Raw genomic sequence first — 54,761 nt, forward strand, 5'->3', positions numbered from 1 at the left:
AAAAAAAAAAAAAAAAAAAAAAAAAGAAATGACCAGAGATATTCACAGTCGGAACAGCAGGTTTCAAAATGTTCTGTATTATATGATTCTACTGAAAAGTAACATGCAGAGAAAAGGCAACTGCCAGATATTCACAGTGTCTCCAGTGGAGGGATTAAGAAAGATCTGTGTCTTCTGTAGTCTTTGACATTTTCTGAACATTTTGCAATGAGCTTATATTACATTCATTGATGATTGATTGATTGGGACAGGGTCTCATTTGTCACCCAGACTGGAGTGTAGTGGTGCAATCACAGCTCACTGCAGTCTCGACCTCTCGGGCTCAAGCAATCCTCCCATCTTAGCCTCCCAAATAGCTGACAGGAACCTGCCCCTGCCCCCAGCTACTTAAAAAAAATTTTGTAAAGATGGGGTCTCACTATGTCGCCCAAGCTGGTCTCAGACTCCTGGGCTCAAGCGATCCTCCTGCCTCAGTGTTAGGATTACAGGCGTGAGTCACTGCACCCAGTCTATATTACTTTTATAACCAGAAAGTTATTTTATAATCAGGGGAAATAAAAAACATCTGGTATTTGTTATCTGGGAGGCACAAAAACGTGGTGGGTAAGCACACAGATTCTAGATTCAGCTTTCCTGGATTTTGGCTCCGACTCAGCCAAGTTAATGGCTGGGTTAGTCTGGGCAGGTTACTGGCCAATGGGGGAAACCGTGCCTCAGTTTCCCCCATTGTAAAATCCAAATAACAATAGCTCAGGTTTACCGAGAGGTTGTTATGTGACAGGCACTGTTTGTTTTACGTAAATCATCGGGGTAAATGCTTACAACAGCCCTATTAAGTAGGTACTATTATTATAAAAAGGGTCACAGGCATAGGCAGGGAAGGAGGCAGGGCTGGGAATCGGAGCCCGTGAGCGCCCCCTAGAGTAGGGCAGAGGGGCGTGGGGGCGGGCTACGGCAGACTGGGGACCCAGCGCACGCGCAGAACGGGTGGGAGGCGTGGCGAGAACGAGCGGGAGTTTTTTTCCCGACTACGATTGGCTGGTGTAATTGTCATCACTTGAAAAGGCAGCCAATGAGAAGCGCGGCCGCTTCGCCCGTGGAAGCCGAGGGCTGAGCGAAGTGAGGCGTGCGGTGCCAAAAGCGCTCGAGCGACAGCGGGCGCCCCGGACCCCGAAGCGGTTGAGGGGATCCTGGCCTCACAACGTCTTGAGAGTGGCCTCAGCGTCGTTCCTACTCTCTTCGGCAGACCCCAGCATCGTCCTCCTTTTCCTGAGAATAACCTGACATCAGTCGCCCGTTCCAGAAGGGAACACTTGGCGTCATCCTTTTGTTCTGACTGACTCCAGAGTCGTCCTCACTTCCTGAGGGGGATCCTGGCGTCATCCGCCCTTCTTGAGGGGACCCTGCTGTCACTCCTCTGTCCTGATGACCAGCACCGCATTGTCCTTTCTTCCCGTGGGAAACCCGGACATCATCCCCTCTTCCTGGCGGGGACCCCCATGCCATTATCTCCTCCTGACGGGACCCCAGAGCCAGAGCCTTCCCCCCTTCCTCAAGGCTTCCCAGCGTTGTTTCTTCTTCCCGAGAAGGGGCCTGGTGCTGTTCCCCCGTTTCCAGAGTGTTTCCTATCGTTGTCCTCCCTACACTCAGAACGGATCTGTCATCCCCCCTTTTTCTGAGATCAGTCCCTTCCTCCTTTCCAGTTTAAGGCCGACCCCTGCAAAGGCTTCTGTGGCCCCCATAGATAGAAGGCCCAAAGACCCCCTGTGCTCCCTTGCACCCAGTTGAGCAAAGGGGAAGGCAAAGACTCAGCTCACCCCAAGAAGATGGGAAGAAACTGAAACTAGCTGATAAAGGAACTCACTATGTCACATGAGAAATCATTTAGGGCCCGGCGCAGTGGCTCACGCCCATAATCCCAGAACTTTGGGAGGCCGAGGTGGGTTATCATATGAGATCAGGAGTTCGAGACCAGCCTGGCCAACATGGTGAAAACCCGCCTCTAGTAAAAAATACAAAAATTAGCCGGGAGTGGCGGTATGCGCCTGTAATCCCAGCTACTCAGGAGGCTGAGGTAGGAGAATCACTTGAACCCAGCAGGTGGAGGTTGCAGTGAGCCGAGATCACACCACTGCATTCCAGCATGGGCAACAGAGTGAGACTCCATCTCAAAAAGAATAAATAAATAAAAAGAATTTGCCAGTTAACTAAAATTTTTTTTTTTTTGCCTCCCGGGTTCACGCCATTCTCCTGCCTCAGCCTCCCGAGTAGCTGGGACTACAGGTGCCCGCCACCATGCCCGGCTAATTTTTTGTATTTTTAGTAGACACGGGGTTTCACCGTGTTAGCCAGGATGGTCTCGTTCTCCTGACCTCGTGATCTGCCCACCTTGGCCTCCCAAAGTGCAGGGATTACAGGTGTGAGCCACCGTGCCCGGCCAACTACAAATTTTTTTTTTTTTTTTTTTTTGAGACGGAGTCTCGCTCTGTCGCCCAGGCTGGAGTGCAGTGGCGCAATCTCGGCTCACTGCAAGCTCCGCCTCCCGGGTTCACGCCATTCTCCTGCCTCAGCCTCTCCGAGTAGCTGGGACTACAGGCGCCCGCCACCACGCCCGGCTAATTTTTTGTATTTTTAGTAGAGACGGGGTTTCACCGTGGTCTCGATCTCCTGACCTCGTGATCCGCCTGCCTCGGCCTCCCAAAGTGCTGGGATTACAAGCGTGAGCCACCACACCCGGCCTAACTACAAAATTTTTAAACAACTTTTATATATACTCAGTTAAGGCAGACTTAACAAGTATCTGATTATTTCATTCACTGAGGCAATATTAATTTTTTGAGACACTTCCACACAGATTTACATTTAAAAAAATTGTCAGGCGCGGTGGCTCACTCACACCTGTAATCCCAACACTTTGGGAGGCTAAGCCGGGTGAATCACCGGAGGTCAGGCGTTCGAGACCAGCCTGGCCAACACGGTGAAACCCTGTCTCTACTAAAAATACAAAAATTAGCCAGGCATGGTGGTGGGTGCCTGTAATCCCAGCTACTTGGGAGGCTGAGGCAGGAGAATTGCTTTAACCCGGGAGGCAAAGGTTGCAATGAGCTGAGATAGCGCCATTGCACTCCAGCCCGGGGGAACGAGTAAAACTCTGTCTCAAAAAAATAAAAATAAAAAAAATTATTGAGGTGATATTCACATAACATGTGTCGGCTAATATTTCTTGAGGGGCTTTATGCTGATGGTGCACAAAACAGATGTAGACCCTGCTCTCAAGGTGCTTAAAGCTTAACTGGGAAGTTGAACATTAATGTTATAACTACAAAATGAATATATCATACATTGTTGTAAGTGATATGAGGAATGATGAGGTGGAGGCTAATTTAGACTAAAGGGTCAGGAAAGGCTTTGAGGATGTACCATTTAAAAAGGAAACTTAAGGGCCAAGCGCGGTGGCTCACGCCTGTAATCCCAGCACTTTGGGAGGCCGAGGTGGGCAGATCACCTGAGGTCAGGAGTTCGAGACCAACCTGACCAACATGGAAAAACCCCGTCACCACTAAAAATAAATTAGCCAGGCGTGGTGGTGCATGCCTGTAATCCCAGCTACTCGGGAGTCTGAGGCAGGAGAATTGCTTGAACCTGGGAGGCAGAGGTTGCAGTGAGCCAAGATCACACCATTGCACTCCAGCCTGGGCAACAAGAGTGAAACTCTGTCTCAAAAAAAAAAAAAAAAAAAAAGAGGCTGGGCGGTGGCTCACGCCTGTAATCCCAGCACTTTGGGAGACCAAGGCAGGCGGATCATGAGGTCAGGAGATTGAGACCATCCTGGCCGACATGGTGAAACCCTGTCTCTACTAAAAAAAAAATACAAAAAATTAGCCGAGCGAGGTGGCTGACGCCTGTAGTCCCAGCTACTCGGGAGGCTGAGACAGGAGAATGGCGTGAACCTGGGAGGTGGAGCTTGCAATGAGCCGAGATCGTGCCACTGCAGTCCAGCCTGGGCGACAGAGCGAGACTCCATCTCAAAAAAAAGAAAGGGAAACTTAAAATATTCATAAAGATTAACCGAGTGAAGGGGGACAGGTGCTTTGGCTTATGCCTATAATCCCAGCCCTTTGGGAGGCTGAGGCAGGAGAAACTCTTGAGGTCAGGAGTTCAAGACCAGCCTGGGCAACATAGCCTGCTTGGTGGTGTACACCTGTGGTCCCAGCTACTTGAAAGGCTGAGGTGGGAGGATCACTTAAAACTGGGATGTCGAGCCTGTAGTAGTGAGCCTTGATCTGGCCACAGCACTCTAGCCTGGGCGACAGAGTGAGACTCTGTCTCAAAAAAATAAATAAAAATAAAAAAATAAACTGAGAGATGGCCAGGTAGGATGACATGTGAGGAGTAGACGGACGTAGGGTAGAAATAAAAGAGACCCCATGTAGGATAGTTGAGACTTGAGGGAAAAGTAAACCAACTTCTTGGGTAATGTAATTATTAATCTTTCGGGCCCCTGAAGCTGAGAGTAAATGAAGGCTGAGGCAACTGAAGTTGGCACTAGGCGGTTCGGTTTCCTTTTCTTACCACCCTTATCAAGATCAATTGCTTAATCCTGGAGGATCCTGGGACGTGTAGTCTAAAAACAGCGTTCCTGCTTTAAAAGGTGGCACCACAGGCCGGGCGCGGTGGCTCACGCCTGTAATCTCAGCACTTTGGGAGGCTGAGGCAGGCAGATCACAAAGTCAGGAGTTCAGGACCAGCCTGACCAATATGGTGAAATCCTGCCACTACTTAAAATACAAAAATTAGCCGGACATGGTGACACATGCCTGTAGTCCCAGCTACTTGGAAAGCTGAGGCAAGAGAATCGCTTGAACCCAGGAGGCAGAGGTTGCAGTGAGCCAAGATCACACCACTGCACTCCAGCCTGGGCAACAAAGTGAGACTCTGTCTCAAAAAAAAAAAAAAAGTTTGCGCCATAAAATCAGTTACAACTCTGAGCAGTGGATAGGGTGCTGCTGCTTGCAGGAGGACGGGTCCTTTAAATAGGGAACTCCCTCAAAGCATGTGCACTTTTATTTGATTTATAAGAAATATCATTTGGTCCAAAGTTTTGAAGAATGAAACAGAGGTTCGCTCTTGTTGCCCAGGTTGGAGTGCAGTGGTAAGATCTCGGTTTACTGCAACCTCCACCTCCCGGGTTCAAGCGATTCTCCTGCCTCAGCCTCCCGAGTAGCTGGGATTACAGGCATGTGCCACCACGCCTGGCTAATTTTGCATTTTTAGACGGGGTTTCTCCATGTTAGGCTAGTCTAGAACTCCCGAGCTTAGGTAATCCACCCATCTGGGCCTCCCAAATTGCTGGGATTACAGGCGTGAGCCACCCCACCTGGCCTGGAGAATGCTACTTTTAAAAATAGGAACAAGCCAGGAGCTCATCCAGTCTTTCTTGTTCCTTTTCTAACTTACTTTCTCTGGAAATAGTTCCTCTTTCACCCAGAGGCCCACAAGAGGGTGCTGTCTGCCTTTTAGATGGAACTTCCTGACTGCCCTGAGGGTATTCATCCCAGAGCTGTACCTCCCTAGTTCAAGAGATTCTCCTGCCTCGGCCTCCAGACTGGGGATACGGGCACACGCCACCACGGCCAGCTAATTTTTGTATTTTTAATAAAGATGGGGTTTTGCCATGTTGGCCAAGCTGGTCTCGAACTCCTGACCTCAAGTGATCCACCTGTCTCAGCCTCCCAAAGTGCTGGGATTACAGGTGTGAGCCACCACGCCCAGCCTTATTTTATTTTAGAGTCAGGGGTATTGCTGTGTCACCCAGGCTAGAGTGCAGTGGTGCAATCATAGCTCAGTGCAGCCTCAAACTCCTGGGCTCAAGTGATCTGCCACCTCAGCCTCCCAAAGAGCTGTGATTACTGGCATGAGCCACTGTACCTAGACAGCCTGTGAATTTTACTTATTTATTATTTTTATTTTTGAGACAGTCTTACTCTGCTGCCCAGGCTGGAGTGCAGCAGTGCAATCTTGGCTCACCACAACCTCTGCCTCTCGAGTTCAAGTGATTCTCGTGCCTCAGCCTCCTGAGTAGCTGGGATTACAGGCATGCATCACCACCCCCAGATAATTTTTGTATTTTTTAGTAGAGACAGGGTCTCACTATGTTGCCCAGGCTGGTCTCCCAACTCCTGAGCTCAAACGATCTGCCTATCTTGGCCTCCCAAAGTGTTGGGATTATAGGCAGGAGCCACTGCACCTGGCCCAGCCTATGAATTTTATCTATTTATTTATTTTTTGAGACAGAGTCTCGCTCAGTCGCCCAGGCTGGGGTGCAGTGGCACTGTCTTGGCTCACTGCAAGCTCTGCCTCCTAGGTTCATGCCATTTTCCTGCCTCAGCCTCCCGAGTAGCTGGGACTACAGGTGCCAGCCACCACGCCTGGCTAATTATTTTTTTTTGTATTTTTAGTAAAGATGGGGTTTCACCACGTTAGCCAGGATGGTCTCGATCTACTGACCTTGTGATCCGCCCATCTCGGCCTCCCAAAGAGTTGCGATTACAGGCGTGAGCCACTGCGCCCAGCCATGAATTTTAAACTATACAACTAAAGTGGTCTGCTGTTAAATGTTATCGTGATCATTCTAACGTCAACAGTCTTGACAATTCTGCCCAATTTCAGCATTTCAGGTTTCCAGTACTTAACTCATTCCTAAGTAAATAATACTACATTAGAAGGCAAGGTGACACACACCTGTAATCCCAGCACTTTGGGAGGCCGAGTCACGGGATCCCTTGAGCCCAGGAGTTCAAGACCAGCCTGGGCAATATGGCAAAACCTCATTTCTATAAAAAATACAAAACTTAGCTGGGCATAGTGGCACACGTCTGTAGTATCAGTTACTCAGGAGGCTGAGGTAGGAGGATCACTTGAGCCCAGGAATTCAACGCTGAAGTGAGCTACTATCTCTCCACTTCAGCTGGGTGACAGAACAAGACCTTGTCTCTGAAAAAAAAAAAAAAAGAAAGAAAGAAAAGAAAAGAAAAACTTGAAAGAGAAGAACTATTAAGGAAGGAAAAGGGTGATACATTTGGTTGTGTCTAAATTTACAAGGCTGCACGCGGTGGCTCATGCCTATAATCCCAGCACTGTGGGAGGCCGAGGTGGGTGGATCACTTGAGGTCAGGAGTTCGAGACCAGCCTGGCCAACATGGTGAAACCCCATTTCTCCTAAAAATACAAAAATTAGCTGGGTGTGGTGGTGCATGCCTGTAATCCTAGCTACTCGAGAGGCTGAGGCAGGAGAATCGCTTGAACCCTGGAGGAGGAGGTTGCAAAACTCCGTCTTGAAAAAAAAAAGTAGGCCGGGCATGGTGGCTCACGCCTGTAATCCCAGCACTTTGGGAGGCCGAGGTGGGCAGATCACCTGAGGTCAGGAGTTGAGATCAGCCTCACCAACATGGAGAAATCCTACTGAAATACAAAATTAGCCAGGCGTGGTGGCACATGCCTGTAATCCCAGCTACTCAGGAGGCTGAGGCAGGAGAATCACTTGAACCCAGGAGGCAGAGGTCACAGTGAGCTGAGATCCCACCATTGCACTCCAGCCTGGGCAACAAGGGCAAAACTCCGTCTCAAAAAAAAAAAAAAAAAAAAAAATTGACCTTGGGGAGCCCTAGGAGATGTGACTAGGAATTAGCTCCTTGTCTTCCAAGGCAGCTGAAACTGAAGGACAATTGTGTGGCTTGCCTACGGGGAGAAAGATGCCCTACATATCAAAATGTGATGGGCAAAGATTACAAACTGGTTTCAAATACCAGCCCTAAGTCAAAGAGGAGTGTGTTTCAGAAGAAGAGCCCTTTCTGGCCCCGGGTTTCAGACCTCCAGCCCAGAGCCAGGGTGAAAGACACTAGTTAGTCTGTTCTTTATTTTCCTTGGAAAATTACAGGGTTACTTATCAACAAAATAACTGTCCATCCGGTGGGGAAGTGCCATCCGGTGGCTTCTATGTACAGGCCCATCCCTGGGAACCACATTTCCAGAAGGGGCCTCCCCCTGAGGCCCCCATTGGCCCCCTCCCAGGTATCCAAGAATACATCACACGGTGACAGCTGCCGGTGTGGGTGAGTGGGACCCAGGCCTACTACCGGGCCAGAGGGTTTGGGGGCCTCTCTCCTGGAAGCCTGCTCTTTCCACACCCCCTTTCCCAGCCAGGCTGTCTTGGACACTCCCGGGGCTCCGCTGAGGGGCACATAATTCCCGCTTTGGACTTCTTTTGAGATGTCATTTTAACACTGAGGCATCCCGGCCTCCCTTCCCAGAAGATGGGTTATTTGCAGTGCTGTCTTTTCTTTTAGTCCCGGTTTTTGTACAAAAACAATGATACTCCCCATTGGACTGTATTTTTGCCCAAGAAACAAAAGTGCCTTAACAGGTACAGTTCTGCTGGTCAATCTGCTTCCGGCAGGGCTCCATGGTGACAGCCACGCCCACCCCGCTCCGGCCCGATGTCATTCGGGTCACCTCGCTCCAGGTGTCTGTATCTGGGTCGTAACACTCCACACTGTCCAGGAACGTGTGACCATCATAGCCTCCTGCAGGAAGAACAGAAGGGATGGTCACCACCTGTCACACCACATCCAAGAGCAAGGGACAGAAAGAGAGAGAAGCAGCTGTGAGATGCAAAAGTAGGCCGGGCGCGGTGGCTCACGCCTATAATCCTCGCACTTTGCAGGGCTGAGGCAGGAGGATTGCTTGAGGCCAGGAGTTCGAGGCCAGCCTGGGCAACATAGCAAAACCCTAGTCTCTTACTAAAAAAAAAAAAAAAATGGCCAGGCATGGTAGCTCACACCTGTAATCTTTGGGAGACTGAGGTGGGTGGATCACTTGAGTCCAGGAGCTTGAGACCAGCCTGGGCAACATGGTGAAGCCCCATCTCTATAAAAAAACATAAAAATTTAGCCAGGCATGGTGGTGCGCGCCTGTAGTCCTAGCTACTAGGGAGGCTGAGGTGGGGAGGATCAGTTGAGTCTGGGAGGCAGAGGTTGCAGTGAGCAGAGATTGCACCACTGTACTCTAGCCTAGGCAACAGAGTGAGACCCTATCTCAAAATAAATAAAAATAGGAAAACAGGCCACTCGCGGTGGCTCATGCCTGCAATCCCAGCACTTTGGGAGGCCAAGGTAGGCAGATCACCTGAGATCAGGAGTTCGAGACCAGCCTCACCAACATAGTGAAACCCTGTATCTACTAAAAATACAAAAATTAGATGCGCTTAGTGATGCACACCTGTAATCTCAGCTACTTGGGAGACTGAGGTAGGAGAATCACTTGAACCCGGGAGGCGGAGATTGCAGTGAGCCGAGATCATGCCACTTGCACTCCAGCCTGGTGACAGAGCAAGACTCCATCTCAAAATAAACAAATAAATAAATAAAATAAAAATAAATAAATAAAAATAAAATAAAATAAAGGCCGGGCGCAGTGGCTCATGCCTGTAATCCCAGGACTTTCGGAGGAGGCCGAGGCAAGTGGATCACCTGAGGTCAGGAGTTCGAGACCAGCCTGCCTAACATTGTGAAACCCTGTCTCTACTAAAAATACAAAATTGGCTGGGTGTGGTGGCTCACACCTGTAATCCCATCCCTCTGGGAGGCCGAGGCGAGCAGATCACCTGAGGTCAGGAGTTCGAGACCAGCCTGACCAACATGGAGATAACCCTTCTCTACTAAAAATACAGAATTACCCGGGCGTGGTAGCGCATGCCTGTAATCTCAGCTACTTGGGAGGCTGAGGCAGGAGAATTGCTTGAACCTGCCAGGCAGAGGTTGCAGTGAGCCGAGATTGAGCCACTGCACGCCAGCATGGGCAACAAGAGTGAAACTCCATCTCAAAAAAAAAAAAAAAAAAAAATTAGCCAGACGTGGTGGCGCGTGCCTGTATTCCCAGCTACTCAGGAGGCTGAGATAGGAGAATCACTTGAACCTGGGAGGCAGAGGTTGCAGCGAGCCAAGATTGCGCCATTGCACTCCAGCCTGGGCAACACGAGCAAAACTCTGTCTCAAAAAAAAAAATAAATAAAATAAAATAAAAATAAATAAAACCATTAAGCTGGGCATGGTGGCTCATGCCTATAATACCAGCACTTTGGGAGGCTGAGGTGGGCGGATCACCTGAGGTCAGGAGTTTGAGACCAGCCTGACCAACATGGTGAAACCCCATCTCTACTAAAATACAAAAATTAGCCGGGCATAGTGGCAGGCGCCTATAATCTCAGCTACTTGGGAGGCTGATGGGGGAGAATCACTTGAAACCAGGAGGTGGAGGTTGCAGTGAGCTGAGATCACGCCATTGCACTCCAGCCTGGCAATAGAGCGAGACTCTGTCTCAAAAAAAATAAATAAATAACAGGCCAGGCGCGGTGGCTTATGCCTCTAATCTAGCACTTTGGGAGGCCGAGACAGGTGGATCACAAGGTCAGGAGTTCGAGACCAGCCTGGCCAACATGGTGAAACCCCATCTCTACTAAAATACAAAAAATTAGCCTGGTGCGGTGGCATGCGCCTGTAGTCCCAGCTACTCAGGAGGCTGAGACAGGAGGATCGCTTGAACCCAGGAGGTGGAGGTTGCAGTGAGCTGAGATCATTTCATTGCACTCCAGCCTGGGTAACATTGTGAGACTCCATCTCAAAAGAAAAAAAACATTAGCCGGGTGTGGTGGTGCACGCCTGTGGTCCCTGCTACTTGGGAGGCTGAGGCAGGAAGATGGCTGGAGCCCAGGCTGTTGAGGCTCCAGCGAGCTATGATCACACCACTGCACTCCAGCCTGGGCAACAGAGCGAGACCTTGTTTCTAAAAAAAAAAAAAGGAAAGCAAAAGCAGTCCACAAAAGATGGGGCTAGTCAGGACTCTTCCCTGCCCCCAGGGCCTCACCAAGGACGTAGATTCTCCCCTGGTGGACAGTGATCCCCAGGGCACTTCGCCGGTGCTTCATGGGGGCTACGAAAGTCCACGTCTCTGTTTCCACGTCATAGCGCTCCACGCTGTTCAGCTGGTCCTGACCATCATAGCCCCCAGCAGCATAGATACAGTTGTGCAGGACGCAGACGCCTAAAGGGCACCGTGCAGAGAAGGTGACTCTGGGGGTCTGGCTTTGGGAACCCCAGCCATCAACTCCTTGAGGGAGACCTTTCCTCTCCTCTCCCTTCTCACCCTCAGAAATGAAGTGGGGAGAGAGAGAAGCTTGGACTCTATCAGAATCCAGGGCTTCTGTGGTTACCCCAGCATGAGGGTTGCAACAGGGGGTCTCTCCCAGGCCTGGCTCAGTTTCACCCCAGGATGGTGGGGGGTGTTCCTGGGTGCTCCCCTCCCTACCGTCCCCACCCACCTGCCCCGCTTCGGATGGTGTTCATTGCTGTGATCATTCGCCACTCGTTCCTCTCTGGGTAGTAACACTCAGCTGAATTAAGGCGGTTTGTCCCGTCAAAGCCCCCCACGGCATAAAGCAGACGATTGAGGACAGCCACGCCCACCCCGATCCTTCGTGTCAGCATTGGGGCCACCAAGTGCCACTCGTCCCGCTCTGGCTCATACCTGCAAGGGCGTAAGAAAAATGGGGACAATGGCCATTATAGCTGACCTTCGTGGAATACTTAAGGGCCCAATACTCTTTTTTTTTTCCCTTAAAGAGACAGGGTCATCGGGCGCGGTGGCTCATGCCTGTAATCCCAGCACTTTAGGAGGCCGAGGAGGGCGGATCACCTGATCTCAGGAGTTTGAGACCAGCCTGGCCAACATGGTAAAACCCTGTCTCTACTAAAAATACAAAATTTAGCTGGGTGTGATGGCGGGTGCCTGTAATCCCAGCTACTCGGGAGGCTGAGGCGAGATAATCGCTTGAACCCGGGAGGCGGAGGTTGCAGCGAGCCGAGATCATGCCACTGCACTCCAACCTGGGCGACAGAGGAGACTCCGTCTCAAAAAAAAAAAAAAAAAAAAAAAAAATAGAGACAGGGTCCAGGCTGGAGTGCAGTGGTGCAATCACAGCTCACTGAAGATTCAAACTTTTTTTTTTTTTTTTTGAGACGGAGTGCAATGGTGAGAGCAATGGCTCACTGCAACCTCCACCTCCTGGGTTCAAGCAGTTATTCAGCCACAGCCTCACAAGTAGGTGGGATAACAGGCACCCACCACCACGCCCGACTAATTTTTGTATTTTTAGTAGAAATTGGGTTTCGCCATGTTGGCCAGGCTGGTCTCGAACAGCTGACTTCAAGTGATCTGCCTGCCTCAGCTTTCCAAACGGCTGGGATTACAGGCATGAGCCACCACGCCCAGCCTGCAGCTTCAAACTCTTGGGCTCAAGGGACCCTCCTGGCTCAGCCTCCTGAGTAGCTGGGACTACAGGTGCACACCACTGTGCCCACCTCAACTCGAACTCTAGTGCTTGCAGTCGTTCTCCAAGGATTGAGGTATCAGCAACTCCGTTTTCCAAATGAGGAAACTGAGCCTCCTAGCCATCAATTGCTCAAGTTCAAAAACACATCTGATAAACCCCTAGTGGCTCAGCCAGATCCCCCACTTCACAGATAACAAGATAATATCTCAGAAAGGAGAAATCACACATTCAGCATCACTCTTTGAGCATCAAAGAGTCCTTTAGGTCCGGCACAGTGGCTCATGCCTGTAATCGCAGCACTTTGGGAGGCTGGGGTGGGAGAATCTCTTGAGGACAGGAGTTCAAGACCAGCCTGGCCAACATGGTGAAACCCCATCTCTACAAAAAATACAAAAATTAGCCAGGTGTGGTGGTGGGCACCCGTAGTCCCAGCTACTCCGGGGGCTGAGGCAGGAGAATCACTTGAACCTAAGAGGCGAGGTTGCAGTGACCAAAGATGGCGCCAGTGCACTCCAGCCTGGGCAACAGAGCAAGAGAGACAGAGTCTTACTCTATTGCCCAGGCTCGTCTCCTGGATTTAAGCAATCCTCCCACCCCAGCCTCCCAAAGTCCCAGATTACAGGTATGGGCCACAGCGTCTGGCCCAACAATTTCAAACTGATGGAACATTTTCCAAATCCGCACAAAGGAACCATATGGGTTTGTGACAGTCCCCTAAGCATTTCCCAGCCCCAGGCACAGAATCCGAGGTCACTGATTAGAACTCTCCAGGGAGCTTAGCTTCATCCTGAGGCCTCCACTCCCTGAAGACAGGGAGAGGAAACAGCCTCAGGAAGAATCCCCAGAACTCAGTGTCTTGGGACTTGCCAGGAGCAGGACCCTCTGAGCCCACCCCCAGGCCCTGCCACTCACCTCTCCACACTGTTGTGGTGGATGCAGCCGTGGGAGCCACCCACTGCATAGATGTGCCCATCAATGACCCCCACCCCGATGCGGTTGCGGGGCACGCTCATGGGGGCGCAGGGCGACCACTGATTGGTCATGGGGTTATAACAGTCCAGAGCGCTGGAGTCGGTGTTGCCGTCGGGGGAGTTGTTCCTGCCGCCGACAGCGTATAACAGCCCGCCCACCACGCAGCCGGCCAGGCCGCTCCGTGGCACCTGCAGGTCCGCCAACCGGAGCCAGGTGCCGTCACTGGGGTTGTAAGCCTCCAGGTAGCTGAGCGACTGTCGGAAGTAGCCGCCCGCGGTGTAGATCAGGCGGCCCACCTTAGGCGCCCGGCAGGGCATCACCTGCGTGGGCTTGTGCAGGGTGAGCTCCTCAAAGATCTTGACCAGGTAGTCCTTGCAGCGGGAGTCGGACTGCAGGATCTCGCACTTCTGCAGCTGCATCTGCAGGAAGTTCGGAGTCAACGAGTGGCAGCGCACGGCCCGCAGCAGCGCCTGGACGTAGAACCGTCGCTGTTCGCAGTCGTACTTGACCCAGTTGATGCAGGCGTGGAAGACCTCGGACTCGCAGCGCACGTTCAGGTCGTCCCGGCTGATGAGGGTCACCAGTTGGCAGTGGGACAGGTTGAAGAACTCCTCTTGCTTGGCCACCTGCAGAGGGCGACAGTGGGACGGGCTGACTATCGAGTCACCCCCACACCTCACCAAGCAGGACCGGGACAAGTAACTCATCACTGTGGCTGACAGTCTCAGCTTCCTCATCTGCTAAATGGGGATTCAAATAATAGGAACCGCATACATTGTGATGACTAAATGAGTTAATACTGCCGGGCGCGGTGGCTCATGCCTGTAATGCCAGCACTTTGGGAAGCCCAGGCTGGCGGATCACGAGGTCAGGAGTTGAGAGACCAGCCTGGCCAATATGGTGAAACCCCATCTCTACTAAAAATACAAAAATTACCCAGGTGTAGTGGCACATGCCACCAGTCCCAGCTACTCGGGAGGCTGAAGCAGAAGAATCGCTTGAACCCGGGAGGCAGGAGGCGGAAGTTGCAGTGAGCTGATATTGCGCCACTGCACTCCAGCCTGGGCAACAGAGCAAGACTCTGTCTCAAAGAAAAAAAAAAAAAAAGAGTTAATACTATGTGCCAGGTGTGTCATCAGGACTCAGGAAAATGGGCAAAGACTCAGTAGATCGTGTACCCTGGGGTAGCATTTGGTTTTGGTTTTTGGTTTTTGAGACAGAGTCTCGTTCTGTCACCCAGGCTGGAGTGCAGTGGCATGATCTAGGCTCACTGCAACCTTCGCCTCCCAGGTTCAAGCAATTCTCCTGCCTCAGCCTCTCAAGTAGCTGGCATTACAGGCACCCAACACCATGTTTGATTAATTTTTATTTATTTTTTTTTTGATATGGAGTCTTACTCTGTTGCTCAAGCTGGAGTGCAGTGGTGTGATCTTACTTCACTGCAACCTCCGCCACCCAGGTTCAAGTGATACTCCTGCCTCAGCCTCCCGAGTAGCTAGGATTACCGGAGCGTGCCTCCACAGCGGCTAATTTTTTTTTTTTTTGAGACAGAGTCTCGCTCTGTCACCCAGGTTAGAGTGCAGTGGAGTGATCCCGGCTTGCTGCAACCTCCGCCTCCTGGGTTCACGCCATTCTCCTGCCTCAGCCTCCCGAGTAGCTGGGACTACAGGCGCCTGCGACCATGTCTGGCTAAGTTTTTTTTGTATATATTTTTTAGCAGAGACGAGGTTTCACCGTGTTAGCCAGGATGGTCTCGATCTCCTGACCTTGTGATCCACCCGTCTCGGCCTCCCAAAGAGCTGGGATTGCCGGTGTGAGCCACCATGCCCGGCCATTTTTTTGTATTTATTTTTAGTAGAGACCGGGTTTCACTATGTATTTTTAGTAGAGATGGGGTTTCTTCATGTTGGCCAGGCTGGTCTAGAACTCTTTTTTTTTTTTTTTGAGAAAGAGTCTCACTTTGTCACCCAGGCTGGAGCGCGGTGGCACGATCTTGGCTCACTGCAAGCTCCGCCTCCCAGGTTCACGCCATTCTCCTGCCTCAGCCTCCTGAGTAGCTGGGACTACAGGGGCCCACCACCGTGCCTGGCTAATTTTTTTTGTATTTTTAGTAGAGACAGGGTCACCGTGTTAGCCAAGATGGTCTTGATCTCCTGACCTCAGGTGATCCACCCGCCTCAGCCTCCCAAAGTGCTGGGATTACAGGTGTGAGCTACCGCGCCTGGCCTCTGAGTTTTCTGTTTCTTTCTTTTTTTTCTTTTTTTTGAGATGGAGTCTCGCTCTGTCGCCCAGGCTGGAGTGCAGTGACACGATCTTGGCTCACTGCAAGCTCTGCCACCCGAGTTCATGCCATTCTCCTGCCTCAGCCTCCCGAGTAGCTGGCACTACAGGCGCCCACCACCACATCCAGCTAATTTTTTGTATTTTTAGTAGAGACGGGGTTTCACCATGTTAGCCAGGATGGTCTCAATCTCCTGACCTCGTGATCCACCTGCCTCAGCCACCCAAAGTGCTGGGATTACAGGCGTGAGCCACCGCGCCCAGCCTTTTTTTTTTTTTTTTTTTTTTTTTTGAGACAGAGTCTCACTCTGTCATCAGGCTGGAGTACAGTGGCGTGATCTTGGCTCACTGCAACCTCTGCCTCCCGGGTTCAAATGATTCTTCTGCCTCAGCCTCCCGAGTAGCTGGGACTACAGGCACGCACAACCACACCTGGCTAATTTTTGTATTTTTAGTAGAGATGGGATGTCTGAGCTTATTTTTTAAGAGACAGGGTCTTGCTCTGTCACCTAAGCTGGAGTGCAGAGGTGCCACTGTAATCTTGAATTCCTGGGCTCATGTGATCCTCCTGTCTCAGCCTCCCAAAGCGCTGAGATTATATGCACGAGCCAACTCACCCATCTTGTTTTTTAAAATGAAATCATTTTCTAAAATGGCAAATAGACTAAAAAAGGAAAAAATAAGCAATCACAATAGAATGTTGTGGAAAAAAACAAGTGACAGCTCTGGGCCAGCACAGTGGTTCCCGCCTGTAATCCCAGCACTTTGGGAGGCCAAAGCAGGCGGATCACCTGAGGTCAGAAGTCCGAGACCAGCCTACCAACATGGTGAAACTCCGTTTCTACTAAAAACAAAAAAATTAGCCAGCTATGGTGGTGGGCACCCGTAATCCCAGTTACTGGGGAGGCTGAGGCAGGAGAATCGCTTGAACCCAGGAGGCAGAGATTGCAGTGAGCTGAGATTGCACCACTGCACTCCAGCCTGAGCAACAGAGTGAGACTCCATCTCCAAAAAAAAAAAAAAAAAAAAAGCGGAAGCTCTGAAGATACCAGCATGAGAGCATGAGTTGGAATTTTGATCCGACTACCTCGTAGGTGTGTGACTTGGGCAAATCTCTGAAATGCTCCATGCCTTGGTTTTCCTCCTCTGTAAAATGGGATTATATTAATGGCCACCTCAAAGTAAGGCTACTCCTAGGGTATACAGAGCCCTGGATAAATATTTCTTGTAGCCAGGTGTGGTGGCTCATGCCTGTAATCCCAGTACTTTGGGAGACCAAGGCGGAAAGATTGCTTGAGCCCAGGAGTTTAAGACCGGCCTGGGCAACATAGCGAGACCTCATCTCTACCAAGAAAAGATTCAAAAATTAGCCAAGCATGATAGCTCACGCCTGTAGTCCCAGCTACTCAGGAGACTGAGGTGGGAGGATCACTTGAGCCCAGGAGCTGGAGTTTGTGATGAGCAGAGATCGTGCCACTGAAGTCCAGCCTGGGTGACAGAGTGAGACCCTGTCTCTATTTAAAAAAAAAAAAAAAAAAAAGAGGGCCGGGCGCAGTGGCTCACGCTTGTAATCCCAGCACTTTGGGAGGCCGAGGCAGGCGGATCACGAGGTCAGGAGATCGAGACCACGGTGAAACCCCGTCTCTACTAAAAATACAAAAAAAATTAGCTGGGTATGATGACGGGCGCCTGTAGTCCCAGCTACTCGGAGAGGCTGAGGCAGGAGAATGGCGTGAACCCGGGAGGCGGAGCTTGCAGTGAGCCGAAATCTCGCCACTGCACTCCAGCCTGGGCGACAGAGTCAGACTCAGTCTCAAAAACAAAAAAGGGCCAGGGGGTGGGGGGCGGGCGCAGGCACAGTCTCATGCCTGCAATCCCAGCACACTTAGGGAGGCCAAGGCAGGCAGATCACCTGAGCTCAGGGGTTCGAGACCAGCCTGGCCAACATGGTGAAACCCCATCTGTACTAAAAATATTTTTAAAAAATTAGCTGGGCATAGTGGTAGGCACCTGTAATCCCAGCTACTTGGGAGGCTGAGGCAGAAGAATTGCTTGAACCCAGGAGATGGAGGTTGCAGTGAGCTGATACAGTGCCACTGCATGCCAGCCTGGGTGACAGAGTGAGACTCCGTCTCAAAAAAAAAAAAAGTTGTCAGGCACTCATCTATATAATCAATTTTAATCTAGTACCCCATGCTCATACAAACACAAGAAAGAAACACCGTATATGTTTCTCCTACTCTATAGAACACTTTCCTAGAAGCTGCAGGCCCTAGGACTAATGCCAGAGAGCCCTGGGGCATCTGATCAACCCCACATGTAACATAGAGGGTAGGAAAGAATCTATCCCTGAAGGAGAGAAATGGAGATCAGTGTAACATCCATCCCAGCTGGTACCAGCCAGTGCGGGACTTAGAAAATTTCCAGGAAGGAACACCAAGACATAGGACTCCCGAAGGCTTGGGGCCTGGGGCACTGCCCTGCTTGCCTAGGCTGAAGGGTAGTACTGCTTCATAGGATGGTTGGGAACAGTCAATGATGCAAAGGACGTAAATCACTTAGAACAGGGGCTGGCCCACAGCAAGTGCTCAATAAACACTTCTTGGCCTGATGCTGGTGTGGTGCTTCATACCTGTAATCCCAACATTATGGGAGGCCAAAGCCAGAGGATTGTTCAAAGCCAGGAGGTTCGAGACCAGTCTCAGCAACATAGCAAGACCCTGTCTCTACAAAAAAAATTTAAAAACTAAAAAATTAGCCATGCGTGGTGTTGCATACCTATAGTCCCAGCTACTCAGGAGGCTGAGGTAGGAGGCCTCCTTGAGCCCTAGAGTTGGCGGCTACAGTGAGCTCTGACGGCATCACTGTACTCCAGCCTGGGGACACAGCAAGACCTCATCTCTTCAAAAACTTTTTTTTTTTTTTTTGAGACAGAGTTTCGCTCTTATTGCCCAGGCTGGAGTGCAATGGTGCAATCTCAGCTCACTGCAACCTCTGCCTCCTGGGTTCAAGCGATTCTCCTGCCTCAGCCTCCCGAGTAGCTGGCATTACAGGTATGCACCATCATGCCAGGCTAATTTTGCATTTTTAATAGAGACATGGTTTCTCCATGTTGGTCAGGCTGGTCTTGAACTCCTGACCTCAGGTGATCTGCCCGCCTCGGCCTTCCAAAGTGCTGGGATTACAGGCATAAGCCACCGCGCCAGGGTTTTTTTTTTTTTTTTGAGACAGAGTCTCGCTCTGTTGCCCAGGCTGGAGTGCAATGGCGCGATCTCGGCTCACTGTAACCTCCACCTCCCTGGTTCAAGCGATTCTCCTGTCTCAGCCTCTCGAGTAGCAGGAACTATAGTCACATGCCACCACACCTAGCTAGTTTTCTTTTTTTGTATTTTTATTAGAGACGGGGTTTCACCATATTGTCAGGCTGATCTCAAACTCCTGACCTCAGGTGAACCACCCACCTCAGCCTCCCAAAGTGCTGGGATTACAGGCGTGAGCCACTGGGCCCTGCCCTCTCGTCAATTTCTGAAGATAATTTCCTTCACTGAGAAACAAAAATGAAACCAAAAACAGTATAAGGACATTGCGTGGATCAAAGAAAACATGACTAAGGTTCAGACTTACAGCTTGCAGCCTGTCACGGGTGTCCAATAAACATTTGCTGACTGCCTGAAAGGCTGGGCTACCCTAGGATTTGGCTGCTGTTCACTGCACTCTGTCCCCACCTTTGACCCCAGAGAAACCAGGGAGCCCAGAGACATATGAAGACCTCACCTTCCCCAGCTGTTCACCAGTCTCCCCACATGTGTAGACAAGGAACTCAGAACCCCAGTTGTTTTTTAATTTTTTTTTGAAACTGAGTCTCGCTCTGTCGCGCAAGCTGGGGTGCAGTGGCTCAATCTCAGCTCACTGCAACCTCTGCCTCTCGGTTCAAGCGATTCTCCTGCCTCAGCCTCCTGAGCAGCTGGGACTACAGGCGCCCGCCACCAGGCCTGGTTAATTTTTATATTTTTAGTAGAGATGGGTTTTAGCTATGTTGGCCAGGCTGGTCTCGAACTCCTTACCTCAGGTGATCCACCCACCTCGGCCTCCCAAAGTTTTGGGATTACAGGCGTGAGCCACCAAGCTCGGCCCCAGTTGTTTTTTGTTTGTGTGTTTGTTTAGAGACAGGGTGTCATTATGTTGCCTGGGCTGGTCTTGAACTCTTGGCCTCAAGTAATCCCCCCGCCTTGGCCCCTCAAACTGTGGGGACTACACCACCGTACCCAGCCCAGAACCTCCTTTTTCTCCGGTTTCCTGCCTTCATATCTCAAGGGGAGACAGTGATGAGCACTCATCCATCCCTGGTCCTTCTCCTGACACTGCCCCCAGCCCCACTTCCCCGCTCACCTCCCCGAAATGCATGTAGATGTACTCCCGGGCACGCTGGTGCAACTCCACACAGCCAATCTGCTCAGCGAAGTTGGCAATGCCAATGGCATTGCTGGGGTCCAGCTGCTGCACCAGGAAGTCACTGCAGGCACGGACAACGCTGTCGATCTGGTACATGACAGCGCCATTCATGACGTGGAGGACACACTTCTCACCCATGGAGATGGAGGCCGTGTAGGCAAATTCAATGAGGCGTTCCATGACCTTGGGGTGGATACCCTCGATGGACACCACCTCCATGCCCTGCTCCCGTAGCCCGTTGGTGAACATGGCCTTGAAGACGGGGCTGGATGAGGCCAGCACCACCTTATGGGCCATGAACTGGGCAGCTGGTGCGTCCTGGTACTTGACCTGCAGTGTGACGTCACACAGCTGCTGGCTGAGCCGCAGCTCGTTCATGATGCCAAAGGCCTGCTTGGTATGATCCTCCAGGGTGTAGCTGAAGGTGCGGTTGCCATGCTGGGAGGGCGTCACCTCCGCCTTGCACTCAGTGGAGGCGTACATCACCGCGTCCCCTGCCCCCTCAGGGCACTGTGACTGCAGGGGCAGGAATCGGCTGCAGGCCCCAGCCCCGCTAGGCCTGGGATCTGGCTGCATGGGGTTCCAGAAGATAAGCAACACCACTACCTCTGGCACTCAGGGGCCTGGAGGGGAGAGAGCACAGGGCAGGGGGCAGGGGTTGGGGCTGGGCCAGCACCTGCCGGGCCTTGTTTTGTAAGATAAAGCAGTTCCTAGGTCAGTTTTCCTGCAAAGTAGGTGAAGCAGAGTCCATTTGCAAACTTGCAAACTTCTGACCAGCCCAAGAGCCCATCTTAAAACATAGGTGAGGTCATGTCTCTCCCCTGCTCTGGATCCTCCAGTGCCTCCCACAGTACCTAGTAAAACTGAATTCCTCAACAGCCTGCAAAGCCCTACACAATTAGCCCCTGCCACCTCTCTCTTTGATCACTCTGCTTCAGCAATCTGGTGGCCTTTCCCTTTCTAGAGTATGTTGAGTTCATTCCTTCATGTGCCTCACCATTTGTTGGGCATCTACTGTATGCCAGGCACTGATCTGTGTGCTGAAGACACAGCAGTGAGCAAAACACACACAAAAAAAGCCGGAGCTGACAACTGCAGGGAGGAGCAATCATAAACTAAAATAAGCAAGACCCGGAAAATCATCTTCATGAAGAAAATTACAACAGCATTGTGACAATGTGAGAATCGGGTGCAGTTTTTTTGTTGTTGTTGTTGTTTTGTTTTTTTGTTTTTTTTTTTTTTTTTGAGATGGAATCTCACTGTCACCCAGGCTGGAGTGCAGTGGCTCGATCTTGGCTCACTGCAACCTCTGCCTCCCAGGTTCAAGCGATCCTCCTGCCTCAGCCTCCCGAGTAGCTGGGACTACAGGCGCCCGCCACCACACCCGGCTAGTTTTTATATTTTTAGTAGAGACTGGGTTTCGCCATGTTGGCCAGGCTGGTCTCAAACTCCTGACCTCAAGTGATCCGCCTGCCTTGGCATCCCAAAGTGCTGGGATTACAGGCGTAAGCCACCATGCCTGACCCGGGGTGCAGTTTTTTAAAATCTGGCAGACCCAGCCTCTTTGAGAAGGTGAGGTTGGAGCTGAGACAAGGATGAAAATTATTATAAAGTGGAAGGCTGGGGAGTAGTTTTCCAGGCAGAGGAAACAGCAAGTGCAGTGACTCAGAGGCTGACAGTCAATCTGGAGAATTGGGAAGGAGTGCGGTGAGAGCTAAGGACTTAAGGAAGGGTTTCATGGAAACCCCTGGAGCCTGGAGGGCCAAGAGATGAGTTATGTGTTTTGTGTTTTGTTTTTCGAGACAGAGTCTCGCTGTGTTGCCCAGGCTGGAGTACAGTGGTGCGATCTTGGCTCACTGCAACCTCTGCCTCCTGAGTTCAAGATATTCTCGGCCGGGCGCGGTGGCTCACGCCTGTAATCCCAGCACTTTGGGAGGCCGAGGCGGGCAGTTCACAAGGTCAGAAGATTGAGACCATCTGGCTAACATGGTGAAACCCCGTCTCTACTAAAAATACAAAAAATTAGCCTGGCATGGTGGCGGGTGCCTGTAGTCCCAGCTACTCGGGAGGCTGAGGCAGGAGAATGGCATGCACCCGGGAGGTGGAGCTTGCAGTGAGCCGAGATCGCACCACTGCACTCCAGCCTGGGTGACAGAACAAGACTCCATCTCAGAAAAAAAAAAAAAAAATAGAGATATTCTCATACTTCGGCCTCCTGAGTAGCTGGGATTACAGGCACCAGCCACGACGATGGGCTAATTTTTTGTATTTTTAGTAGAGATGGGGTTTCACCATGTTGGCCAGGGTGGTCTCGACCTCCTGGCCTCAAGTGATCCCCCTCCTCGACCTCCCAAAATGCTGGGATTACAGGCATAGGCTGCTGTGCCCAGATGTGAGTTATGTTTTGAAAGGAGTGGGGGATCTCCAAGTGGCTCCCCACAAGTGGATCTGCAAGTTCTCACTCCCCTCTTTCTGGGCTCAATTCAAAGTCCCCTCTTCCCTGTTTTATTGTCATCATTGCGCTTGTCAGGAACTGAAATGACCTCCTTTGCTTGTCTGTTGATCGACTGTCTCTCGTCCCCGGCCCCAGCACCTCAAATGGCAGGGAGACCTATGTAGGTCGGCGTCGGGCCAACCCTCTCCTGTGCCTCCCGCCTGGGGCCTGGCACTGCGCAGGGGTCAGTAAACGGGTGTGTTGGCTAACTGCCTGTGTCACCGTGCCTGCCAGAGCGGCCTCCTCCACCCTCCCTGGGTGCCACTCGGCCCCCACTCTGGTGCCAAGGCCCTGGGTTTGCCTCTTGGTCTTTGGCCAATCGGCCAACAATGCCCCTTGGGCACCGGGCACTTCCCCCACCCTACAAAGCGGCAAGTGGGCGACTGCGCATGCCCCTCCTGAGCCTCCACCAGGCCCAGTAAGGCGAGGAAGTGACCCCACCGCGGCCTCTCGGCTGCCAACCCCAGAACGCAGATCGAGCCCCCCAACACCTCGGAGCCCCCGGGCCTCCGTCTGCGCGGCGCCTCCTGGTTCTCTCGCTCGGTTTCCGCCGCTCCCGGGCCACCCCGAGAGTTGCGCCGTCCAACAAAAAGATCCACCTAGGCCGCGCCCTCCTGGCTCTCCGAGTCCTAGCGGGGAACTCGGAGGCTCCCTGGGCCGTGGCGCCGGGTTTCCTGGTCTCCGGGCACGGCTGCAGGGGCGCTTGCGGCCCGCGATGCCCGCAGCCCGGGCACATCCCGCCTCACTCACCCCGCCATGGCCGCGCTCCGGCTCCGCCTCCACCGCCCGAGCCCCGGCGCCTCCATCGCTGCGCGTGGGGGAGGCGCGAAACGCGCGCAGGTCACCATGACTAAGCAGAGCCGGGCGCCCGCCGTGTCACAATAAAAGTCCCCGGGCCCTGGCCTCGGGCGGTAGGGACGGCTGAGGGGCCGCTCCCCACCCCCGCCCACGCCTGCTGTCGCCTAGCTGCGCGGCCACCACGGCGCCCAGCATGGCGGCGGGGCGGGGGCACGCGACCCTGAGCGCGCTCAGCCGCGTGGTCCGAGTCGCGGGGAGTCTGAACCCCAAGTTCCAGGCCTGCGCGCCCCGGCCCGCACCAGGGGTGGGGTGGACACCCCTCCCCGTTGCTGCTGCCCAAGCGCTCACCTCAGCCCCCGGGTCGCCTCCGTAGGGGGTCCCTCGGGGTGAGGATGGCCGGGGCGCGCAGGGGCTCCGGGCACGGTGATGCCACCTGCGCACTGCGCTTCCAGGAAGCCGAGGGGCCGCGGCCCGGTCCAGGCGATTCCTGCCTTACCTTAGCTGTAGGGGACCCGCGGGCGCCTCCGCCGTCGGGGGGCCTCGGCTCCAGGGCTGCGTGGCCTGCGGGGTCTTGGTTGTCGGATGGGGAGCGGCCTCGGGACGCCCGAAAAGGAAGCGGGGAGAGGGCGGAAAGGGCGCGGCGGGGAAGGAGCGGCGATTCTCCCGCCCTTCCCGCAGGTGCCCGGCGCCCGTCGGCGAGGAGTGGGCATAGGGCGGGGGCGCACAGCCAGGCCCACCTTCTCACTGTCCCTTCCATCTCCCGGTTTCGTTGCTGGATGTCTCCTCGCGGGGCTGCGCGCCACCACCTGCTATTCTCCTTTTAACAACGCACAGCGCGGGCCTCGTGGTCCGGCGGCCGCAGGATCTAGGGAAAATTGTCTACCTCGCTAGGTTTTCTTTTCTTTTCTTTTCTTTTCTTTTCTTTTCTTTTCTTTTCTTTCTTTCTTTCTTTCATTTTTTTTTTTTTTTTGAGACGGAATTTCGCTCTTGTTGCCCAGGCTGGAGTGCAATGGCGCGATCTCAGCTCATCGCAACCTCCGCCTCCCAGGTTCAAGCGATTCTCCTGCCTCAGCCTCCCGAGTAGCTGGGATTACAGGCGTGAGCCACTGCGCCGGCTCTTTCTTTCTTTTTCTTTCTTTCTTTCTTTCTTTCCTTTTCTTTTCTTTTTCTTTCTCTCTCTCTCTCTCTCTCTTTCTTTCTTTCGTTCTTTTTTTTTTCCTTTAGAGACAAGGTCTCGCTGTGATCTGCATGCCCAGGCTGGAGTGCAGTGGCGCAATCGCAGCTCACTACAGTCTCGAGCTCCTGGCCTCAAGCGATCCTCCCACCTCAGCCTTCTGAGTAGCTGGGACCACAGACACGCGCCACCACACCCGGCTAATTTTTAGTTTTTGTTTGTTTGTTTTTCTGTAGGGACGAGATCTCGCGATGTTGCCCAAGCTGGTCTTGAACACCTGGGTTTAAGAGATCCTGACTCCATTGGCCTCCCAAAGTTCTGGGATTATAGGTGTGAGGCGCTGTGCCCAGGCCCAAGGTTTTCCTTGCCTTTTTTTTTTTTAATTGAGACGGAGTCTCTCACTGTCGCCTGGGCTGGAGTGCAGTAGCTCGATCTTGGCTCGCTGCAACCTCTGCCTCCCGGGTTCAAAAAATTCTGCCTCAGCCTCCCAAGTAGCTGGGATTACAGGCGCCCGCCACCATGCCCAGCTAATTTTTTATATTTTTAGTACAGATGGGGTTTCACCATGTTGGCCAGGATGGTCTCAAACCCCTGACCTCATGATCCGCCGGCCTCAGCCTCCCAAAGTGTTGGGATTACAGGTGTGAGCCACTGCGCCCGGCCTTCCTTGTCTTTATTTTTGATTTACTTCCTATCAAGAGGCGCGTGGCACCAGTCTTTGGGGGGTTCAAACCCTGGATCTGCCTCTTACCAGCTCAGTGCCTGTGGGCACTTACTTAGTTCTCTATGGTTCAGTTTCCTCTCTACAAAAGGTAATAATATAATAGCACCTACCTACCAGATTATCATTAAGACTAAATGCAGGGCCGGGCGCGGTGGCTCACACCTGTAATCCCAGCATTTTGGGAGGCCGAGGTGGGCAGATCACGAGGTCAGGAGATCCAGACCATCCTGGCTAACATGATGAAACCTCGTCTCCACTAAAAATACAAAAAATTAGCCGGGCGTGGTGGCGGGCGCCTGTAGTCCCAGCTACACAGGAGGCTGAGGCAGGAGAATGGCGTGAACCGGGGAGGCAGAGGTTGCAGTGAGCCAAGATCATCCCACTGCACTCCAGCCTGGGCCACAGAGCGAGGCTCTGACTCAAAAATAAATAAATAAATAATAAAAATACTAAATGCGAATGCTAGCGCCCAAGAGACAGAAACCATTGCTATTTTTCATGACTAGGGATACTGATTTGTCATGCACATCGTTTATCATGTAACGTTAACTTTTAAATAAATGTATGTAAGTTTATTTTAAAGAATTCATCTAGGCTGGGTGCGGTGGCTCACACCTGTAATCCCAGCACTCTGGGAGCCGAGGCGGGTGGATCACGAGGTCAGGAGTTCAAGACCAGCCTGGCCAACATGATGAAACCCCATCTCTACTAAAAATACAGAAATTAGCCGGGCGTGGTGGCGGGCGCCTATAATCCCAGCTACTCCGGAGGCTGAGGCAGAGAATCGCTTGAACCCGGAAGGCAGAGGTTGCAGTGAGCAGAGATCGCGCCACCACACTCCGGCCTGTGCAACAGAGTGAGACTCTTGTCTCAAAAAAAAAGAAAAAAAAGAATTCATCAAAATTTCATCTAAATTATAATTATTTTTAAAAGTTAGAGAGGCCAGGCACAGTGGCTCATGCTTGTAATCCCAGCACTTTGGTAGGGCAAGACGGGTGGATCACCTGAGGTTAGGAGTTCGAGACCAGCCTGACCAATATGGTGAGACCTCCGTCTCTACTAAATACAAAAAATTAACCGGGTGTGGTGGTGGATAAGTGGAGGTTGCAGTGAGCCGAAATCCTGCCATTGCACTCCAGCCTGAGCAACAGAGCGAGACTCCGTCTCAAAAGGAAAAGAAAAAAAAGGATAGATGGGATTTCGCCATGTAAGTGAATAATAAATGGAAATGCTAGGCCCCTGGAGCCTCCAGGGTGAATTTGAAAGATTGAACGTCCTGGCTCAGGGTCTGGAAGAAATCACGTGTAGGGCTACGGTGGAGTTACCCCGCTACCCCAAATCCTTGTTGCGTGTAGATGCAGTTCCAGACAGCTCCTCAGGGGGCGCCCTAGATAGTCCATGAACACGCCGAGCGGCCGAGGTTGTAACCAGCGCCCTTCTGGCGCGTTGCAGAAAACAACCTCTCTAGTATCTCTCAAAATCAAACCTACAGGTCCGGTGAGCCACGTGCTTGTAGAGATTTATCCAAGGTGCACTCGCACACATACAGGAGGAAGCATGTGCACACATTTATTGCATTATAATGCATATCATGGCAAAAGGACTGGATCCCATTCACATGTCCCTCTCTAGAGCTCTGGCTTAATCAGTGGTGGCACATCCTTGCTAAGAAATACTATGCAGCCAGTTAAAAGGAGCAATACATTTACTGTATGGATATGTACCTAGATCTTCTATTTTTTCTTCTTCTCTTTTTCTTTTTCGATTTTCATTTATTTATTTATTTATTTTTTTGAGACGGAGTCTCACACTGTCACCTGGGCTGGTGTGCAGTGGTGTGATCTCGGCTTGCTGCAACCTCCGCATCCCGGGTTCAAGCAATTCTTCTACCTCAGCCTCCCGAGTAGCTAGGATTACAGGTGCCCGCCACCACGCCCAGCTAATTTTTTGTATTTTTAGTAGGGACAGCGTTTCACCATGTTGGTCAGGCTGGTCTTGAACTCCTGACCTCGTGATCCGCCCACCTCGGCTTCCTAAAGTGCTAGGATTACCAACGTGAGACACTGCACCCGGACTCTTTTTTTATTTTATTTATTTATTTTTCTTTTTTTTGAGACAAGGTCTTGCTCTGTCACCCAGGCTGGAGTGCGGTGGCACAATCATAGCTCACTTCAGCCTTGACCTCCTGGGATCGAGTGATCCTGCTGCCCCAGTCTCCCAAGTAGCTGGGACTACAGTCACTCACTACCACACCCAGCTAACTTTTTTTTCCCCTTTTTTCCTTTCTTTTGTAGAGCTGGGGCTTCACCATGTTGCCCAGGCTGATCTCGAACTCTTGGGCTCAAGGGATCCTCCCTACTTGGCCTTCCAGAGTTCTGGGATTACAGGTGTAAGCCACCATGCCCCACCTCTTTTTTTTTTAACAGGGTCTTGCTGTCATCCAGACTGGCATGCAGCAGTGCAATCATGGCTCACCGCAGCCTCAAACTCCTGGCTCAAGCCATCCTCCTGCCTCAGCCTCCCAAGTAGCTGGGACTACAGGTGTATGCCTCCACACTTGGCTAAGTTTTTTCTTTTTTGTAGAGATGGTGTCTCACTATGTTGCCCAGGTTGGTCTCAAACTCCTGGGTTCAAGTGATCCTCCTGCTTCAGCCCTGCAAAGTGCTGAGATTACAGGCATAAGTCACTGTACCTGACCAGGCCTCTATTTTTTTAATGTAAAAAAAGAGCCAGGTCCAGTGGCTTACGCCAGTAATCCCAGCACTTTGGGAGGCCGAGGCGGGCAGATCACCTGAGGTCAGGAGTTCGAGACCAGCCTGACCAACACGGTGAAACCTCGTCTCTACTAAAAATATAAAATTAGCCAGGTGTAATGGTGCATACCTGTAATCCCAGCTACTCAGTAGGCTGAGGCAGGAGAATCGCTTGAACCCCAGAGGCAGAGGTTGTGGTGAGCCGAGATCGTGCCACTGCACTCCAGCCTGTGCAACAAGAGCAAAACTCCATCTCAAAAAAAAAAAAAAAAAAAGAAGTGCTATGGACCGAATTATGCACCCATACCCCCTTTTCGTGTGTTGCAGCCCTAACCTTCAATGGAATGGTATTTGGAGATGGGGCCTTTGGGAAGTGATTAGGTCTAGATGAGATCATGAAGGTGGGAACCTCATGATGGGATTAGTGTCTTTATAGGAAGAGCACACCAGAAAGTGTTCTCTCTTTCTGTTTTCTTTTTTCCTTTTCTTTTTTTTTTTTTTTTTTTTTTTTGAGACAGGCTGGAGTGCAGTGGTGCCATCTCTGCTCACTACAACCCCACCTTACGGGTTCAAGCAATTCTGCTGCCTCAGCCTCCTGAGTAGCTGCAATCACAGATGTGTGCCACCACACCCAGCTGATTTTTGTATTTTTAGTAGAGACAGGGTTTCACCATGTTGGCCAGGCTGGTCTTGAACTCCTGGCCTCAGTTGATCCACCTGCCTCAGTCTCCCAAAGTGTTGGGATTATAGTCGCGAGCTACCTCGCCCAACCTGCTCTCTGTTTCTTTCCCCAACATGTGGGAACACAGTGAGAAAGCGACTGTCTGCAAGCTCAGAAGAGAGTCCTCACTAGAACACAATCATGCTGACATTCTCTTTTTTTGAGACCACGTCTCGCCCTGTCGCCCAGGCTGGAGTGCAGTGATGCAATCTCTGCTCACTGCAACTTCTGCCTCCTGGGTTCAAGCGATTCTTCTACCCCAGCCTCCCTAGTAGCTGGGATTACATGCGCATGCCGCCACGCCCAGGTAATTTTTTGTATCTTTAGTAGCAACGGGATTTCACCATGTTGGCCAGGCTGATCTCAGACTCCTGACCTCGTGATCCACCCGCTTCGGCCTCAGTGCTGAGATTACAGGGGTGAGCCACCATGCCTGGCTCTTTTTTTTTTTTTTTTTTTTTTGAGACAGAGTCTTGCTCTGTCATCCAGGCTGAAGTGCAATGTCATGATCTCAGCTCACTGCAACCTCCACCTTCTGGGTTCAAGTGGTTCTCCTGCCTTAGCCTCCCCAGTAGCTGGGATTACAGGCACCTGCCACCACGCCTAGCTAATTTTTTTTTTTGTATTTTTGGTAGAGACAGGTGTTTCACCATGTTGGCCAGGCTGGTCTCAAACTCCTGACCTCAGGTGATCCACCTGCCTGGGCCTCCCAAAGTGCTGGGATTACAGGTGTGAGCCACAGTGTCCAGCCCCAGGCTGGCATTCTGATATTGGACTTCCTATCCTCCAGAACGATGCAAAAGTAATTATTGGGACTTAAGCCACCCTATCTATGGCATTTGTTATGCAGTCCAAGCTGACTAAGAGCAAGACATTACAAAATGTGTGGGTATTGCCAGGCACTGTGGCTCATGTCTGTAATCCCAGCACTTGGGAGGCTGAGGCAGGTGGATCACTTGAGCTCAGGAGTTTGAGACCAGCCTCAAAAAAAAAAGATTAGCTGTGTGTGGTTGTGAGCTGTGTTGCGGTTTTGAACTCTGTGGTTGTGAGCCAGGTGTGGTGTGGGGACATGTGGTCCCAGCTACTACACGGGAGGCTAAGGCAGGAGGAGTATTGCTTGAGCCTAAGAGGTGGAGGCTGCAGTGGGCTGTAATTGTGCCAATGCACTCCAGCCTGGGCAACACAGCAAGACCCTGCCTCAAAAAACAAACAAACAAGAAAATGTGTGGGTGTGCAATATTTTGCAAGATACCTTTTTAAAAAATTTTTTTAGACAGATCTTGCTGTATCACTCAGGCTGGAGTGCAATTGTGCAATCATAGCTCACTGCAGCCTCGACCTCCCAAGCTCAGGCGATCCTCCCACTCCAGCCTCCCCAGTGTCTGGGACCATAGGCATGTGCCACTATGCCCGGGTGTTTTTTTTTTTTTTTTTTTAGATAGTGTCTCACTCTGTTACTCAGATTGGAGTGCAGTGGCATAATCTTGGCTACCTGCAACCTCTGCCTCCCGGGTTCAAGCAATTCTCATGCCTCAGCCTCCTGAGTAGCCGGGATTACAAGAACCTGCCACGAAGCCCAGCTATTTTTTGCATTTTTAGTAGAGATGGGGTTTCACCATGTTGGCTAGGCTGGTCTCTAACTCCTGGCCTCAAGTAATCCTCCCTCCTCGGCCCCCCAAAGTGCTGGGATTACAGGCATGAGCCACCATGCCCAGCCCACCCGGGTGATTTTTGAATCATTTCTAGAGACTGGGTCTCCCTATGTTGTGTGGACCCGTCTCCAACTACCGGGCTCAAATGATCCTTCTGGCTCAGCCCCCCAAAATGCTAGGATTACAGGCATGAGCCAACATGCCTGGCCAAGATATACTATTAAGTCAACAAAGCAACATGCAGAACAGTGATAAATTTGTGCAAAAAGACAGGGTATTTACATTTCATTTTGGCAAGGTGAATCCACAGACTAGCTCTGGAAGGTCCCCAGGAGTCCCACTGTGATCGCCACAAGGAAGGGGAACTGCGTGCTTTTTTTTTTTTTTTCTTGAGATGGAGTTTCACTCTTGTTGCCCAGGCTGAAGAGCAATGGCATGATCTTGGCTCACTGCAACCTCTGCCTCCTGGGTTCAAGTGATTCTCCTGCCTCAGCCTCCCAAGTAGCTGGGATTACGGGTGCACGCCACCATGCCCGGCTAATTTTGTATTTTAAGTAGAGACAGGGTTTCCCCATGATGGCCAGACTGGTCTCAAGCTCCTGACCTCAGGTGATGAGCCGGCTTCGGCCTCCCAAAGTGCTGGGATTACAGGTATGAGTCCACTGCGCCTGGCCGAACTGGGTGCTTTTTAAATTTTGTAGAAAACTCATAAGCGAGTGTGCCTGTGTTCCAACTGGTTGGTTTCCCGTGTATGTGGTCTCCGGGGGCACTCTGAGCGTGGCCAGCAGGGACTTGGGTTCCCCCCAGTCTGGGACACCTGTCCCCAAAACACCGCTTTTTTTGCGGTTGCCTGCAGTTCCAAGGTTTCCCGGAAGGTGGAGCGCTGCAGTCTGAACCCGAAGCCAGACGACCCCCAACCCGGCCCCAGGGCCCATCCAGCCATTCAGGGGTCAAGAATGCGCCTGGGGACATGCCGGGGGCCGGGGCCAGCACGTCTGGAGCCTTTTATAGGCACAAACGGCGCCCTGGCATCGTTCCAACCATGAATGCAGACCCCCCCATGGGAGGGACTGTTGGCCTAGCCTTACCAGACCCATCTGGAGGGGTCAGATACCAAGCCAGTGCCTCCTGGGGCCTGAAGCTAGACTAATGTCCTGGCTCAGACACTGAGACAAGGTACTCACTGTCTGGAATTTCCTCATCTGTCTAATGGGGATTAGGAAACCTACCTTGCAAAGTTGCTATAAGGCTGAAAAATAGGTGTGTCCCAGAACTGTGCAGAGAACTAGCCAGGCAAAATGAACTCTTATTTTAGGCCGGGTGTGGAGGCTCACACCTGTATCCCAGTACTTCGTTTTTGTTGTTGTTGTTGTTATTTCGTTTTCTGAGACGGAGTCTTGCTCTGTTGCCCAGGCTGGAGTGCAGTGGTGCGATCTCAACTTACTGCAATCTCCAGCCTCCCGGGTTCAAGTGATTCTCCCTCCTCAGCCTCCCGAGTAGCTGGGACTACAGGCGCGCGGCACCATGCCCGGCTAATTTTTTGTATTTTTAGTAGAGGCGGAGTTTCACCATGTTGGCCAGCCTGGTCTTGAGCTCCTGACCTCTAGAGATCAGCCTGCCTCGGTCTCCCAAAGTGCTGGGATTACAGGTGTGAGTCACCGTGCCCGGCCTGTATCCCAGTACTTTGGGAGGCCAAGGAGGGTTGCTTGAGCCCGGGAGTTTGAGACCAGCCTAGGTAACATGATGAGAAATCATCTCTAAAAAAAAATTCAAAACATGTTTGGTGTGGTGCTCCAGTAGCCCCAGCTACTCGGGTTGGAGGCTGAGGCAAGAGGATCACTTGAGCTCAGGAGGTTGAGGCTGCAGTGAACTGTGATTATGCCAGCGTACTCCAGGCTGGGCGACAGAGCAGGATCCTATCTCAAAAAGAAACCAAAAAATGGCCAGGCGCAGTGGCTCCGCCTGTAATCCCAGCACTTTGGGAGGCCGAAGCGGGCAGATCACGAGGTCAGGAGTTTAAGACCAGCCTGATCAATATGTGAAACCCCATCTCTACTAAAAATACAAAAATTAGCCGGGTGTGGTGGCGGTGCCTGTAATCTCAGCTACTCGGGAGGCTGAGGCAGGAGAATCGCTTGAACCCAGGAGGCAGAGGTTGTAGTGAGCCAAGATTGCAGCAGTGCACTCCAGCCTGGGTAACAGAGCGAGACTTCATCTCAAAAAAAAAAAAAAAAAAAAAAAAAAAAAAAAAAAAAGGCCGGGCGCAGTGGCTCACACCTGTAATCCCAGCACTTTGGGAGGCCGAGGTGGGAGGATCATGAGGTCAGGAGATCAAGACCACCCTGGCTAGCACTGTGAAACCCCATCTCTACTAAAAATACAAAAAAATTAGCCATGCTTGGTGGCGGGCACGTGTAGTCCCAGCTACTTGGGAAGCTGAGGCAGGAGAATGGCATGAACCTGGGAGGTGGAGCTTGCAGTGAGCTGAGATCGCGCCACTGCACTCCAGTCTGGGTGACAGAGTGAGACTCCATCTCAAAAAAAAAAAAAAGAGAGAAACCAAAAAACCTCTTATGTTTTCCTAAAAGACATGATTTCGTCACACAGGTTGGAGCTCAGTTATGCAAAAATAGCTCACTGCAGCCCTGAGCTCCTGGGTTCTGGAAATCCTTCTTCAGCCTCCCCAGTAGCTGTGACTATAGGCATGCGTAACCACAACTGCCTAATTTTTAAACTTTTTTGTAGAGATGTGGTTTCACTATGTTGCCCAGGCTGGTCTCAAACTCCCAGCCTCCATCGATCGATCCTTCTGCCTCAGCCTCCCAAAGCGTGGGGGTTACAGGCATGAGCCACTGTGTCTGGCCTTATTTTGTTATCCTTTTTTTTTTTTTTTTAGACCGAGTCTCACTTTGTTGCCCAGGCTGGAGTGCAGCTCTTTGCAACCTCCACCTCCCAGTTTCAAGGGATTCTCCTGCCTCAGCCTCCCAAGTAGCTGGAACTATAGGCATGAGCCATCACACTTGGCTAATTTTTGTATTTTTAGTAGAGATGGGGTTTCACCATGTTGGCCAAACTGGTCTCAAACTCCTGACATCAGGTGATCTGCCCACCTCTGCCTCCCAAAGTGCTGGGGTTAGAGGCTTGAGTCCCAGCACCCAGCCTATTATTATATTTCTTTTAATGAAGGATCTGAAACTGCATTTGAAGAAATTTTATTAACTGGGGATGGTGGTGCATGCCTGTAGTCCCAGCTACTAGGGAGGCTGAAGCAGGAACTCCAGGCTTGATCCTAGGAGTTCCAGGCTGCAGTGAGCTATAATTGTGCCCACTGCACTCCAGCCTGGGTGACAGAGCACAAGATCCCAACAAAAAAAAAAAAAGAAAAGAAAGAAAAGAAAAATAAAAAAGAAATTTTGTTACCAGATAGGATTTGGCTGAGTCTCCCAGAGTCAAATTTGGGGGTGCCCCACCCTTGGCATTGTCCTTGACAACTTTATTCTACTCTTACACTCAATTCCTCAGTAATTCTGTCTGCTGCCTCCAAAATCTATCTAGAATCCATGGGGTCTGGGCTTAACTGGAATCTCCAACATTGTTCCTGTGGCTCAGTGCAGCCCCCCTTCACCTTCTCTGGCTTTCAACCTCCCATGGAGGCCACAAGAAACCTGTGATCACCTGAATTAGGGCAAGTCCCTCCTCTGCTTAGAACATTCTATGGCTCCCACCTCACTCAGAGCAAAAGCGAAGTCCTCTATATCACCCACAAGGTCCTTCGGGAACTACTCCTTCAGCTCCTTGTCTCCTCCCATTCTCCCCCACCATCCCTGCTCCAGGCACACCGGCATCCCTGCATTTCTTAGAACACATGGGCACATTTCAGCCTCAGGGCCTTTGCGCATGCCATTCCCTCATCCTGAAATGCTTTTTCTTTTGGTCTTCCCAGGACAGAGGTCTCAACTCACATCACAAGTCACTACCTCTGCAAAGAGGCCTTCCCTGACCACCATCGCCATCTCTGTCGTGTGGCACTGGAATCATCTCCATTATTTCGTCACCGAGTTCTTTTCTGTGTTCCCAAGCAGAACGTCAGTTCCTCGAGGGCACAGATTTTTTGTCTGTTTGTTCACGTTGTGGGGTGTCGCTCCATAAATACATTTCCCCTGCATCTTTTCCGACTGCACCTTCGGCTGCATTTCCTACAAATTCCTTTATGTAAAAAGAACAAGTCTGTAAAACTTGGGAGGACAGTCGTGGGCCAAGGGTGTCAGTCTGCAGCCGATTCTGGTACCAGAGTCCGGGCGGCTGTGGGTGCACCGGGGCTGCCTGTGGAGCCGCTGGTGTCCAGCCTGTCGCGCTGGGGCGACGAGCGCTCCGAGCCGCTGAAGCTCCCATCCAGGCCCGGGGGCAGGCAGCGGCGCAGGCCCCCGGAAGCCTCAGCAGCGCTCGCCGACTGCTGGGAGCCACCCGGGTCTCTGCCGCAGGAGTGGCGGCCGCAGCAGACGAGGCGCAGTAGCGCGTGGCGCAGGTCGTTGTTGGTGAGCGTGTAGATGATGGGGTTCAGAAGTGAGTTGGCCATGGCCAGTCCCAGGAAGGGATCGGCCTGCAGGAGTACAGGACAGGTGCGCGCCGGGCACGCCACGTCGAGCAACAGCAGCAGGAAGAGGGGGCCCCAACATGCCACAAAGGCCAGGAGCACCACGCTGAGCGTGCGCAGCAAGGCCAGCGAGCGCGGCTTGCGACGCGCCCGGGTCGAGGTGGTCCCGGCAGTCCCCGGCCGCGCCCGCAGGCGCCGCGCGTTGGCGCGTACCTGGCAGTAGATGCGCGCGTAGAGTGCACAGATCGCGGCCAGGATGCCCACGAAGGCGAGCACGCAGAATAGCACATAGGCCTTGGCGTAGAGCGGCAAGACAGTGGAGCAGGCGTCCAGGCGACCTAGGCAATTCCAGCCCAGAGCTGGCAGGAGCCCGAGGAGCAGCGACACGCCCCAGGCTGCGGCTGCCATCGCCAGCGTGCGCCCCCGACTGGAGACGGGCGCAGGCCCCCTGCGCGCCATGGTGAGGCTGCGCTCCAGCGCGATGGCCAGGAGGCTCAGCACGGACGCAGTGAGTGCCACGAAGACGCCTCCCTCCCGTGCGAACCAGAGCGCGGGCGACAGTCGCAGCGTGAGCGGCCCCGAGAGTAGGATGTTGGCCGCGTAGGCGGCGCCTGCCAGCAGATCCGACAACGTGAGGCTGCCCAGGAGTAGGAACATGGGAGCGTGGAAGCGCGGGTGGCGTCCGAGCACTAACAACACGGCCAGATTCTCTAGCACGATGAAGGCGCACACCGCCAGGCACACCACGGCGTCGGCGCGCAGGCCCGCACCCGGCTGGTAGCGCGCACCGCGGAGCTTGCCAGTGTAGTTGTAATGCAGGACGATGACCTCGCTCACCGGCGCCGGCCGCAGCAGCCCCGACTCCATGGGCCGCGCGCCCCAAGGCTGTTGGAGAGGCAGGATACGGTGTCAGGCCGCGGTCCCCGTGAGCACGGTCGCAGCAGCCGGCTAAGCCGTGGGAAAGGGGCCCTACCCCCTGACCATCACCCTCCATACATGGGGTCCAAGGGGAGTTCAGGATGGAGGGATAGAGTCCGTGGAGACAGACATACACACAAATAATATCTTGAGGGGACAAGGTGACATAGTCTCAAAAAAAGGGACATTAATAACACATGCATGGCTGGGCGCGGTGGCTCACGCATGGCTGGGCGCGGTGGCTCATGCCTGTAATCCCCGCCAGGCTCAGGCCTGAGGCAGTGGCTCACGCCTGGGAGGCTGAGGCGGGCAGATCACGAGGTCAGAAGATCGAGACCATCCTGGCTAACACGGTGAAACCCCCCGTCTCTGCTAAAAACACAAAAAATTAGCCAGGCGTGGTGGCACGTGCCTGTAGTCCCAGCTACTCCAGAGGCTGAGGCAGGAGAATCATTTGAACCCAGGAGGCGGAGGTTGCAGTGAGCCGAGATCTTATCACTGCACTCCAACCTGGGTGGCAGAGCGAGACTCTGTCTCAAAACACACACCCCCTGCCCCCGGTCCCCCCCGCAAACACACACACGGCTGGGTGTGGTGGCTCACTCCTGTAATTCCAGCACTTTGGGAGGCTGAGGCAGGAGGATTGCTTGAGGCCCAGGAGTTCGAGATTAGCCTGGGCAACATAGGAGGACCCCGTTTCTACAAAAAATACAAAAATTAGCCGGGCGTGGTGGTGTATGCCTGTAGTCCCAGCTACTCAGTGGGAATCCCAGCTGAGGTGAGAGGATCACTTGAGCCCGGGAGGTCGAGGCTGCAGTCAGTGAGTGTTCATCGTGCCACTGTACTCCAGCCAGGACAACGGAGCAAGACCCTGTCTCAAACACACACACAAACACACAAGCAGGGAGTTCCAGAGACATAACAGTGAACACACAGAATGCACAGAAACTCAACACACACAGAAGGAGACACACAAATACAGCAACACACTACAAGGGCAAAACACACAGTCACACACCATCAGGGAAACTACACAATACATCATACAGGAGCAGAGTGATGCAGGCAGAAAAACACAGCGACCAAAATTCAGTCACACGAATACAGGGTCTCCCACCCAGTGGCACAGGCCACAATTTCACAACCTCCACTCACACTAGCCTGGGGCCCAGTGCACCACACTCCACACTCTTGTCTCACTGCACACAAAGCTTTTTCCTGCCAAAACCCCCTCATCCACCCAAAAACCCCATGAGAAAGTTGCTCCTTGGCCAGGCACAGTGGCTTTCGCCTGTAATCGCAGCACTTTGGGAGGCCGAGGTGGGAGGATCACTTGAGCCCAGGAGTTTGACACCAGCGTGGGCAACATAGTAAGACTTCATCTCTACAAAAAAATTTAAAAATTAGCTAGGTGTGGTGTTATGCCCCTATAGTCCCAGCTACTCAAGAGACTGAGGCGGGAGGATCACTTGAGCCTGGGAGGCCGAGGCCGGCAGTGAGCCATGATCGCACCCCTGCTTTCTAGCCTGGGCGACAAGAGAGAAACCCTGTCTCAAAAAAAAAAGAAAAAAAGGTTGATCCTATTCACTCATTTTACTAAGGCAGAGCCTGAGGACAGGAGAGAGGATCCACAAGAGGCAGACAGACTCTTACAGAGGGGCACACATGTCATTAAACTGTAATAACACTCCTCACCTGCCTCTGTGATCTTATTAATCCCTACTTCCTTTAGTCCTAATTTACAGATGAGAAAACTGAGGCTCAAAAGAAATGCTTCGTATCGAAGCAGGCGCAAAGGTTTCCATGCTCCCACACAAACATCCATGCACAAACAGTCCCCATGCAAGTCTGGATGAGAAAACCAAGGCCTGGGGAGGGGAATGGATCTCTTTTGCACAAGGCAGGGACGCGGACATCCCAGAGAGCTTCAGTCACACACAGAGAATCAAGGCAGGCAAACATAGACAGGAAGTCGCTGGCTCACCCATGCTGGAGGTGGGGAGCCCAAATGCAGGGAGACAGGGTTACACATGCTCTGATGGGGAGGCCGCCCTCATCCGCCAGCTTGCCCGGCAGCAGGACTGAAGTATGGAAACTTGCAGTGGCCTGGCCAGGAGGGGGTGACCAGGGGATTCCAGCCACCTTCACCCCGTATCCCAGGTCCTGCACCCAGCTGGGGAGCCCCCAGCTTCCCCCTCCCCAGAAGCCTCTAGGAAAAGTCCGGGGAACTCCCTGCAAGGAATGGTGCGCCTTTTTAGACCGAGAAAGTGGCCGCCAGGGCGACCCCCTCCGGGTCAGGCCCAGCCCCGCGCCCCCAAGGGTCCAGTGCAGTCCACTCACTCTGCGCCCTGGTCGTGCGCCACCCGCAGTCGCGCTGCCTTGAACCGAGTGAGCGGACGCAGCTCCGGGGGCGGGGCTGGAGCTGGCAGGCGAGGGGGCGCGCCAGCGACGCAAAGGGCCGGCGGTCGCCAGCAGTTGCCCCCTCCCCTTGGGGCCTGGGCACTCAGCCCATGGCTGCCAGCCTGTGCCACTCGCCGCGGCACCGGAGCGCGCCCCGGCGGCGACTGGCACAGGCGAGCCCTCAGCTGCCCCCTCCGGGCCTGGGCTGTCCTCCCAGGGACGCTCCATCGCGGTGGGAGGACTTGGAGAGGCGGGAAAGGGAGGGTTCTGCAGCAGGGCGGTCGCAGCCTGCGCCTCTTCTCCCCAGCGGAGGGGTCTCCTCTGTGCTGGGTGTCCGGGCACTGCGCCCTCCCCATTGCCCACCCACCTGTGAACTGAGCTTCCTGGGCTGCACCCCAAGGACGCCCCGTCGATGGTTCGGAGTGGTCTTCAGTGGGTTGCTCAGCAGGCGTCTTCAGTGGGGGCCACCTTAGCCTGAGTCCTCTCCCACTGGCAGATAGGTCTCCGCTGCTCCCGGGCACAGGCCCCTCCCAATTTCCCGCTCCCGCCCCGGCTCAGGGCGAGTGGGGGTGGGGCAGGCGCCAGCAGGATTGTGATGGGAACTTGCTGCTCCTCAGATAAGGAGGGTCTCTCCCGCCCCACCCCCTGAATTCCGTGTTCCCCGGACCGATTCTCTCCCACCCTTATCACTGACGACAAAGTGATTTACTCATTAATGGTGTTTCTGGGCTGTGTCCTTAGCAGACAGTAAACCCCACCAATGTAAGAATTTTTTTTTTTTTTTTTTGAGACAAGATCTTGCTCTGTCGCCCAGAGTGGAGTGCAGTGGCACCATCATAACTTACTGCAGTCTCCACCTCCGTGGCTCAAGCCATCCTCCCATCTCAGCCGGCTGAACATAGCTGCTGGGACTCCAGTCGCTTGCCACCATGCCCATATAATGAATGAGTGTCTCCCTCACTTCCTCTGTATCTCTCTCAGGAGGATCTCAGAGTCTCTCGCCTGCGTGTCTCTTTGCCTCTGCGTGTCTCTTTGTTGCTGTCTGTGGTGCTCTCCCACGCCTCTCCCAGGCCACTGCTCCTCCAACGACCAGTCCTGCTGGCCCCGAAACGCCCCACCCCCACTTCCCAGGAGCTTCCAGACGGTCCCAGCTCTTCCACCCTCAGATTCAGGAAGGGAGGCTGGGTCCCGCTGCTGCCACCTTCTCCAGGACCGTGCCCTTTGCCCCGATGCTTCAGGCCCTGCTGGCCGTGGGTGGGGTGAGGGCGCCCCAGGAGAGATGAGCCAGAGGCTGAGAATAAGCGTGGATCTGGGATACCCTCATGGGAGCAAACTCAAGGGGCACTCAGGCCGGGTCAGGCCCCCATGTAGCCGCTTGAGGGTCCCAGCCCTCCCGCCCCCGCTGTTCCCTGCCTGCTCTGCTCAAAGACACAGCCAATAGGACCCACAGGGTGGGACGGTGTTAACCCTTCAGTGCCAGGTTCGCCACAGTCCTGTGGACCAAGTCAACTCCAGTGGTGCCCACTGGGATGACCCCTGAAGATCTCCCAACATAGCTGTGGCTGGCACCCAGTAGGTGCTCAATAAATGACCTCCTTCTGTAAAGGGGAAGCCGCGCCCCAGGGTGGGGAGGTGGCTGCTTAACACCTCCCAGGCGCCATTCTCACCTCTCTCGAAAATGGGGCTCTTCCGGCTGTGGGTCCCGGGCTCAGCAACCTGCCTCTCCCGCTGCCTCCCTGCACTTCTTTCCCACGAATTGGGACTGTGGGGACTCAGGCTCCAGGATCTCGACAGATGTTGGGAGTCCCATCCCTAACTGCCACTCCACACTCCTGACCACAGTTCTTAAAACTCAGATCACGTTTCTCTTGTGCTCCAAACCCTCCCGTGGCTCCCTGTGTTTCTCAGAGTAAGTGATCAAGTCTTTGGTGAGGACCACGCAAGGACAAGGCCATATGCCGTCCTGATCTGTCTCTTTGTGTTACTTCTGTGCCTCTCTCTGCTCCACTCTGCTTCTGCCTCCCGGGCTCCTCCGAGTTCCACACGAACTTCAAGACTTTTGAACTTGGGGGCCAGGTGGCCTGGAGCACCCTTCTCCCCACCCCTTCCCAGATGGTCAGCTGGTCACCTCCTCAGAGAGACCTTCCCTGATCTGTCTCTCATCTCAAATGACAGTTGGCATTATCTGAAATCACCTTGCTTTTGCTTTTTTTTTTTGTAATCTCCCTTTATTGCCCAGGCTGGAGTGCAGTGGTGCGATTTGGGCTCACTGCAAACTCCACCTCTGCAACCTCCGCCTCCTGGCTTCAAGCAATTCTCCTGCCTCAGCCTCCAGAGTAGCTGGGATTACAGGAATGCACCACCCTGCCCAGCTAATTTTTGTATTTTTAGTAGAGGCGGGGTTTCACCATGTTGGCCAGGCTGGTCTCCAACTCCTGACTTCAGATGAACCGCCCACCTCCGCCTCCCAAAGTGCTGGGATTACAGGCATGAGCCACCGCTCCTGGCCACCTTGTTCATTTCATTTATTTATTCATCTTTCCTAATGTGTATCTCTGACCTAGAGCCTCAGCTCCAGGAAGGCAGGTCTGTCCCTCTGCCCAGATTCCTAAAGGTTAAGGGCTCACAGTTTTTTGATCTTTCTTTCTTTTGTGAGACAGCGCCTCACTCTGTCATCCAGGCTGGGGCACAGTGCTGTGATCACAGCTCCCTGCAGCCTCGACTTTCCAGGCTTCAAGCAATCCTCTCTGCCCAGCCTCCAGAGTAGCTGGGACCATAGGCACCAGCCATTGCACCTGGCTACTTTTTAAAATTTTTTGTAGAGACAGGGTCTCACCGGGTTACCTAAGCTGGCCTTGAACTCCTGGACTCAAGCAATTCTTCTGCCTCGGCCTCCCAAAGTGCCGGGATTACAGGAGTGAGACAGGACTCAAGGTCTTGAGGCAGGCAAGTGATACCCACTCTGAGCCTCAGTGGACTTATCTGTAAAATTGAGATAATAGCCAGGTGCGGTGGCTCACACCTGTAATCCCAGCACTTCGAGAGGCCGACGTGCGCAGATCACCTGAAGTCAGGAGTTCAAGACCAGCCTGACCAACATGGTGAAACCCCATCTCTACTAAAAATACAAAACTTAGCCGGGCGTGGTGGCGCGCACCTGTAGTCCCAGCTACTCCAGAGGCTGAGGCAGGAGAATCGCCTGAACCTGGCAGGCGGAAGTTGTAGTGAGCCAAGATTGCGCCACTACACTCCAGCCTGAGCAATGCAGTGAGACTCGGTCTCAAAAAAAATAAAAATAAAATTGAGATAACCGCGCCCACTCCAAGGCTGTTGTTGAAGAGGAAATGAACAGTTGGAACAGAGCCAAGGTATACAATGAGAGCTCCACAAATGTTAGTGCAGCTATTATTGGTCACCACTGTATCCCCAAAGAAGAATTAGGGCAATGGGCTCATAAAGAATCAGCCCCAGACATTGCCACCACCTGCCCCCACCCCATCCCTCCTCCCACACCGCACAGGCTAAACTGTCTCTTCCCCGGTGCAGGGCACTCCTGGTCTCTATGTTCCTGATGTGCCTTGCAGCAGCCCGCCTGCCTGAAGCATGCCTAGGCTGGCACACCCGCTGGGCCAGTTCTGCTGCCAGCACCCTCGCCCACAGGGGCAGCTCCACCCGGCGCCCGCTCTTGCAGAGCTGGGTCTGCGCCTTCGAGAGGGCAAACTGCCTCCCATGGTACCCTCAGATCCCCTTCATCCACTCCCATTCCCACCCTCCCCACTCCCCCTGCCCTTTTTTTTTTTTTTTTTTGAGACAGAGTCTTACTCTGTCACCCGGGCTGGAGTGCAATGGCACTATCTCGGCTCACTGCAACCTCCACCTCCTGGGTTCAAGCAATTCTCCTGCCTCAGCCTCCTGCTGGGTAGTTGGGATTACAGGCATGCGCCACCATGCCCGACTAATTTTTGTATTTTTACTAGAGACATGGTTTCACCATATTGGTCAGGCTTGCCTCGAACTCCTGACCTCGTGATCCACCCGCCTTGGCCTCACAAAGTGCTAGGATTATAGGTGTGAGCCACTCTGCCCGGTCTTTTTTTTTTTTTTTTTTTTGAGGTAGGGTCTGGCTCTGCCACCCAGGCTGGAGTGCAGTGCGCAGTGATCTTGGCTGAGTGCAACCTCCGCCCCTGAGTTCAAGGGATCCTCCCACCACAGCTTCCCAAGTAGCATGTGCCACCGTGCCCAGCTACTTTTTTTGTATTTTTGTAGAGACAGAGTTTCGCCATGTTGCCCAGACTGGTCTCAAACTACTGGGCTCAAGTGATCCTGCTGCCTCGACCTCCCAAAGGGCTGGGCTTACAGGCATGAGCCACTGCACCCGGCCCACATTCCCTTTTTCACAGTCCTGAAACTTAAATGTGGCTGCAGGGAGGTGTGAACTGACAACTTTCCCACAGCCAGAGAACAGAGAGGCAGGGTCTGGGGGGCTCAAACTGGAGGCCCGAGGGCCAACTCCAACTCACATGCACAAGGCTTGTTTGTGCAGCTCAGTAAGGTTTCACACTCAAGCAGCTATCTGAACTGGACAGAAATGCTGCACTCTAGCCCGTAAATTTGTTTCTCTTAGAAATACAAGGCATCAGGCTGGGCGCAGGGGCTCACGCCTCTAATCCCAGCACTTTAGGAGGCCAAGGTGGGTGGATCACCTGAGGTCAGGAGTTCAAGACAAGCCTGACTAACTTGGTGAAACCCCATCTCTACTAAAAATACAAAAATTAGCCTGGCATGGTGGTGCACGCCTGTAATCCCAGCTACTCCGAAGACTGAGGCAGGAGAATTGCTTGAACCAGGGAGGCAGAGGTTGCAGTGAGCCGAGATCGCGCAACTGCACTCCAGCCTGGGTGACAGAGCGAGACTTTGTCTCAAAAAACAAAAAGAAAAAGAAGTACAATGCAACAATTCTGAAAATGCTTTCATGCTAACAGTGAACAAATAAGTACATGTGTTGTAGATATGAATAAGCAGGTTCCGTACTGTTGGGGAAAAAAAGCGACAAATAAGCCAGGTACTGCTGCATTAAGGTTATCAGTATGAGCTCAAGTTTATTTTAATAAATGGATAAGAAAATAAATATAGATATGTGACCAGGTGCTGTGGCTCACACCTGTAATCCCAGCACTTTGGGAGGCCAAGGCGGGTGGATCATGAGGTCAGGAGATCGAGACCATCCTGGCCAACATGGTGAAATGCTGTCTCTACTAAAAATACAAAAATTAGCTGGGCTTGGTGGCACGTGCCTGTAATCCCAGCTACTCGGGAGGCTGAGGCAGGAGAATCACTTGAACCAGGGAGTCAGAGGTTGCAGTGAGCCGAGATCATGCCACTGTACTCCAGCCTGGCAACAGAGCGAGACTCTGAAAAAAAAAAAAAAAAAAGCTGGACGCTATGGCTCACGCCTGTAATCCCAGCACTTTAGGAGGCCAAGGTGGATGGATCACGAGGTCAGGAGCTCAAGACAAGCCTGACCAATATGGTGAAACCCCATCTCTACTAAAAATACAAAAAAAATTAGCCAGGCATGGTGGTGCATGCCTGTAATCCCAGCTACTCAGGAGGTTGAGGCAGGAGAATTGCTTCAACCCAGGAGGCAGAGGTTGCAGTCAGCTGAGATCGTGCCACTGACTCTAGCCTGGGCAACATAGCAAGACTCCGTCTCAAAAAAAAAAAATTTTTTTTTTAATTAGAATGTGGTGATGGTTGCACCACTCTGTAAAATACACTAAAAACCACAGTTGTATATTTCAAATGTGTGAATTTGATGATATCTGAATGATGCCTCAATAAGGCTGTTAAAAATTATATTTGACATTTATCAAGTGGTTAGTTCAAGGCGGTGAAATGTGCTGAACTTTCTACACCACGTTACATTCTCACCCACAACATCATGTGAGAAGGAAAGGGACTTTTCTGTCTCCATTTTCTAGGTGTCCCGGATTGAGATCTGAGAGGTTAAGCAAGCTGTCCACAGTCACACAGCGATGGGGTGAACAAACTACAGAGGACTGGCACTGGAGGCCTGGCAACCTTGGGCTTCCCCTCTGGTCCCCTGCTCCTTACTTGTCCTAAGCTGAGCTTATGGCGCACTGCAATGATTTTAGTTTCTGCCACACACACATTCTTTCCAGCCTTCAGGCACCTGGATTTGCTGGTTCAATCCTTCTGCCTGGCTCTGTTTTCCCTTTTCTTTTTCTTTTTTTTTTTGAGAGGGAGTTTCACTCTTGTTGCCCAGACTGGAGTGCAATGGCGCGATCTCAGCTCACCGCAACCTCCCTCTGCCTCCCGGGTTCAAGCAATTCTCCTGCCTCAGCCTCCTGAGTAGCTGGGATTACAGGCACGTGCCACCATACCTGGCTAAATTTTGTATCTTTAGTAAAGGCGGGATTTCACCATGTTGGTCAGGCTGGTCTCAAACTCCTGACCTCAGGTGATCCACCTGCCTCAGCCTCCCAAAGTGCTGGGATTACAGGCATGAGCCACCACACCTGGCTTGTTTCCCCTTTTCTTTCCACATAGCCTGTGAAATGAATGTCTAAGTGTGAGGGCACGAGAGAGAGATGCAGAGAGAGACAGAGACAGAGGAAAGGTGCCGAGTCCAGAGCTCCACATCTTGGCCTGGGAGGTGAGGGGTGCCAGGGGCACCTGGAAGCGTTGTTTGGCGGGAACTATCCAGGAAATGCTTGGCCATCGACCCCCACCCATAGCATTTAAAGCCATCTCTCTTCCTTGGCCTGGAGTTTAAGCCGAGCGATAATTCAGGACACTCCTAGGAGGACGAGGTAATATTTTCCCCCGGAGAATTCACCAGGCCTGGGGGTGAGCAGGTGGCAGGACAGAGGCGTGGCTCTGCCAGAATCCTCCCAGCACCTTGGGACAAGGTGGTCCCCTCCCCTCACTACCACGCTGCTTTCTCTCTTCCCTTCTCCTTCCCAACTCAAAGCCTCATCTCAGAGCCTTTTAGAATCTCTGATAGACCGGGCACGGTGGCTCACACCTGTAGGCCCAGCAACTTTGCGAGGCTGAGGCGGGCGGATCACCTGAGGTCGGGAGTTTGAAACCAGCCTGGCCAACATGGAGAAACCCCGTCTCTACTAAAAAATACAAAATTAGCCAAGCGTGGCGGTGCATGCCTGTAATCCCAGCTACTCGGGAGGCTGAGGCAGGAGAATTGCTTGAACCCGGGAGGCGGAGGTTGCAGTGAGCTGAGATCACGCCATTGCACTCCAGCCTGGGCAAAAAGAGTGAAACTCTGTCTCAAAAGAAAAAAAAATCTCTGATAAAACGTACACTAGGGGCTGGGTACAGTGGCTCACACCTGTAATTCTGTCACTTTGGGAGGTCAAGGTGGGTGGATAGCTTGAGGCCAGGAGTTCAAGGCCAGCCTAGGCAACACAGCAAGACCCTGTCTCTACAAAATAATAGTAAAGATTTTATGTATATATATATATATATATATATTCACTCATGCGTGGTGGCTCATGACTGTAGTCCCAGGAACTTGGGAGGCTGAGACAGGAGGATCACTTGAGCATAGGAGTTGGAGGCTGCAGTGAGCTGAGATTTCACCACTGCACTCCAGCCTGGGCAAAAGAGTGAGATCCTGTCTCAAAAAAACAAACAGAATAAAACCCTCCGGGGCAGGCACAGTGGCTCACACCTGTAATCCTAGCACTTTGGGAGGCCAAGGCAGGTGGATCACTTGAATCCAGGAGTTCGAGATCAGCCTGAGCAAAATAGGAAGTCCCTGTCTCTATTTAAAAAAAAAAAAAATATATATATATATATATATATATATATGGGCAGGGCGTGGTGGCTCACGCTTGTAATCCCAGCACTTTGGGAGGCTGAGGTGGGTGAGTCACCTGAGGTAGGGAGTTCGAGACCAACCTGACCAACATGGAGAAACCCGTCTCTACTAAAAATACAAAATAGCAAAATCCGGTTCCAAAAAAAAAAAAAAAAATTATCTGTCCTCTGTATATTCATCCCCACCTCTTCCCTAACCCCCGGCAACCCCTGATCTTTTTACTGTCTTCATAGTTTTGTCTTTTCTGGAATGTCATACAACTGGAATCACACAACCTGTAGCCTTTTCAGATTAGCTTCTTTCACTTAGTGATAGGCATTTAAGTTTCCGCCATGTCTTTTCATGGCTTGATAGCTCATTTATTTTATTTTATTATTTTATATATGTGTATATATATATTAATTTTTAAATAGAGTGTTTTCTTTTTTTGAGACGGAGTCTTACTCTGTCACCCAGGCTGGAGTGCAGTGGTGCAATCTCAGCTCACTGCAAGCTCTGTCTCCCGGGTTCACGCCATTCTCCTGCCTCAGCCTTCCGAGTATCTGGGACTACAGGCACCCGCCGCCACGCCCAGCTGATTTTTGTATTTTTAGTAGAGATGGGGTTTCACGGTGTTAGCCAGGATGGTCTCGATCTCCTGACCTCATGATCCACCCACCTCGGCCTCCCAAAGTGTTGGGATTACAGGCGTGAACCATCGCGCCCAGTCCAACTTAATTCCTTTTTATGGCTGAGTAATATTCCATTGCATGGACAAATATAGGACATTTTACTTTTCCATTCATCAGCTGATGGACATTTGAGTTTTCTCTACTTTTTACCTGGCATGAATAATGCTGCTATGAACATTTCCATACATGCATTTTATATGTTGTATGTTTTCATATCTGTTGAATATATACCTAGGCGTGCAATTGTTGGCTCATATTAGAACCTGAGGAATTGTTTTCCAAAGCAAACAACTAGACTCTTTTCTTTTCTTCTCTTTTTTCTTTCCTTTCTTTTCCTTTCCTTTCCCTTTCTTTCCTTCCTTCCTTCCTCTCTCTTTTTTTTTTGAGACAGGGTCTTGTTCTGTTGCACAGATTGGAGTGCAGTCTTGTTGTTATCATGGCTCACTGTAACCCCAAACTCCTAGGTTCGAGTGATCCTCCCACCTCAGCCTTCCGAGTAGCTGGAACCACAGGCATGTGCCACCACACCTGGCTAATTTTTTTTTTTTTTTTTGAGACGGAGTCTTCACTCTGTCACCCAGGCTGGAGTGCAGTGGCATGATCTCGGCTCACTGCAAGCTCCACCTCCTGGGTTCACACCATTCTGCTGCCTCAGCCTCCCGAGTAGCTGGGACTACAGGTGCCTGCCACCACGCCTGGCTTTTTTGTATTTTTTAGTAGAGATGGGGTTTCACCGTGTTAGCCAGGATGGTCTTGATCTCCTGACCTCGTGATCCACTCGCCTCGGCCTCCCAAAGTGCTGGGATTACAGGTGTGAGCCACCGCGCCCAGCCTACACTTGGCTAATTTTTTTGTATTTTTTGTAGAGACAAGGTTTCGCCGTGTTGGCCAGGCTGGTCTCGAACACCTGGGCTCAGGTGATCCACCTGCCCCAGCCTCCGAAAGTGCTGAGATTATAGGCATGAACCACTGCGCCCAGCCTAGACCGTTTTCTTTTTTTTTTTTTTTTTGAGACAGAGTCTCGCTCTGTCACCCAGACTGGAGTGCAGTGGCGCGATCTCGGCTCACTGCAAGCTCCGCCTCCCAGGTTCACGCCATTCTCCTGCCTCAGCCTCTCCGAGTAGCTGGGACTACAGGCGCCTGCCACCACGCCCGGCTAATTTTTTGTATTTTTAGTAGAGACGGGGTCTCACCGTGGTCTCGATCTCCTGACCTCGTGATCCGCCCGCCTCGGCCTCCCAAAGTGCTGGGATTACAAGCGTGAGCCACCGCGCCCGGCCAGCCTAGACCGTTTTCTAAAGCAATGGCACCACTGGCCAGGCATAGTGGCCCATGCCTATAACTTAGAGGTTTCAGAGGCTGATGTGGGAGGATCACTTGCCCCCAGGAGTTCTAGAACAGCCTGGGCAACATAACGAGACCCCCATCTCTACAAAAAATAAAAAGTTAGCCATGGTAATGTGCACCTGTAGTCACAGCTACTCAGGAAGCTGATGTGGAAGAATCGCTTAAACCCAGGAATTCAGGTTACAGCGAGCCATGATCACACCACTGCACTCCAGTCTGTGCAACAAAATGAGACCTTGTCTCTAAAAAAAAAACACAAAAGAAAAAGAAGGAAGAAACTTATTTAAAAAAAAAAAATAAGGCCGGGCATGGTGGCTCACGCCTGTAATCCCAGCACTTTGGGAGGCAGAGGCAGGCGGATCACCTGAGGTTGGGAGCTCAAGACCAGCCTGACCAACATGGAGAAACCCTGTCTCTACTAAAAATACAAAATTAGCCAGGTGTGGTGGTGCATGCCAGTAATCCCAGCTACTCAGGAGGCTGAGGCAGGAGAATCACTTGAACCCAGGAGGCGGAGGTTGCCGTGAGCCAAGACCACGCCATTGCACTCCAGCCTGGGCAACAAGAGTGAAAGTCTGTCTCAAAATAATAATAATAATAATATAACAATGACATTATTTTACCGTCCCACCAGCAATGTATAAGGATTACAATTTCTCTGAATCTTCGACAACACTTGTTATTTTCTTGTTTTTTGTTTTTTTTATTTGTTTGTTCTTTGTTTTTTGTTTTTTTGAGATGGAGTTTCACTCTGTCAGTCAGGCTGGAGTGCAGTGGCACGATATCGGCCCGCTGCAACCTCCACTTCCTGGGTTCAAGTGATTCTCCTGCCTCAGTCCCCCAAGTAGCTGGGATTACAGGTGCATGCCACCATGCCCAGCTAATTTTTGTATTTTTAGTAAAGATGGGGTTTTGCCATGTAGGCCAGGCTGGTCTCGAACTCCTGACCTCAGGTGATCTGCCTGCCTCAGCGTCCCAAAGTGCTGGGATTAGAGGTATGAGTCACTGCCCCTGGGCCTATTTTCTGACTTTTCTTGTGGCCATACTAGAAGACGTGAAGTGGTGTCTAATTGTGGTTTGGATAGTTATTACCGGCTGGGTGTGGTGGTTCACATCTGTAATCCCAGCAGTTTGGGAGGCACAGGAGGGAGGATTGCTTGAAGCCAGGAGTTCAAGACCAGCCTGGGCAACAAAGTGAGACCCCATTTCTAAAAAAAAAAGAAAATATTAGCCAGGCCTGGTGGTGTAGTGGTGGGCCTCTGCAGTCTCAGCTACTCTTAAGGCTGAGGCAGGGAGGATCGCTTGAGCCCAGGAGTTCAAGACTGCGGTGAGCCATGTTCACGTTACTGCATTCCAGTGTGGACGACAGAGTGAGATCCTATCTAAAAAAAAATAGAAACAGGCTGGGCACGGTGGCTCATGCCTGTAATCCCAGCACTTTAGGAGGCCGAGGCGGGTGGATCAGGAGGTCGGGAGATCAAGACCATCCTGGCTAACATGGTGAAACTCCATCTCTACTAAAAATACAAAAAATTAGCCGGGCACAGTGGTGGGCACCTGTAGTCCCAGCTACTTGGGAGGCTGAGGCAGAAGAATGGCGTGAACCCGGGAGGCAGAGCTTGCAGTGAGCGGAGATGGCGCCACTGCACTCCAGCCTGGGTGACAGAGCAAGACTCTGTCTCAAAAAAAAAAAAAAAAAAAATAGAAACAGGCCGGGCATGGTGGCTCATGCCTGTAATCCCAGCAATTTGGGAGGCCCAGGTGGGTGGATTACCTGAGGTGAGGAGTTCAAGACCAGCCTGACCAACATGATGAAACCCTGTCTCTACTAAAAATACAAAATTAGCTGGGCGTGGTGGCACATGCCTGTAATCCTAGATACTTGGGAAGCTGAGGCAGGAGAATCGCTTGAACCCGGGAGGCAGAGATTGCAGTGAGCTGAGATCACGCCACTGCACTCCAGCCTGGCGACAAGAGCGAAATTCCGTCTCTATTCATCACACCACCCACAGTGCAGTCCATCTTCCTTTTCTTTCTTTTTTTTGGGGGGGGTGGGGGTTGTCTCACTCTGTTGCCCAGGCTAGAGTGCAGTGGAACACAGTTTATTGCAGCCTTGACCTTCTGGGCTCAAGTGATCATCTTCCGTTAGCCTCCCAAGTAGCTGGGATCACAGGCATGCAACACCATGGCCAGCTAATTTTTTCATTTTTAGTTTTTGTAGAAATGGGGTCTCCACATGTTACCCAGGCTGGTCTCGATCTCCTAGGCTCAAGTAATTCACCCACCTTGGCCTACCAAAGTGTTGGGATTACAGGCATGAGCTCGCTATGTTACCCAGGCTGGTCTTGAACTCCTGGCTTCAAGGGATCCTCCAACCTCGCCCTCCCAGAATGTTGGGATTACAGGTGTGAGCTATCATGCCTGGCAAACAGCATACATTCTTTTTATTGCTTTAATAAAAATGTAATTTTATTTCCCTTTGAAGGATACCATTGAGAAGTATAATTACTATGATGTATAATTTGTCCACCTAGGGGTACTTGCTTTGTTTTCCTTTACTTGACTTTTTTTTTTTTTTTTTGAGCCAGAGTCTCACTCTGTTGCCCAGGCTGAAGTGCAGTGGCGCAATCTTGCTTCACTGCAACCTCCTCCTCCTGGGCTCAAGTGATCCTCCTGCCTCAGCCTCCCGAGTAGCTGGGACTACAGGCGCCTGCCACTAGGCCAGGCTAATTTTCCTTTTTCTTTTCTTTTTTGAGACAGATTCTTGCTCTGTCACCTGGGCTGGGTGCAGTGGCACAGTCTAGGCTCTCTGCAACTGCTGCCTCCTGGGTTCAAGCCATTCTCCTGCCTTAGCCTCCCCAGTAGCTGGGATTACAGGCGTGTACCATCATGCCCGGCTAATTTTTGTATTTTTAGTAGAGACAGGGTTTCACCATATTGGCCAGGCTGGTCTTGAACTCCTGACCTCATGATCCGCCCACCTTGACCTCCCAAAGTGCTGGGATTACAGATGTGAGCCACCGCACTGGGCCCTAATTTTGTATTTTTAGTAGAGAACAGGTTTCACCATGTTGGCCAGGCTGGTCTCGAACTCCTGACTTCAAGTGATCTGCCTGCCTTGGCCTCCCAAAGTGCCGGGATTACAGGCATGAGCCACTGCACCCAGCCTCCAGTGTCTGGGAATGTGCCGTTTGTCCTACCAGGAATACATTTCTTTACTTTCTTTTTTTGGCTAACTCCTACTCATCTATTAGATTCCGTGATAGACATTTCTAGCATAGACGACAATCCATTGAATGAAAAACTGCCGTTTGCAGATAGCTGGCTCTCCTAATTCTGACCATTGAAGTGGGAGTGAGGTGACATACATTATTCTATATGTCTTTCAGTTCTGAACAGAGGCATCCAAAAACTTATGCATGGCTCTCCTGTCTGCCTCTTGCTCCTCTGTGATAACTGAAGCAGAGAGTTTCAGATAGTGCAGCCACAAGATGATGGGAGACTTGTCATCTTGGGCTCCTGAATGACTGTGTGGAGCTGAGCATCTGCCAGCCCATATAGGATGAAGAGCCTGAGGGAGAAATCAACTTTGATTGTGTTAAACCACTGAGCTTTGGGCTTGTTTGTTACTGCAGCAAATCTTGACCTATTTTGACTAATACAGAACCCAACTTAAATGTGGTTTCCCCAGAGAAGTCCTCCTGGATCACAGCCCCCAGAATCAGTTTCTTCCCCTTTTGTAAGCTTGTATGTTCCTACTTGATCATTATTGCAAACATAACTGTGTAACTATTTGTGTAATGAGTTCGTCATCTGTCTGCTCCACCCCATCTCCAAAACCCTACGGGGAGACAACAGTGTGGATTTTCCATTGCTGCAGCCCAGATTCAAAATAGTGTCTGGTGCATAGTAGGTACCCTGGATACATTTGTTGAATGAAAGAGTTTTGTGGTGGGGCATGATGGCTCATGCCTGTAATCCCAGAACTTTGGGAGGCCGAGGCAGGCTGATCACGAGGTCAGGAGTTCGAGACCAGCCTGGCCAATATGGTGAAACCCCGTCTCTACTAAAAATACAAAGTTAGCTGGGCATGGTGGCACGTGCCTGTAGTCCCAGCTACTCGGGAGGCTGAGGCAGGAGAATCGCTTGAACCTGGGAGATGGAGGTTGCAGTGAGCCGAGATCATGCAACTGCACTCCAGCCTGGGGAACAGAGTGAGACTCCATCTCAAAAAAAAAAAAAGAAAAGAGAGAGAGTTTTGCATCCTTTCAGCCAAAGGCAACAAGGCCAGGCACAGTGACTCATGCCTGTAATCCCAGCACTTTGGGAGGCCAAGGTGGGCCGATCATCTGAGGTCAGGAGTTCAAGACCAGCCTGGCCAACATGGCGAAACCCCCTCTCTACTAATAGTACAAAAATTAGCCTGAGCATGGTGATGCAAGCCTGTAATCCCAGCTACTCAGGAGGCTGAGGCAGGGGGATCACTTGAACCCTGGAGGTGGAGGTTGCAGTGAGCCGCGATCACGCCACTGTACTCCGGCCTAGGCAACAGAGTAAGACTCTGTCTCCAAAAAAAAAAAAAAAAAAAAAAGGCAGCAATTAGCAGGACTCATTTCTACAACATCATTCATGTAACCCACAGGGTAATGGATGCATGAGAGGTGGGACTGGATGGCCCCAAGAAACGGGAAGTTTGACAAGGAACATGATCTATCGTGAGAAAGTACCTATCCACATAGTTAACATTTTCTTTAAGGCTGTAATTTGTTCCAACAACTGCTCTGCCTGGGAGGGATTTCTGGGCATGATTTATTTCACTAAGAGGCATGGGAACTGGGTGGAGATGCATGGAAACATTTTTTGAATAGTTGAGAGGCCCAGGATAAAATTCATCCACAGACGCCACAGTGCAGTCAGTAGAAGGAAATGTTATCTTATTGGGTTCTACTCAAGGGCTGTCTTGAGTCAGTGCTCTAATGCCACCATACTGATTTGTTTTCTCAACTCTATTAAGGAATACTTGACATGTAATAAGCTGCACATACTTAAAATATTCCATAGCGGAACATGGGGGCACATGCCTGTAATCCTTGTGCTCGGGAGGCTGAGGAGGGAGGATCACTTGAGCCCAGGAGTTTGAGGCTGCAGTGAGCTGTGGTGGCGCCATTGCACTCCATCCTGGGTGACAGACTGAGACGATAACAAAAATAAAATAAATTAGCTGGCCGGGCGCGGTGGCTCATGCCTGTAATCCACACGTGTAATCCCAGCACTTTGGGAGGCCAAGGCAGGTGGATTGCCTGAGCTCAGGAGTTCGAGACTAGCCTGGGCAACACGGTGAAACTCCATCTCTACTAAAAATACAAAAAATTAGCCGGGCGTGGCAGTGTGCGCCTGTAGTCCCAGCTACTTGGGAGGCTGAGGCAGGAGAATTACTTGAACCCAGGAGGCAGAGGTTGCAGTGAGTGGAGATCTCGCCACTGCACTCCAGCCTGGACAACAGAGTGAGATTCCGTCTCAAAAAATAAAAATAAAAAATAAAATAAATTAGCTGGGTGTGGTGGTGCATAACTATAATCCCAGCTACTGGGGGACGCTGTGGCAGGAGAATCGGGAGAATCGCTTGAACCAGGAGGCGGAGGTTGCAGTGAGCCGAGATCGTAGCATTGCATTCCAGCCTGGGTGACAGAGCAAGACTCCGCCTCAAAAATAAATAAATAAAATAAAATAATCTAGTTCCTGTACATCTTCTCCAACACTTGTTAAGGTCAGTGTTTCTCATTTTAGAGGTTCTAGAGGATTTTGGGGGGTATCTGATTTTCATGTTATTTTGAATTTTCCTGATGGCTAATGATGTTCAGATTCTTTTTTTTTTCTTTTTTTTCCCACAGAACCATCAAGTGCAACTTTTTTTTTCTTTTTATAGAGACAGTTTCACTATGTTTTGCAGGCTGGTCTTCAACTCCTGGCCTCAAGCAATCCTCCCACCTCGGCCTCCCAAAGTGCTGGGATTACAGGTGTGAGCTACCATGCCAGTCTTTTTTTTTTCTTAATAGAGACCAGGTCTCACTCTGTCACCCAGGCTAGAGTTAGTGGCACGATCTCAGCTTGTCACAACCTCCGGCTCCTGGGCTGAAGTGATCTTCCCACCTCAGCCTCACAAGTAGCTAAGACCAGAGACATGTGCCATCAAGCCCACCTATTTCTTTTATTTTTATTTTTGTAGAGACAGGGTCTCCCTATGTTGCCCAGGTTGGTCTCAAACTCGAACTCCTGGGCTCAAGCAATTCTCCTGCCTCAGCATCCCAAGTGCTGGGATTACAGTCATGAGCCACCGTGCCTGGCCATAATGGATATTCTTTTTTTTTGAGACAGGGTCTTTCTCTCTCTGGTACCCAGGCTGGAGTGGAGTGCAGTGGCGCACTCACAGCTCACTGCAGCCTCCACCTCCTGGGCTCAATCCTCCCACCTCAGCCTCTGAAGTAGCAAGGACTACAGATGAGTGCTACCCTGCCCAGCTTTTTTTTTTTTTTTTTTTTTTTTTTTTTTTTTTTTTTTTTTTTTT

General features: G+C 51.7%; 2 protein-coding genes across 5 annotated transcripts; both read right to left on the bottom strand.

Moving 5' to 3' along the window:
* Nucleotides 1–7,761: 7,761 nt before the first annotated feature.
* Nucleotides 7,762–23,982, bottom strand: KEAP1 (kelch like ECH associated protein 1). Of its 4 annotated transcripts, none has more exons than XM_032169652.2 (6): nucleotides 23,878–23,982; nucleotides 20,027–20,712; nucleotides 13,298–13,983; nucleotides 11,375–11,580; nucleotides 10,921–11,097; nucleotides 7,865–8,582 (listed from the first exon to the last, which is right to left on the bottom strand). In XM_032169652.2, exons 2-6 carry the CDS (start codon nucleotides 20,663–20,665, stop codon nucleotides 8,416–8,418), a joined length of 1,875 nt encoding a protein of 624 aa, XP_032025543.1. In that variant the 5' UTR covers nucleotides 20,666–20,712; nucleotides 23,878–23,982; the 3' UTR covers nucleotides 7,865–8,415. The 4 variants fall into 4 exon arrangements, with proteins under 4 accessions (XP_032025545.1, XP_032025543.1, XP_032025542.1 ...); XM_032169651.2 differs by lacking the exon at nucleotides 23,878–23,982 and adding an exon at nucleotides 23,334–23,455; XM_032169653.2 differs by lacking the exon at nucleotides 23,878–23,982 and adding an exon at nucleotides 23,075–23,323.
* An 8,676-nt stretch (nucleotides 23,983–32,658) lies between these two features.
* Nucleotides 32,659–38,340, bottom strand: S1PR5 (sphingosine-1-phosphate receptor 5). The gene is made up of 2 exons (XM_032169655.2): nucleotides 38,258–38,340; nucleotides 32,659–35,884 (listed from the first exon to the last, which is right to left on the bottom strand). Exon 2 carries the CDS (start codon nucleotides 35,864–35,866, stop codon nucleotides 34,670–34,672), a length of 1,197 nt encoding a protein of 398 aa, XP_032025546.1. The 5' UTR covers nucleotides 35,867–35,884; nucleotides 38,258–38,340; the 3' UTR covers nucleotides 32,659–34,669.
* Between the last annotated feature and the right edge of the window lie 16,421 nt (nucleotides 38,341–54,761).

Source organism: Hylobates moloch, unplaced genomic scaffold (assembly GCF_009828535.3).
Source record: "Hylobates moloch isolate HMO894 unplaced genomic scaffold, HMol_V3 SCAFFOLD_12, whole genome shotgun sequence".
Taxonomy (NCBI): Eukaryota; Metazoa; Chordata; class Mammalia; order Primates; family Hylobatidae; genus Hylobates; species Hylobates moloch.

Coding starts and splice junctions, on each gene's coding strand:
- S1PR5 (XM_032169655.2), bottom strand. CDS start 35,866: ATGGAGTCGGGGCTGCTGCGGCCGGCGCCGGTGAGCGAGGTCATCGTC.
- KEAP1 (XM_032169652.2), bottom strand. CDS start 20,665: ATGCAGCCAGATCCCAGGCCTAGCGGGGCTGGGGCCTGCAGCCGATTC. Junction 13,984..20,026: donor TCTACATGCATTTCGGGGAG/GTGAGCGGGGAA, acceptor CGCCCTCTGCAG/GTGGCCAAGCAAGAGGAGTT. Junction 8,583..10,920: donor GGGGAGAATCTACGTCCTTG/GTGAGGCCCTGG, acceptor TTCTTCCTGCAG/GAGGCTATGATGGTCACACG.